Source organism: Malus domestica, chromosome 08 (genome assembly GCF_042453785.1).
Source record: "Malus domestica chromosome 08, GDT2T_hap1".
In the NCBI taxonomy this organism is placed as follows: Eukaryota; Viridiplantae; Streptophyta; class Magnoliopsida; order Rosales; family Rosaceae; genus Malus; species Malus domestica.
Window position 1 is genome coordinate 12,980,007 of NC_091668.1, and position 64,261 is coordinate 13,044,267.

The window sequence follows — 64,261 nt, forward strand, 5'->3', positions numbered from 1 at the left end:
TTTTCTTTCTTTTGTTTTCAATGTCTAAATTTGTTTATCTTTGCTTTGTAAGTATGAGGAACTAAACCCCCTTAGCTAGGGGGGAATTCGAAACCATGTTCATACTTGCAATATGATTTGATTACCTTCAGTTGTGATTTCATAAGTTGTGAATTCAATTCGTTTAACTGCTTGATTGATAACTTATTCGTGTATGTTTATTAAGAGTGCACACTTAGTTTGCATGCATGAATATGATGCTAGAGTATAAGGGAGTTTCACCTAATAGTTACAAACTTATATTCACAAGTAGTGGAGGTCGCTTATAAACGATCGCGTTAAATAAATTCTTGGCAGGAGTTTCATGCTCATCATAGTAACGAATGCCTCATCAATACTTATAGTTTTCATAATGCTTAATGATCTTTGATTGTATCTTTATTGTGCGGTTCACGTAAAGAACTTTTGAAGAATGCTTGAATTGTTGTATGCGTTTTCCCATCCAATTCAATAACTTAAGGAGAACTTGAAGGTTAATTTAAGCGGACTTAATTAACCTGGGGTGTTGAGTTTCATGATTGATCGAAAGAACAACTAAAAATTGGTTTATGTGCAAGTATGTCATGTGTGGAGAAGAACCTTCTAGCTAGTCTTCCATCCATTCAATTTACTCAAATTCGTGCAGATTTCATTAGTTCTTTAATTTACTTGTTTTGTTTTCAAATTCATCAAAACCAAAACCCTCTTTACTTTAAAGTGTTTTATTAGTCAAAATCTGTTTTGATTTGTGTTTTTAGGTGTTCCAAAAGTGTGTTAGAGTCCAAATCTGCCCAGTTTGTGTTTTTAGGCAGATTTGAGCATTTTTAACTTGTTTTGAGTCCTTTGAGTTTGTTTTAAGTTCTTTGAGTCTAGTTTAGTGTTTTTAACTTTGTTTATATGTTTTTAAGTTAGTTTAGAGGTTTTAGCAAGCCCTCCTAATCCCCGGTTTAGAACGATCCCTACTTGCATTTATACTACAATTTGACAACAAGAGGGTTTAATTTGTGTGTTAAGTTAATTTTCGCACCATCCACCCGAGACTTTGCTTAGTAACCAGGTCAGTCATGCCTGATCAACAATAATTCTCGCATCAAACGGTAGAGTCTTGGCATGGGGTAGGGTGTTTAGTTGGTTTCGTAACCTTTTCAGCTCGAGTTAATATGTCCTTAGGGGTGTTCTACACCTAGTGCCCTAAAACCCTTGTGGTTTGGAAGTCATTGACCTAAAGCTCGCTACATGGGTTGGATAGAAGGCTTAAGGGAATTGTCGCACGACCATCGCTATTACTGAAAAAATATGGAAAAAAAAAAAGAAAAAGAAAAAAAAGGAGAAAAGTCGGAAAAAAAAAATGTGAAGTTAGTATGTGTGAAGTATGAATAAAGAAGAAGAGGGGTAAGGGTTTTAGTCGAGTCTCCTTAACTTTGTTGGTTCACTTTACACCAAAGGAAGTTTATGAATTCTTGGACTTTGTGATGGGTTTGGTTGGAACTTTTGGAAATATGTTTTACTTTTTAATGTTTTCTATGGATTACAACTTGAAGGTGAAATTTTTTTGTGTCTTAGTTAATTTTCGTTTAAGCTCATAGTTTGTTAGTTTTTCCTTTGTTTTTGAGCTTTTGTTTTGCTTGAGGACAAACATAAAGTTAAGCTTGGGGGTATTTTGATACACCCCAACTCGGAAAAGTCCAGTAGGACTCCGAATCGAGTTGTGTTGGCCGACATTTGAAAGGTGATGAAGCCATAAAGTGTAGTGATGAAGAAAATGTGAATAAATTTAAAACTTAAATGTGCCTAATTATGAGTGCGTTGTGAGCGGAAATGAACCCATTTCACACGAGATTACAGAGCATAAGTAAAGTACAGTAGAGTAAAATAAGAATTATACCATCAAAGGTAGTCACCTAAATTGGAATATGTTGATAATCCTCGTCGGTATGGAAGCTCAACTACTAAAACCTAGAGGGACGAAAAACAGAAAATGTGAGTGGCCAAAAACAAAGTTTTTGAAAACATCTTTCTCTTTAGAAATACAATAACCCCTTACCGTAAAACCCCTATAATTTCCCAAAAAATATCAATGTATACATATAGCTAGAAATCATGCTCAAGAACAGTGAAACTCAAAGTATGCCATATCAAAGTGTCTCAGCAATGAAATGTGTAAGCCAGGTGCTCTGAATCAATATAAAAAAATATGTCAGCCGGAGTCACCTAACGTGACCTGTATGGCTGAATTCATAGCTCATCATGAATCAATATAAAATATTATGTCAGCCGGAGTCACCTAACGTTACCTGTATGGCTGAGTCTATTACTCATCAGTCAAGTCATGCGCACAAGTCAGAGTTGCCTAATGCAACCTGTACAACTCATAGGCAACATGTACAACAGTGTCGGAGTTACCTATTATTGCAACCTGTACGACAATGTCGAAGTTGCCTATATAGCTCATCCACCAATTCCTACACACGAGTCGGAACCACCTAATGTGGTCTGTACAACAGGCTGGGTGTAAATAAATACGCTCAAGTGCTACGATCACGTGAAGGTTGTGCGAAGTATTGCAAGTCACCTATGAGTCAGAACCATCTAATGTGGTATGTAGGACAGGCTAGCACCTACCTTGGATCCAAGAAAAGCGTGTTGTGCGGGAGGTGAACGATCACGTGAAGGTTAGGCCCTGTCCTCGGGTGGAGCACTAACACCGAGGTGCAGGATAATGAGCTATAAATACATCTCAACATAACCATACACACTGCAATCACTATCATCAACAAGTACTCACCTGAAGCTTACCTGGACATCCGCAGTGTCAATTGGCATAACCACTTTAACATCCCAAAATTCTTAATCAGAACTAAACCCGGTAATAGGCCAAAATAAAATCATGGTTAATCTCTATGTTGTTAACCATTATAACTTCTTTCCTTAAAGAAATCAAGTACCAAGTTAAATTCAGGTTATTTTATGGATGCATCTAACTGTCTTGTTAGACTACCTACGTACCCTCAAACGGAATCAAGTCATTCGTAATTCAACTTAGTACTTCAAAACATTCACAGCAATTATATGTCGGTAATATGCATATAGATATACCAATGCAATCTACAACTCAACCATACCATAGTATTTTAACATATATATATATATATATATATATATCATGGCATAAAATGCCTAGAACAATTTAAAAGCATTTGTGGAATTATCACTCATATATATGCAATAAAAAGAAAAAGACGCACTCACCTGGAGTTCGCCCCACAATTCCCTAGCACTCATATCGAGACATCACGAACGATCTGCGCCTAGACATTATCAAATCACATCTTAGAATTTATAACAATAGAACACATAATTTATGTACAACACATCCCTACGTAATTCGATCCGGAAGATCTGCATCACGGATTTCCAATCCGTTACTTCCAAAGATACAAATTAAACTTCTAGAACAATATCCTAAAGTTTTGGAACGATCCAATGGACGGATCATCGCCAATTGCCAAAACCAAGTGGCGGTTAACGTTTTATTTTACGACTTTAAAAATCCAATTCCAAAAGATCCGTGCGTTGGATTCCTGATCTATAAGTTCTTATAATCCTAAAATATTACGAAGAATAACCTATTAAAATTTGATGACGATCCAACGGTCGAATCGTCGATTCATAAAATGATCAAGTGACGGACCTTAATGGAACTAAAGAATTAAATTTAGTCTAGGAAGGTCAGGGGATGTCTCGGCCTACACGTCGCCGCCACGCACCGCTGTACACGGCGGTCGGTCGCCCTGACTCGTCAGAAAATCCAACTATTTCTAAAAATTCTCAAACTTTACAAAAATGAAGATCTCAAAAAGTAGAGCAAGTTTTATACCTATGTCCAAGTTCAATTTGGCCTGGAAGAGCTTTAAATCACCATGAACTCGCCGGAACCCTAGAGCTACTATACTGCGATAACCTTGTACTCTTGCAAGTATTTTTAAGTGTTTTTATCCGTACTTTTGCAGGTGGTAAAAATCTTATCAATATCTAAAAGGAACCCCGAATTAGTTGTGGAGCCCACTCCACATCGAACTTCAACGTTCCGAACTATCTATTTTTTAAGTTACACTTTATAGATCATCCTTGTTAAAATATTAGCCAAATCGGAAATGTTTGAGGTATCTAATTAAGTTCAAAGAAATTGACGAACACTACGTTCTACGAAACATTGAAATTTCATCATAACAATCAAATGAGTAAATGTGTTTGATTTGAATTGATATTTTTGCAAGGATAATCTATGAATGAAGACTTAAAAAATAAATGGTTCGGACCGTTGAAGCTCGATGTATAATGGGCTCCACAACTAGTCTCCATTTTTAGAAAAAAAAGGGATCCCTTTGCATAAGGCTCTTATATATATTAACTCTTTTTCAAATAATCGACCGTAGGTAGGGGCGTATGTCTACTCTTTGTCATTGCTTTGATAGAGAATGGACCGGCATTCTATTAAGTGTGCGTTTGTTGCGCCGAACTATCTCAAACTATATTAGATTCAAAACTAAGCTGGACTAGCTTAAAATAAATTAAGCTTGACTGACTTGGTGAAAAGCTTGGTGTAGTGTTGGACTAAGAAGTATGATAATGACAAAAAAGAAAAGATAAAAAAAACCCATGATATATAACAAAATTTTTTGATACAAAGAAATTGACCCCAAAATTTAAATTTTAAGCTAGCTACCAAATTCCACAACTTCTGAACCTATTATACACAACGCAATTTCAAATTGATGGGGTACACAATCATTAATCACAAAGAATCGCATATGAATTACGGAACCAAATCATTATGCAATAGAAAGATCAATGATCAGGCAATTAAACACAACCCACCAACTAGGGGTGGGTTGGAAAAACCGAAAACCGAAAAAAACCGGACCGAAAACCGAACCGAGGCCGAAAAAACCGAACCGAAAAAAAAAACCGAACCGAATCTGTTGAACCGAACCGAACCGAATCTGGTTGGTTCGGTTTCGGTTTATGGGGTTCGGAAACCGAACCGAACCGAACCGAACCGAACATCTTCAAAACGACGTCGTTTTATAATATTTTATTAATTAATAACCCTAAGTCTAAAACGGCACCGTTTTATTCCTAAACTAAAACTGGTTCCCGAAAGTAAACCAACCCTAGCCGCTCTCCTCCTCTCTCGGTCTCTCTCTTGTTTTTCCCAATCCCCTGCCCAGATCGCAGATTGCAGTCGCACTTCCACTTCGCACGTAGCCTTGCAGCAGTCTCCTCCATCTGTCTCTCTCTCTCACAGCAGCAGCCCTCTCTTTGTCTCTCTCATTCCCCCTTGCAAGTTGCAGCAGCCTCACCTCTTATTAGAGATTCGCAGCAGCATCCTCTCTGTCTGTCTTAGAGATTCACAACAGCATCCTCTCAATCACAGCAAAAGGTATGGCAGCCTTCATTGTTTCGACTATGCTCATTGTGCTCTGGAAACTTCAATTGTAAAATATATGCACACACTTCTCTTCTTCTTCATGAAAAAACTTATTGTCTGGTTGTATCACTTATGAATCTATGTTCCTTTTTATATAGAAACTTTAGTTTACACAAACCCTTAAGATTCCCAGGGACTTAAAAATACAGGGAATCTACTAACCTATTGAAATGTCAATATTTGTCGAAAACCCTTTTTCACCTCATATTCGATATGAGTGAGTTTTTGTGATTTACTTAGGAACTACTAATTGAACAAATAATACAGCTTAAAGATACCTTGTTAGTGCCCTCGAATTAAGTATTAAGGTATCTTTGCATTGCTTTTGGGTCACTGCTGATCAAGTGGAGTTCCTTTTCTTTATAGATGTCTAGGGAAAGTGGTTTTAGATAGTTCGATGAACCCTACTGTTGAATCCGTGTACGCAAATTCCCCCATCTCTACATGAATTATTAGATCAAAAAAACCAAAGTATAGTTATGCACTTGAAATCACAGCAAGTGGTTTTAGAGATTTGATTTGTATTTTAGTGAATATATTGATTGAGTTGTAATAACAGATTGGGTATTTTTATGCTTCATAAAGTAATTGAATTGAGTTTCCACGATTGATTGTGCTTGAGATTGGGTATTTTTATGCTTCGGAATGTCACTGGGGCACATAGCTGAAGCATTTTGACTGAGTTTGCTGTTATGTGACTGAGTTTTTATTATATATATAATGGCTGCAGGTTCAGGTTGTGTATGTGTTGTGTGATTCAGTTTTTATTATATATATATAATAAATATAATGGCTGCAGGTTGTATGTATATAATGGCTGCAAGTTGTGTATGTGTGTGTTTGAAACAATATCCTTAATGAAGCGAGTTTGGCTGCAGGTTGTATATATATATATTGTGAAGGGAATTTGGCTGCAGGTTATATATATATTTGCAGGTTATATATATATATATATTGTGAAGGAAATTTGGCTGCAGGTTTTATATATATATATATATATATATATATATATATATATATATATATTGTGAAGGGAGTTTGATTCTTGCCTTCCATATTTTATCGTGATTTTGTATCATTGGCCTTTCATATTTTAATTAACATTTACTTTTGTATAAGTTTGTAGTACTAACTACTATCCTCTTATTATTTTGTTTGAATTAGATGAAGTCAAAGGTGTCAAAGGTCTCAAGAGCCTCAAGCTCAAGTTCAAACTCAATGAGATCAAAATCAACTAGCCCTCATGATCAAACGAACTCATCTTCGAGTATACCATCGGAAGTAAGTATTAAGTAGTCATATCTTTCTATTACCTTAGCCCTTATGTTTAATAATTATTTCATTAATTGTAATGATAAGAGTGAGTAACCAACCATAGCAAAAACCTACCATACCCATCTTATTTGAATAATTAATTGTATGATTCTCTTATTTTAGATGGACATTGTTGGTGAATCAACTCCGCCTCAAAACGCCGTGGTGGCACCTCGACAAACCCCTACTTCTCTTGGTGGATCCGGAAATCTCTCTGATGCAACTCCAAAAGAAGGTGACGCAAGTGACCAAGTAAGTAAAGAAGAAGCTCTTTTGGAATCATTAAAAAGTCATGAAAGGTCTTCAGTTTGGGAGCACTTTGATAGAAAAATTGAGGGTGGTAGAGTTAAGGGGTTGTGCAAGTATTGTGCCCAATCATATATGGCCGATCCGGATAAAAATGGTACAACTAATTTAAGAAACCATTTAGCAAGATGTAGAAGCTACGGTCCTAATAAGGAAATATTTGCTGCAAATAGGCAAAAGATCTTAACCTTTGCTAGCACGAAAGATAAGTTGGAAGCTATAGGTTTTTCTCAAGAGGAAGTAACTAAGGCTTGTGTTGAGATGATAATTATCGATGAGTTGCCTTTTACTTTTGTTGAGGGAGAAGGTTTTCGCCGTTTTTGCATGCAAGCATGTCCTATGTGGAGAGTGCCTAGTCGTAAGACAATTGCTAAGGATGTACTTAGCTTGTTTTATTCCGAAAAGGATAAATTGAAGAGTCAATTGAAGACATTTAGGGTGTGTCTAACAACGGATACATGGACATCTATTCAAAAAACCAATTACATGGTTCTCACCGCCCATTTTATTGATGATGATTGGATATTACATAAAAAGATTTTGAACTTTTGTGTCATTCCAAATCATAAAGGAGAGTCCATTGCTCAACTTTTGGAAGAATGTTTAGTGGAGTGGGGTATAGAGAAGGTGTTAACTATTACAGTTGACAATGCTTCCGCAAATGATTCCGGTTTAAGGGACTTGGTGCACCGAATAAGGGGGTGGGGGATTCCTAATGCACTCTTGCATGATGGAAAATATTTGCATATGAGGTGTGTTGCTCATATCCTCAATTTGGTTGTGAATGATGGCATAAAATTGTTGAATACGGCTATACAAAGCATTCGTAATGCGGTTAGGTATGTAAGATCTTCCCCTCAAAGGTTGGAAAGCTTTAAAAGGTGTGTTGAGAAAGTGAGAATAGATAGCAAAGGGCTTGTAATTTTGGATGTCCCTACTAGATGGAATTCCACATTTTTAATGTTGGAATCGGCTTTAAAGTTCAAGATGGCTTTTGATAGATTAAAAGTAGATGATGGTCATTACCTTCCATACTTTGTTAAAGACAATCATGATAGTACGAGGGAGGGGCCACCTTCGATGGATGATTGGAGTGAGGCGGGGATATTTGCAATCTTTTTGAGACCTTTTTATGAAGTCACTTTAAAAGTATGTTGTTCTAATACTCCAACCGTTCATACTACTTTTGGTGATTTGTTTAAGATCAAAAGTCTCTTGCATGAAAAGAAAAATGATGAACTTTTATCTATGATCTCCATGTTGATGCAAGAAAAATATGACAAGTATTGGGGTTCAATTGAGGACATGAATCAATATCTTTTTATTGCACTTGTGCTTGATCCTCGCCACAAATTAGAGAAAGTTGTTGATTATTTTGAGATACAATTTGGTGAGGACGAAGAAAAAGTTGAAAGTGCCACAAATGCGGTGAAAGACTTATTGATTGATCTTTACAAGATTCATGAAGATATGTCTTTTAGTACACAACAAAATATAAGTAGTAGTGGTAGTTCTCAAACAACAAGTGGAGACTCTTCATCAAGCATGACCGAAATAGAAAGAAAATTGAAAGAAAAAAGTGAAATGAGAAAAGCAAAGAGAGCTCGGGTTGTGTATAATGATGTCGACAAGTATCTTTCCGATCCTAATGAAGGAGAAGAAGAGGAGAACTTTGATATATTGAATTGGTGGAGGGTGAATGGGGTTTCTAAGTACCCTATTTTGGCACGTGTTGCAAGAGATATCTTAGCTATTCCCGTATCAACCATTGCTTCGGAATCTTCCTTTAGCACAAGTGGACGGATAATTGATCCATATCGTAGTTCTTTAAGTCCAAAAATGGTGGAGGCCTTGATATGTACTCAAAATTGGCTTAGGTCTATTCATGTTGCATTACATCATGAGCCAACCATTGAGGAGATGGAGTTTTGTGAAGAAGTTGAGAAAGGTAATTTTATTTATTGCATTTGATTTTGTTAGATTATTTTGAATAACATTTTAATTAGTATCATTTGTTTTATTATTTGTATGTAGAAATGGCAAGTGGAAGTTCAAAAAAAGGTGCTATGTTACCCCCTAGGCCGCCCAACCGTTAGTAAGCAAATTGTCATTCAAACTCGAAATGGTTGAGCGTTGATCTTGAGAACTTGAAGAATTATGTGCAAGGATGGAACTTTAGATGTTTATTGAATTTATAATCGTAGTTGTAATGTTTATTTAGGTGTGGAAGACTTCTTGAACTTTGAAATGTTTATTTTAGGTGTGGAAAACTTGAACTTTGATGTGTATTTTAAGTTTGGACTTTGATTTGAACTTTGATGTTTATTTAACTTGGACTTTGGAAGGCTTGATTATAATTGATTTTTGAATGGAATGTTTATTTTCATTATCTTTGTTAGTTTGTTTGATGATTCTATTAGAAATTTGGAATGCTTATGTTGAAATGAGACTTTGATTTTATTTATACTCCTTTGAAAGATGTATTACAAAATGGCTCCAAGTTGTTTTCTTAGAAACTTTTTTTTTTTTTGTTGCTGAAAAAAAAAAAAAAAAAAAAAAAAAAACCGAACCGGGCCGAAACCGAACCGAAAAAAACCGAACCGAAAAAAACCGAACCGAATGCAAACCGACAGAAAACCGAACCGAACCAAACCGAACAGTAATTTCGGTTCGGTTTCCGGTTTTGGCAAAAAACCGAACCGAACGGAACCGAACCCACCCCTACCACCAACACAAGTCATCCAAATTGCAACCATCAAATCTTCAATTTCACATGCCCCAAAATTGAAAATCAACTTTTCTACTTAAATCAATATCGAAAATCTGAACAAATTACGCAATCAACCCGCCAAATTCGCATTCAGTTTAGTTGAATTTTGATTGTGCATACCTTGATAGTGATGTCGGCATGTTAGCACTCTACACGTAACACGTTTGTGAGCATGGATGTGACCTCGTCACTTGCTGCCTCATGAGTTTCTTTAATTTTTAAGGATTTTTCTTAAATTTTAATCAGAAAATTGAAATTCATTAATTAAAATGTTGGAAAATATACTAAAACTCGCTACAGACACGTTATCACGTTGATGATAAATTAAAGTTTATGTCTTATATTCCTTGTCGGAACTAGCAGTGTGCTATATATTGTGAATGTTTGTGTTGTTTGTTCTTTATATCTGCATATCTGAAGTTACTAGAAAATGTGTCTGCGCTTCGCTACAGGGATTGAATATATTAATCGCAATAGGCATGAATAATTTGCATAGAAAGATGCACTAAAAATGCACCAATGCAAATAACACACACTAATGCCCTTCATACAAATTGCAGGCCAAGATGCGCAAAAAACATTTGCATATTCCTTGAAGGAAATTTTCTAGGCCTTTGTTTTATTATGTATTAAGGATAACCAAACTGTATCCCCAACCCTAAATTTGTTCGAGTCTCCCCTTGCAAGGTTGCAAAACTTAAAAACTTATTGTCCAAAACCAAAACAATTTGTACCATTTACATGCATGAGCAACATATGCCTTGCATTGGAAACATGTCTAAAATCAAATACAAATTTGTAAATTACGTACAAATTTTGTTTTACATTTTTATAATCAAGTAGCAAGTAAAATTATAAACTTTCAGCAACCTGAGAGCAATTAAGATGCAGAGATATCCCCAAACATTTAACATACTGTATGGAAGCTAATCGTAAAGGTTTGTGAAGCAAACTGTGGCATGAGCTTCCTCTTGAACAAATTGGAGGTACTTTAGCCTCTATTCCTCCTCGTCAGTCAAAACAATTACAAAAACATAGCAACTTAACCAAAAAATGCATGATGAAATGGATAGTTTTCATGCAGAGAGAGAGTACTTTAATTTTTTTTATATAATTGTTTGGACCCAAATTTATATCATCGGCCCATGCAATCAAGGCTATTGAGTGAGTTTAGCTTCCAACTGTCGGATAGAAAAGTAAAGATAATTGTGTTATTGTTAAAGGATAACATTATGGTTTTTATCATAATAATTATTTTTTAATATGAATTATCTGCATCTTCTTAAACCAAATAAATATGAAGCGAATTCTATCCCAAGCAAGCAGTACAGTTCGAATTGATTTGGGATGTCTGACGACACTTTGACACTACAGAAATACATGATGAAAAAAACACATGCACCCAATGCATTGTTTTTTTTTTCTTCTGTGCAGTAATAAAAAAAGGATAACATTCCCTTGAAAAACATATGACATGCATATTATATTCCGTAGCCGGTCATTGATCATGCACAAAGAAATAAGGCATGTCATTTAAGCTTTTGCACAAACATAGAGAAGAGAAAAAAATTGTCTTCTTTTAAAACAAATTATCTCCCTGTACAAACACACAGAGAATAAGGTAAATTTGTCCTCTTCTAAAACAATTAGACTCCCTGAACGAACACACAGAGAAGAGATAAATTTGTTGTCCTTCAAAACAAATTTTCGAGGGCACAAAAAAAATGACCTCCCTTTTCTACCGCTTTGATAAGAAAAAAAAAATCACACATTGATACACATATGAATCCAACCATGCATTTTAAACAAATGCCAAGACATAGATGGATGTAGAGGTTTTTTTCCCAGTGGCCAAACCTAAACTACCGGCAAACAAATAGTGCAAGCCACGTAAACAAACAAAGTACATAGTTGCAGCGATAGAGTGAGGAGAAACAAATACGGACAAAGAAAACAACTTTGTTAAAAAGAAAGACATATAACTGCATAAACAGGCACGCCAACATATATTTTAAAACAACCAAAACCAAGTCACAGACACGCTTGATTTCCTCGTCCAGCAATCAAAATCAAACCACATCTATAAACCATGAAATACTAAATATGAATATAGAAGGTGATCGTCACCTAAAACTATATAAATTAATTGGCAAGGAGCTGCAAAAGCAACCACAGACAAATGCAACCTGTTTGTACCATACTTGACCAATCCCGAAACTACTGAGCACCGGTCAACGTTATACCGTCAAGGACCCAGAAGAGTTTCCCTCCAACCAGGAGGCCAATCACAGCGCGACACGTGTCGACATCAGAAGCTAATCATAGCGCGACACGTGTCAACATCAGAAGCCAATCACAACACGACACGTGTCAATGTCAGAATGAAACTAGAAACTCTCTTCTATAAATAGAGATCATTCCCTCACAATATTTCTTAATGTCATTTGTACTAAATCATTCACTAGTACTCACTTAAGGAGAGCTTGAACCTATGTACTTGTGTAAACCTTTCACAATTAATGAGAACTCCTCTACTCCGTGGACGTAGCCAATCTGGGTGAACCACGTACATCTTGTGTTTGCTTCCCTGTCCTTATCCATTTACATACTTATCCACACTAGTGACTGGAGCAATCTAGTGAAGGTCACAAACTTAACATTTTCTGTTGTACCAAAGTCCTCACTGATTTTGTGCATCAACATTTGGCACCGTCTGTGGGAACGACGACACTTATTCTCACTCTCTTAAGCTTTGTTAAGCTGGTTTCCACCATTCGTACAATTTTTTTTGACCAGGCATCCCTCTCTAACATGGGGAACAAAGGAAGCCATAGCACACAGAATGACACCCCTCATGCACCTAGTGCGAAGCAACTAAAGAAGGAAGGAAAGAGGGTTGCTCTTCAAGTTAAAGTCGATGAGCTAGAATCTCAAAACAACAAGATAGCAATGAAGAATGAGGTTCTCCAAGAGCAGTATGAGAAGCTCTTTAAGATGCTCCATGAAACTAGGCATACTCAAACACGCAAACTCGTTACCCTTGTAGACATCAACCATCATCTGGATGCCTCCCAACAATGAGGGTCACCTTCCTTTGACATGGGTATCCCTGATGAGGAGCGAGCTAATCATCAAAACATTGATCAACATGAGACTTCTCTCAACCCAGCTGCTTCGACCCGAAGCAGGAGAAGTGGAGGAAGACACCTCATTGCAGAAAGGTTGGAAGGATCGAAAGCCGTTTATCGTGACTGCCGAGACTTCCTAAAGTAACGTCGAGAGAATCCCCTCCACATAAGCTAGAAGATCAATGACCCAAGGGTTTTTGAAAGACTCGGTCCCTTCCCATGTCCCAGGCTGGCTATTAATTTGGGGAAGGGGCAACAAGTCCTAGAGAAACACGAAGGTATAGGGAACTCAGAGATGTTTCGACAGACATACCTTGAAAGTCAGTACGGCGAGTCCAGGGAAAAATCACATGCTCTTGATCAAACCTTCCTACTTCCAAGAGGAGATAGAGATTTATGAAAGAAAGCTCCAGTGGTACATGACTCCACTTAGGACCTTCTTGTCCTACAACTTCTTAAGAAAGTAAACAAGTTGAAGGCCGAACGACAAGCTGAGATACCTGATTGGAACCAACCTAGGCTTGGCCCTCTTACAAAGAGGATCCTCGACACCCCCCTCCAAGCAAAGACAAAGCAGAAGCTTGGCTTGCAACTCTATACTGGAAAGAAGGACCTGATTGACCACCTTAACCTCTTTGAGTCCACCATGGCATACCGGATGCACACCGACGAAGAGCGATGTCTTCTTTTCCCCTTCACCCTCTTTGGCGGAGCTCTAAACTAGTATTTTTGTCTTCCACCTGAGACGGTAGACTCATTTGAGAAATTGAGAAAACTGTTTATTTCTCAACACATTTTCCAGACCAATCACTTGCATTCTGCAGATGACTTGTACACTATTCGCCAGAAGCCGGGCGAGTCACTACGAGAGTATGTCGGTCGCTTCAGCCATGAGTATTCCCGTTGCGCTGAGGTAGATGATAATACCGCCCTCAAGGCCTTCACGACAGGCTTACGAGATTGTTTCTTCAAGTACATGATCAATGCCAACACTTGGAAGACTTACTCTGAGGTGATGGCACATGCTTACAACCATGCCTTTACCGAGGCAATGACATATCAAGGGAAACCCTCCACAGCCACCCCTTATCAGCAAGTAGGGAGTGAAAGCTAGATCCAACCAAATGAGAAGACCTCGACCTTCCAAACGGCAGCGGTGCCTCCCCCTGCCTTACTTAATACTTTGCCATCCTCACCAGTCTCATTTTAGTAAAATGAGTAAGGGACACTACCGCGATAACCAAAGCTATCACCACGATAATCCCCGACCCCAAGCAGTCAACACAGTGGGTCAAGCACGTGTCAGGACAGCCCCTACCCTGAGGTATGAGGCATACACACCTTTGAACGCCACATGCATGGCCATTTACCCCAGCATAGCACACCTGATACCAAAGCTAAAGCCGAGGCACCCGAATTACAAGTCCACGAAGAACACGGGCACGTTTTGCTACTACCACGAGTATAATGGCCATGACGGCGAGAAGTGTATCACCCTTCGTGATCATATTGAAGCTTTGGCACGTGAAGGAAAAATTGATCAACTCCTTCTTCACCCTTCAAGGGGTAACTGTAACCAACGCCAAGTGAATGTGATATATTCCATAAGTAGTGGCACACCCATATCTAAATCTTCCAATAGGGCCATGAAAAATAGTGAACGAGCTTTAAGGTCTGGCCACCAAGTGTTTTACGTGGAAGACATCAGGGGAGACAAGCATCAAAAGCCTAATTGGGATCCAATATGTTTCTACCCTGAGGAAGAAAGAGGTATTATCTACCCTCACAATGACCCACTGATCGTGGAAGCTCACATAGCTAACTTTGAAGTACGATGAATCCTGGTAGACACGGGGGCTTCGGTCAATATCATGTTTACCGAAGCTTTCAGTGCACTTAATGTAGCTGAACACTTGCTCGATCGCTCGATTTCCCCTCTGATAAGCTTCTTCGGTGATATCGTGCAACCTTTAGGGAGCATACACTTACCTTTCACCATTGGTACAGACCCTTACACATCTACCATTACCATTAACTTCCTGGTGGTTGATTGCCCAACGGCATACAATGTCATCTTGGGACGCACAGGCATCAATGATCTCAAGGCCATGGTATCCACACATATGTTGTTGATGAAATTTCCAACCCCCTATGGTAATGGTTACATCAAATGAGATCAACTTATTGCACGATCATGTTACAACACTTCGATCAAGCAACAACACCTGCCTGTGCCCAACGAAACCCTTTCTATACATGACCAAGTCATAAAGACCAGCCTAGACGAAGCCAACTTGGATCTTCACGGTGGCAACAGTCAACCCGACGATCATTGAGATGACTCTTTCACCCAGGAAGCACAACCCGCTGAAGAGTTTGAGAAGGTCTTTATCTCAAAAGATTATCCGGATCGTATGGTAAAGATTGGCACCACCTTGTCACCATCCATTCGGTTGATCTCTTTTTTGCAAGAGAACACTGAGGTCTTCGCCTGGTCATATGAGGACATGCCAGACATTTCTCCCGATATCATCTGTCATCACTTAAGTATTGACCCCAAGACTAAGCCAGTGAGATAGAAGCGAATATCCTATAACGCTGAACGGTACGAGGCAATGAAGGCAGAAGTTGAAAAACTCAAAGGCATAGGCTTCGTCCGCGAAGTCAATTATCCAACGTGGGTAGCAAATGTTGTCTTTGTTAAGAAGAATCCGACCAAGGAAAGTCTCCTGCTCCAAAAGGTCTTGTGGAGAATGTGTGTCGATTACACCGACCTAAACAAAGGATGCCCGAATGATAGCTTTCCTTTTCCTCTCATAGACAGACTTATAGACTCTACAGCAGGGTGTGAACTCCTGAGCTTCATGGATGCTTACTCAAGATACAATTAAATCCTCATGAACCCTGCTGACCAAGAACACACAGCCTTCACTACTGATAGGGGACTATATTGCTATAAAGTCATGCCCTTCGGCCTAAAGAATGCAGGAACGACTTATCAGAGACTGGTCAATTCAATGTTCGCCAAACAGATTAGGAAGAGCATGGAAGTTTACGTTGATGATATGCTAGTCAAGAGCAAACATGCTGACCAACACATCACCAACCTATCTGAAACTTTCACCATTCTAAAGAGATATCGAATGAGGTTGAACCCCAACAAAAGTGCCTTCGGCATAGGCTCTGGCAAATTCTTTGGCTTCATGATAAGCTAACGAGGCATTGAGGCTAATCTTGAGAAGATCAAAACAATCCTTGGCATTGAGGCTAATCTGGTAAGGTGGCAGCCTTAACTAGGTTCATCTCTAAGGCCACAGACAGATATGCTCCTTTCTTCAAAGCACTTAAGGGAAGTAAGAAGTACATTACATGGACTGATGAATGTGTTGAGGCATTCAAGAACCTCAAATACTACATGAGTAAAGCCCCTTTGCTCTCCAAACCTGAGGTTGGTGACACTCTCATTATCTATCTGTTGGTATCGGCTTCAGCAGTAAGTTCTGTTCTCATTCGAAATGATGGTAATGTCAAATGGCCTGTCTACTATGCTAGCAAGGCCTTACAAGATGCGGAGACATAATACTCCAACATTGAGAAATTGGCACTAGCATTGGTCATGTCTGCTCGAAAACTTCGCCGTTACTTCCAAGAACATTCCATCATCGTGCTTACCAATCATCCTCTTCGATAGATACTCCAAAGTCCTGACACTTCCGAGCGAATGATCAAATGGGCGATAGCATTGGGTGAGTTTGACATCTCCTACCAACCAAAGCCAGCTGAAAAGGGCCAAGCAGTAGCAGACTTCATCGCCGACTTCACATATCCTGTTGACATTGTTTTTACACCTAAAGAAGTGGTTTTATTGCCCTGGGAAGCTCAGAAAACATAACCAACAGCCCCAGCATAGAGCCTATATGTTGATGGCTCACCCAACCAACAAGGTTGTGGAGCAGGACTAGTCCTTACGACCCTTGACAAAGTGGCAATGGAGTATGCTCTTCATTTCAAATTCAAGGCGTCGAACAATGAGGCCGAATATGAAGCCCTCCTAGCAGGCTTACGTTTGGCCAAACACCTTACGGTTAAACGAATTGATATCTTCAGTGACTCCCAATTGGTGGTTAACCAGGTCACCAACAACTTTGACGCTAAGGATAGCTCCATGGCAGCATATCTAGCATAAACACAATTGTTGCTTAAGCACTTCCACTACCAGATCACCCAAATTCCTTGAGCGGCAAACAGTCATGCAGATGCTTTGGCTCGCCTCGTCTCAGCAGTGGAAGACAAGATTGGAAGAAAAATTCAGGTCGAATTATTGGCAACACCAAGCACCATGGCTGCGTAAATGTGCAACTTACAACAAGGGGATTGTTGGATTCCCCGATTTATAGATTCCTTACTTATGGCACCCTTCCAAATGACAAAGTCTAAGCTAAGCAAATTCGATACAAGGCTACCCGTTACTTGATCATTAATGACCAACTCTATAAGCGATAACCTACCATACCTAAGATGCCTTACGCCCGTAGAGGCGGAAACTGTCATTCGAGAAATACATGAAGGAGTCTGCGGAGATCATGCTGGAACTCGATCCCTAGCACACAAGGCTTTTCGCTAAGGATAGTACTGGCCAACACTCCACCAAGATGACATCAGAATATCCCGCTCACTCCTATGATCAGCCCTTGGCCCTACGCCCAATAGGGACTTAATTTGATCAGCCCAATGCCCACAGGGAAGGCAAGGTTCGCTATGCAATCGTTGCATTTGACTACTGAAGGAAAAATTTTGTCCTAGCTAAGAACAAGTATGAACATTTGAATACACATGCAAGCTATCAACACTTTAAAGTAGGCATGCATCCAAAAACAATTCATAAAACCCATGACTTTCAAAGCCTAGTATATGGTGAACCAAAATAAACTCTTTAACAAAATTAAAGAGAAGTAAAGATTTAGTGATTCTTTACCCTTGAAGCTCATCCTTGTTTACACAAGGGATTCACCCAAGTGGAGGGCCTTCAAGTCACCTCCAAGCTCCTTGAATCCTCCTTGTGTTTTCCTCCCTTCAGTGCTCCTTTGATGATTAGAGGAAAAAGGATTTGTTCTCCAAAAACATCAAAAACTTGATGTCTCTAAGTCTCTTCACCAAGGTTGTATATTGTGAAGATGATATGGATGACTTAGAGAGATTTTAGATGCTAGTAAAAATCCTCTAAGTGGCCGGCCTCTATGTAGAAAAAGAGAGAAAATGTTTCACCCAATTTCTATTAGAAAACCCTAATGAGAAAATTGCTATAAAGTTGCTTTTATAACATTTTCTTTGGTGAGTGGCAAACTTGTAATTAAGCAAGCTTGCCCATTCACCCTAATGGCCGGCCTCTCCTTGTTATTGGGCTAATTTGCCCATTTTGTTTTAGTTGTCATACAACTTAAACATAATGGGCCTTGTGGACCAAAACACTTTTGGGCCCCGAAACCCAAAACCAACATATAAGCCCAATACGAACCTTTCGTATAATTAATTAACTAATTAATTAATCTTGACCATTCTTCAATTAAACCATTTAATTGCTTATCCATTTCATATAGTTTCTTCACTAACATCCTTATGTGGTGTGCGATCCATTAGGTTCCAATTAGCGAGGCAGTGGGCGATGTTACTCTTAACGATCGATTGTGAATTGAAACCACATTTCAATTCTCCCTTAAGATTAGTGTTTGCTAATCTTCAGGGCTTCCACAAACCATGAGTGACACCTAGCAGCATATCATGGTTACCCAAGCTAAGTAGAATTGGTTGGAGAACCTATCCAGTTACAACTACAATGCAATACGGTCCTTCTCTAATACAATACTCTTAATCACATTGTTTAAGTGATAGTTTGTTTCATGTCTACTATCCAATGTGATACTTTCCTATATGACTCCTTTGAATATGATTTGGAACAAACTTCCTAAGTCATATTCATATGCTTTGGCCAAAGACTTTAGAATCATATCTTAGAGTATTCTCCTTCCACCATGGAAGGTTAGAGATCCCTTGTTGTGCATTCATATGCCTACATGACTAGATAGCTTGACCCCAACAATGCCGTGGACAATCCGAAGGAATGCCATTGACATGATCAAAGATCAAGGACTTAACCATTAGACATCTATGATGCCTCAGGTCAAAGGACTACTTTGCATATTGCAACTTTAGAGTTCATACATGACATGTATGTTCGAACTCTCTTTTGATCGACGTTCAATGTACTCGATTACTCTTTCGAGCACCTATGTGTTTGTCTCAGTGTCCAACACCAAATGACTTGAGACTAGTTCATACTCACGTTTGAGTCAACATAACACATACTAACCTTAGCGGATTGTCAATGCCCAATTGGCAATCCTATGGCTAGGAACGTTTTAGGAATAAACATAAGAGAGAGGTCTCGATAATCTAACTCATTAGATCACTTCTCTCTTAGAACAAATACATTCCTTGGATTCCCTTATTGCTTAAACACATGATACAATAAATAGTGATTAACAATAAGCTTTGCCCTTCATTAAACATATAAAAGTTTAATACAATAAGTATTCCAAAAAGCTATTACATCAAATGAGTAGCTTTGTGGGCATACTTCCAACAATCTCCCACTTGCACTCAAAGCCATCTTCCCATGTATCTAATACCTTTCTTATCCATATGACGATCAAGCTGGATTTGAGACATTGGCTTTGTCAGTGGATCTGCTACGTTATCGGCTGAGGCAACTTTGAGGATGTTGACTTTCCCCTCGGCAGCATATCTTCTAATGATATTAAAGCGCCTATCAAAATGCTTGTTCTTTTGATGTGCCCTGGGTTCCTTGGCTTGAGCTATCGCCCCACTATTATCACAGTACAAAGTTACTGGTGATGTAATGGTTGGAACCACTCCAAGTTCAGTAATGAACTTCTTCATCCAGAACGCTTCTTTGCCGACTTCAGCTGTAGCGACATATTCAGCCTCTGTCGTGGAATCAGCAATTACACTTTGCTTCTTGCTTTTCCAACTGACAGCCCCACCATTCAGAGTGAATACATATCCGGAGTTGGAACTTCTATCATCGACGTCAGATTGGAAATCTGCGTCTGTATAGCCTTCCACTCGCAACTCTGATGCTCCTCCATATACGAGGAACATGTCCTTAGTTCTTCTTAAGTACTTAAGGACCGTCTTGACAGTTGCCCAGTGTTCTAATCCTGGGTTAGATTGATATCGACTAGTAATGCTCACAGCATATGCGATATCAGGCCTTGTGCATATCATGGCATACATGAGACTTCCTATGGCTGAAGCATAAGGAATTCTACTCATATGCCTTATCTCTTCAGGAGTCTTAGGTTCCATGGACTTAGAAAGGTGAATTCCATGTCTTACAGGAAGAAAGCCTTTCTTACATTGTTCCATCTCGAACCTACTTAGCACCTTATCAATGTACATAGATTGGGATAATCCAATTAATTTTCTGGATCTATCACGATAGAGCTTTATCCCAAGTACATAAGATGCATCTCCTAAATCTTTCATGTGGAAGGTTTTGGATAACCACACTTTTACAGAAGAAAGTATTGCAGTGGCATTCCCGAATAGTAATATGTCATCTACATATAACACTAGGAATACAACTGCATCCCCAACGACTTTTTGATAAACACAATTGTCGTCTTCGTTTTGAGTAAAACCAAACGTTTTGATTTCAGTGTCGAAACGAATGTTCCAGCTCCTGGAGGCTTGCTTGAGTCCATAAATGGACCTTTGAAGCTTGCATACCTTAGTCTTTTCAGACTTGGACACGAAACCTTCGGGTTGAGTCATATAGAGCTCTTCCTCTAGGTAGCCGTTCAGAAAGGCCGTCTTCACGTCCATTTGCCAGATCTCATAATCATGGTACGCAGCTATAGCAAGCAAAATCCGAATGGACTTAATCATGGCTATAAGAGAGAAAGTTTCTTCATAGTCAATCCCTTCTCTTTGCCTGTAACCCTTGGCTACCAATCTAGCCTTATAAGTCTCCACGTTCCCATCAACGCCTATCTTCCTCTTGAAGACCCATTTGTTTCCAACTGGTACAATACCTTCTGGAGGGTCTACAAGAGTCCAGACCTGATTTTGATACATGGAATCCATCTCGGATTTCATGGCCTCTTGCCATCTCTTTGAATCAATGTCGGACATTGCTTCAGTGTAGTCTCTAGGGTCCTCCTTTGTTTCATTGTCACCCAGAAGGTACAATTCATCAAAGTCATTGTCTAAGCCATACCTCTTAGGTGGCTTACTAACCCGTTCAGATCTACGTGGAGCCAGGGGTTCAGGAACAGGGTTGTCAATATGTCTTGTGCTTGTTTGTGGTTCATTATTAATCTCATTAATTTCCATCTGTTTGCTTATAGTCCCTTTGAGAACGAATTCGTCCTCTAGAAACTTAGCAGTTCTGGCGACAAAGACTTTCTGGTCGTCAGGATGGTAGAACTCATATCCCATAGTTTCTTTAGGATATCCCACAAAATAGCATCTTACTGATCTCGCTTCAAGCTTAGTAGCTTCAAGCTTCTTGACATATGCTTCACAACCCCAAATCTTAATGTGTTTAAGACTTGGCTTTCTTCCATGCCATATCTCATAGGGCGTTTGTGAAACTGATTTGGAAGGTACTCTATTAAGCAAGTAAGCTGCTGTATATAGAGCGTATCCCCAGAATGTTACTGGTAGATCAGCAGAACTCATCATAGAACGAACCATGTTCATCAAGGTTCGATTTCTCCTTTCAGAAACTCCATTGAGTTGTGGAGTTCCCGGTGGAGTCCACTGTGATATTATTCCACACTCTTTGAGGTAATCTAGGAACTCGTTACTCAGATATTCACCCCCTCGATCCGATCTTAGGATCTTTATCTGTTTCCCAGTTTGCTTCTCAACTTCATTCTTGAATTCTTTGAACCTTTCAAAGGATTCTGACTTGTACTTCATAAGATACACATAGCCAAACCGAGAGTGATCGTCGGTGAATGTGATATAGTAGGAGAAGCCTCCTCTCGACGTAGTAGACATAGGTCCACATACGTCAGTGTGGATTAACCCTAGAATTTCAGTGGCACGCTCTCCTTTTCCAGTAAATGGAGATTTGGTCATTTTCCCTTTCAAGCAACATTCACAAGTACCCATCCGGTCATTACCTAATGGGTGGATGTATCCGTCTTTCGACATCTTGTGAATCTTTTCAAGGTTCACATGTCCAAGTTTAAGATGCCACATCTTTTCTTGGTTAACTTCTTCTCTAGCCCTTTTGGGTTTTGAGGTATTCCTGCTCGCAATACAGTGCATCCCACTATTCGTCTCTAGGTGAAAAAGTCCCTCTATCATATTACCATGAGAGATAATACGACCGTTCAAGTATAAAGTGCAACTCATTTTGTCAAACAATACTGAGTGCCCATCTCGTAAAAGCTTAGAGATGGAAATCAAATTCTTTATACATGAAGGAAAATATAAACAATTTTTAAGTTCCAGGACTTCCCCAGAGGGTAGGTTAAGCATGTAGGTGCCTATTGCTTTTGCAGAGATTTTAGTGCCGTTCCCAACTCGCACAACCATCTCATTATTGCGCAGTGATTTGCTCCCCACTAGTCCCTGCATCGTATTACAGATATGTTGACTAGCGCCTGAATCAAATATCCAGGAACTGGAGCTCACTGTAAAAGCACTCTCTATGACAGAAATAGTCTCTTCAAAAGTTCGTGTCATAAGGCTCGCAATGCGCACCCTGTATTTCTTCTTCCAACGTTCATCCTTTCCACAATGAAAGCATGTTCCTTTGGATTTCTTTGCCTTCTTCTTATGCAACCTTTTCCTTATGTTTGCATTCTCACTCCCACTGTCTATTTTGAAACCTTTTTCAAATTTACAGCACATGTCAATCATCTTTTTCAAAGAATGATCGAATCTATTCACTTTATAGTTTACAATAAACTTAGTGAAATCATCCGAGAGAGATGCAAGGAAAAAATCTTGGGCCATTTTCCCATCGATGGAAGTTCCTAAACTTTTAAGATCTTTAAATATCTTTTCCATCTTTTGTCCATGTTTATGGACCGATGTCCCCATTGCCATTTTGGCATTCATTAGACTACAAACATTTGAGAATCGTACATTACTAGTCTCAATGTCATGCATCTTATGCAAACTTTCAACCATGGCACAAGAAGTGTCCATGTGCTTATGTAGCTTCATAAGCTCCTTACTAAGTGAAGTGAGGATTAAGCATTTGGCTTGTAAGTCATCCTCATAGTGTCTAACATAGTTTTGACACTCCTCCTTTGAAGCTAATTTCGTAGGAGGTACACGAGGAGGGGATTGCTTAAGCACATACAATATGTCTTTCACCTTTGAGACATTCTCAATGTGGCGATACCAAGCAAGGAAACGTTGGCCCTTAAGGCCCCTTTTGTCAAGTATAATAGTGGGTATAATTTTAGGCATGTCGTTCACTACATAACATAACAGAAATCGTATTAGATTGTTTGTTTAAAACTATTTGATTGGGTCTTTGAATCAAATAGTACCACCCACTATTTTTGGCAAATTCCACATCCCTTAATAGAATTCGAGAGTTATATTGAACTCTTAGCAGGTTATGGGAGACTCACCATTACCAAGCCCACCTCACGATGATACGATGTTGGCTAGCAAAAATAATGATGAGAGAATAACGCATTATTCATTTACAACTTTTGCAATTACCCATCCGTTTGGCCTCTAGAGAATGTTGCCTCACGATGATACGATGTCGGCTTCATTGCACTTAGTTAAGTTATTCCCACCATGCTTAGTTTGTATAGGGGTTCAAGAATAGCCTCACGATGATACGATGTCGGCTATCCTCGTTGCCTACATTCACCTCATCATATGTATATGGATTCCTCCTGGATGTAAGCACATGCTTTGTACTTCCCCATGATAGGGTGAAGCCGGTGCATGAGTCACAAACGCTTGGAACCCACCACGGTGGAAGGCCTACGAAGAGATGTTCAAAACATCTCTCGCTTATCAACTTAATATTTGATTTGAGGGAGTAGTTTTGGGCTACATCAAAACATTTTAATCACATTAAAAGAACTTGGGCCTATCACAACTATTGGTCCAAGTCAATATGATTTAGTAGCATATAATACTCCCACTGTTTCGTTGAAACAAGCGAGACTATATGGAACTACTAACGAATGCATTGCATCCTCATATGGACTATATAGTCAGATTAGGTTTTAGGATGATTATGAACCATTTGATTTGATCCAACACGAGCCTTGTGTTGGACCTTGGGTTTAAGGTAGATAGTTGTTGATTTTAGTTACGCGTTTAATCCAATTAAACCGTTATTTCCTATTGGGCGTTGGACCCAACTATTCCATTTGCATACATATAAACAAAAGGAATACATGAAATAATAATAAGGGCTTATGCCCTTTTACAACATAAATCAAATGATGGACTTATGTCCATTTACAACAATTCGAATTAATCAAATTACATTCAAATCTATACTACTAAAACCCAAACATTCAAAATGTATATCGGCCAATCACATAGCTCAATTATCGTGGCCTTTGGTTCATAATCACCCTTTTCTTAATCAATCATATTAACTAAGAAAACAACTTTAAACAATTGGTTTTTGGATCCATAGAATTGATTTAAATGGAACTAAATGAAATGAAAATCAAATTCTCATTAAAGAGACAAAACAATTTTGTTCTCATTTTATTTGGGCCAAAAGGAAACTATGACCACAACAATTGGGCCATAATGTAAATACAAAAACTTTTGGGGTCACTTTGTATAAACACAATAGTCCACAACTTCATGTAAATACAACTAGATCCCAAAATTTTATTAATGTAAAAACATCATTAAAGGATCAAAACAATTCGTCCTTTAGCGTTTTAGGACCTTAACGTAAAAACGTAAACTTTTGGGCCAAAATGCAAAAACACAAAATTATCAAAACTTTATGTAATTGCACAAAAGACCCCAAAAGTACCCCACTTGAGGGGTGGCCGGCCAAGGGAGTGTGTGAACAAGTGTGAAAGGGTTTTAGTGCATGCATGTGCAATATGCAAGTTGATTTTGGTGGGTGAGGTGAAATTGATGGTTTGTAAGAAAAAGTTTTGTAAAAACATTAATGAGTTTAGACAAACATTAAAGCCAATTTTAATGCTTCACCAATATCCATCACCCATCAAAATTAAACCAAAACTTTATGAAAAACATAAAACTTTTGAATCAAAACTTCAAACCTTTTTGTTCTTGGCAAGAACTTCAAGAACATTTGAAGAACACCATGAAAACTCATAATAGCTCCATGGATGTTTTCATTCACCAAAACTCAATTTTTCACCTCTCAAAAGAGGGTAAATATCCTAGGGTACTTAGGGGTTCCAAAAGTCACCTTAAAACCATTTTAACAAGACAAACATGAACCCAAAAAGTCACCCTAAGGATTTGGCCGAATTTCCCAAAACACATGGCACCAAATTTTAGTTCCAATATTCATGCTTGAATGAAATACATCTACAACATTTGAGATGCCAAATTTTCTAGCAAAATTTATATATTCAAAAGCAAGAACAAAGCTTGTAACATTTACAACATTTAAATCACATATTATGAAAATCACAAAACCCAAAAGGATTCACCATAAACTAGGCCTAGGCTCTGATACCACTTGAAGGAAAAATTTTGTCCTAGCTAAGAACAAGTATGAACATTTGAATACACATGCAAGCTATCAACACTTTAAAGTAGGCATGCATCCAAAAACAATTCATAAAACCCATGACTTTCAAAGCCTAGTATATGGTGAACCAAAATAAACTCTTTAACAAAATTAAAGAGAAGTAAAGATTTAGTGATTCTTTACCCTTGAAGCTCATCCTTGTTTACACAAGGGATTCACCCAAGTGGAGGGCCTTCAAGTCACCTCCAAGCTCCTTGAATCCTCCTTGTGTTTTCCTCCCTTCAGTGCTCCTTTGATGATTAGAGGAAAAAGGATTTGTTCTCCAAAAACATCAAAAACTTGATGTCTCTAAGTCTCTTCACCAAGGTTGTATATTGTGAAGATGATATGGATGACTTAGAGAGATTTTAGATGCTAGTAAAAATCCTCTAAATGGCCGGCCTCTATGTAGAAAAAGAGAGAAAATGTTTCACCCAATTTCTATTAGAAAACCCTAATGAGAAAATTGCTATAAAGTTGCTTTTATAACATTTTCTTTGGTGAGTGGCAAACTTGTAATTAAGCAAGCTTGCCCATTCACCCTAATGGCCGGCCTCTCCTTGTTATTGGGCTAATTTGTCCATTTTGTTTTAGTTGTCATACAACTTAAACATAATGGGCCTTGTGGACCAAAACACTTTTGGGCCCCGAAACCCAAAACCAACATATAAGCCCAATACGAACCTTTCGTATAATTAATTAACTAATTAATTAATCTTGACCATTCTTCAATTAAACCATTTAATTGCTTATTCATTTCATATAGTTTCTTTACTAACATCCTTATGTGGTGTGCGATCCATTAGGTTCCAATTAGCGAGGCAGTGGGCGATGTTACTCTTAACGATCGATTGTGAATTGAAACCACATTTCAATTCTCCCTTAAGATTAGTGTTTGCTAATCTTCAGGGCTTCCACAAACCATGAGTGACACCTAGCAGCATATCATGGTTACCCAAGCTAAGTAGAATTGGTTGGAGAACCTATCCAGTTACAACTACAATGCAATACGGTCCTTCTCTAATACAATACTCTTAATCACATTGTTTAAGTGATAGTTTGTTTCATGTCTACTATCCAATGTGATACTTTCCTATATGACTCCTTTGAATATGATTTGGAACAAACTTCCTAAGTCATATTCATATGCTTTGGCCAAAGACTTTAGAATCATATCTTAGAGTATTCTCCTTCCACCATGGAAGGTTAGAGATCCCTTGTTGTGCATTCATATGCCTACATGACTAGATAGCTTGACCCCAACAATGCCGTGGACAATCCGAAGGAATGCCATTGACATGATCAAAGATCAAGGACCTAACCATTAGACATCTATGATGCCTCAGGTCAAAGGACTACTTTGCATATTGCAACTTTAGAGTTCATACATGACATGTATGTTCGAACTCTCTTTTGATCGACGTTCAGTGTACTCGATTACTCTTTCGAGCACCTATGTGTTTGTCTCAGTGTCCAACACCAAATGACTTGAGACTAGTTCATACTCACGTTTGAGTCAACATAACACATACTAACCTTAGCGGATTGTCAATGCCCAATTGGCAATCCTATGGCTAGGAACGTTTTAGGAATGAACATAAGAGAGAGGTCTCGATAATCTAACTCATTAGATCACTTCTCTCTTAGAACAAATACATTCCTTGGATTCCCTTATTGCTTAAACACATGATACAATAAATAGTGATTAACAATAAGCTTTGCCCTTCATTAAACATATAAAAGTTTAATACAATAAGTATTCCAAAAAGCTATTACATCAAATGAGTAGCTTTGTGGGCATACTTCCAACAACTACTTCATAAAGTGGGCCGAAGTAGAACCCTTAGCAACCATTACTGAGGTAAAAATAGAAGACTTCGTATGGAAAAACATCTTTTGCAGATTCGGCATTCCCAATGCAATAGTCACTGACAACGGGCGATAGTCACTGACAACTGGCGACAGTTCAACAACAATAAGTTCAGGACGTTCTGCTCTAAGTTCAACATTAACTTATGTTTTGCCTCCCCAGCTCATCCCCAGTCTAATGGACAAGTTGAAGCCATCAACAAAATAATTAAGCGAACTTTGAAAACCAGCTTGGACAAGGCTAAAGGTTGTTGGCCAGAATTTGTACCCCAAGTTCTTTGGTCATACCGCACTTCGTATCGGACATCAACAGGAGAAACCCCATTCTCACTTGCCTTTGGTACAGAGGCAGTTATCCCAGTTGAGCTTGAGCAAGCAACGTTCCGAGTCTAGAACTACGTGCAAAGCGAAAATGACAAACAACTTACCCTCAACTTAGATCTAGTCGAGGAACACAGAAACCAGGCTCACTTGAGGAATGTCACCTACAAGCAGCGCATCTCTAACTACTATGACTCAAGGGTCAAACCTCGTTCTTTCAAAGTGGGGGACTGGATATTGAAGAAAAGATTACTCTGCGACAGAGTCCCGAGTGAAGGAACACTTAGTCCAAACAGGGATGAACCATTTGAAGTTGTTCGCATTAGTCGCCCTGGCTCCTACAAGCTTAGAAGCTTCGATGGTAAGACCCTTGGCCATCCATGGAACGCTGATCACTTGAAGTACTATTACAAGTAAACTCACATTGTACAAATGTTAAGCTTTAGCCGTTCGGCATCCTACATAACAAAGACTATTTGGCATGAATTCAATAAAGAGGTGATTTAGACAACTCGGTCCTAATCTTCTTACATTCCTAGCAATGAAACACTCGGGTTCAAAGCTTCAACATGAATGCTTCCAACATGAAACAAAGTCTAAGTATATGTCAACAAGACTATACAAATAAACGAATAGCTTCACAGTATATTCGTTCAATCATACATTCCTACACATTCATACATAAGCCAACTGTGCTTTGAAAGGGTTCAACATACTTTGTGTCATTCGACACTTGCTACAATGTGCCTAGACACATTGCCCTTATTCTCACAAACCAGGTGATGAAATGTGAAGAAGGAACTCATCTTCATGCCACCAACCAGGTGATGAAATGTACAACCCATACTCTAATATCATTTGGCAACTTGCCATTCATGCCACCAACCAGGTGATGAAATGTACAACCCGTACTCTCCTTCATGCCACCAACCACGTGATGAAATGTACAACCCGTACTCTCCTTCATGCCACCAACTAGGTGATGAAATGTACAACCTGTACTCTAATATCATTTGGCAACTTGCCACTCATGCCACCAACCAGGTGAAGAAGGAACTCATTTTCATGTCACCAACCAGGTGATGAAATGTACAACCCGTACTATCCTTCATGCCACCAAACAGGTGATGAAATGTACAACCCGTAATCTAATATCATTTGGCAACTTGTCATTTATGCCACTAACTAGGTGATGAAATGTACAACCCGTACTCTCCTTCATGCCACCAACCAGGTGATGAAATGTACAACCTGTACTCTAATATCATTTGGCAACTTGCCACTCATGCCACCAACCAGGTGAATAAGGAACTCATCTTCATGCCACCAACCAGGTGATGAAATGTACAACCTGTACTCTCCTTCATGCCACCAACCAGGTGATGAAATGTACAACCTGTACTCTCCTTCATGCCACCAACCAGGTGATGAAATGTACAACCCGTACTCTAATATCATTTGGCAAATTGCCACTCATGCCACCAACCAAGTTAAGAAGGAACTCATATTCATGCCACTAACCAGGTGATGAAATGTACAACCTGTACTCTCCTTCATGCCACCAACCAGGTGATGAACCTGTACTCTCCTTCATGCCACCAACCAGGTGATGAAATGTACAACCCGTACTCTAATATCATTTGGCAACTTGCCATTCATGCCATCAACTAGGGGAAGAATGAACCCATCCTCGTGCCACCAACCAGGTGATGAAATGTGATGAAAGGTTATGAAGGAACTCACCTTCGTACCACCAACCAAGTGATGAAAGCAACTCACCATTCATTCCACTTACCAGAAGACGAGTGGTACAACTTGTACATGTGAACTCCTAGCATTCACAAATAATCAAAAACCCTCAAGCTTGACAACTCAACTAAGGGAGCACTTATGCCTAACAAGAGTTATAGTCACCAACAAAGTCTTATTGCAAGCCAATAACAACTTCAGTGCATGGCATACGAAGATCAAGCTATTCAGCCCTCTTGCATCTGCTTCAAACATTTCTCTTCTGTAACACTGCAAACACTACAACTCTTAGAAAGCTTCACACACTCTTGATCAAGACAGTGTGAAGTAAAACCAATTTATGGTGCCAACAAGAGCTTCATCAAAGGAGTTCAACCACAATTCTCAAAAGCTTCACACACTCTTGATCAAGACAGTGTGAAGCAAAACCAATTTTTGGTGCCAACAAGAGCTTCATCAATGGAGGGCAACCATAATTCTCAAAAGCTTCACACACTCTTGATCAAGACAGTGTGAAGCAAAACCAATTTATGGTGCCAACAAAAGCTTCATCAAAGAAGTTCAACCACAATTCTCAAAAGCTTCACACACTCTTGATCAAGACAGTGTGAAGCAAAACCAATTTATGGTGCCAACAAAAGCTTCATCAATGAAGGGCAACCACAATTCTCAAAAGCTTCACACACTCTTGATCAAGACAGTATGAAGCAAAATCAATTTATGGTGCCAACAAAAGCTTCATCAATGGAGGACAACTACAATTCTCACACCTTCGAAACAAATTCAAGACTGTTTGAAGCAAATTCAATTTATATGGTTCGTCCAAACCTTTGACTATTACAAGGTGTGGCTTGCATCACAATCTCTTGCTCAACAGTGTGGAAGCAAAATTTGTATATGTTGTCTCTCTCACATTTTCAAATTTCTAGTTTCCCAAAAAAAAGAAAAAAAAAGAAAAGGGAAATTCAACAAAGCTTCATCAATGGAGGACAACTACAAATTCTCAAAAGCTTCACACTATCTTGATCAAGATAGTGTGAAGCAAATCAATTCATGGTACCCAACAAAAGCTTCAACTCCAAAGCTTCACCTACAAAGCTTCAACACAAAAGCTTCAGCAACAAAAGCTTCATCAATGGAAGACAACTACAAATTCTCAAAAGCTTCACACTATCTTGATCAAGATAGTGTGAAGCAAAATCAATTCATGGTACCCAACAAAAGCTTTAACTCCAAAACTTCACTTACAAAGCTTCAACTCCAAAGCTTCACCTACAAAAGCTTCAACACAAAAACTTCACCCACAAAAGCTTCAACACAAAAGCTTCAACTCAAAGCTTCACCTACAAAAGTTTGACCCACAAAAGCTTCACCTACAAAAGCTTCACCTACAAAAGCTTGACCCACAAAAGCTTGACCCACAAAAGCTTGACCCACTAAAGCTTGACCCACTAAAGCTTGACCCACAAAAGCTTGACCTACAAAAGCTTGACCCACAAAAGCTTGACCCATAAAAGCTTCACCCACAAAAGCTTCACCTACAAAACTTCAACACAAAAGCTTCACCTACAAAAGCGTCACACTATCTTGATCAAGATAGTGTGAAGCAAAATCAATTCATGGTGCCCAACAAAGCTTCACCTACAAAACTTTAAAATATATATATATATATATTTTTTTTCGGAAATTCAAAAATTCAAAAATTCAAAAATTCGAAAATTCAAAAATTCAAAATTTTGAAAATTCAAAAATTCGGAAATTCAAAAATTCGAAAAATCAAAAAAAAAAATTTCAAAAAAAATTTCAAAAAAAAAAAAAAATTGCCTAGGCCTTCTCTTCTTTGGGCCTAGCAACTTTCATAACAAATATATATGAAGAAGGAGTTTTGGGCTACCACTTAAAAAGGAAATGCCTCATTCATCAATTCCCTCGACCGGAGACTTGGGGGACTCCTACCATATGCTACTGCACCTTGATACTCATAAGTCTCAAGACCACTCAGTGACTTGGATTTTTCAAGTCTCCAAAAGAGAAGTTTTCCTCACTCAGGAAATTAAGGGAGCACTACCTCAACCTACATGCTTCACTCACAAAGCTTCAACATACAAGCTTCAACAAAAGGAAAAATTTAAAGAACTTAGTGAAGAAGGCCTTGGTGTATTTAACACAATATGTTAAAATGAAGCAAAGCTTGTTTTTTGATATCTCCGATAAGTTACAAATATGTACATATACATGAATCAAAATAAACAAACAAGAGGGAACCTTCACAAAGATTGCTCAGAAGAAGTCTCAGCAGTCGGCAGAGCCCCAGAAAAAAGAGGCACCAGAGGGTGATTATTTGGAGTCTCAGTACTAGGCAGAACCCCAGAAGGAGGAGGCACTGAAGGTTGATCATTTGGAGCATCATTACGCGGTACAGCCCCAGAAGACAAAGGCAATAAATGCCTTTGGAACAAACCCACAAACCTTTGATGATCAAGTAAAATCTGACCATCAGATTCCTGCAGTTGGTCGAGCTTCCTCTTCATGTTTGTAGCATAGTCATGTGCGAGCCTGTGCAACTGTTTATTCTCATGCTTGAGCCCTCTGATCTCCTATTTGAGACTTATCACTTCAGCCGCCAATGATTCAACTTGGCGAGTTCGAGCAATTAGGCGTTAGGCCATATTAGACACAGAACCTGCACACTGAACACTGAGAGCCAGAGAATCATTAACAGCCAACTCCTCAGACCGTTTGGAAAGTAGTCTGTTATCTTTGGGAGTGAGAAGGTTCCTGGCCACCACCGCAACGGTCATATCATTCTTCATTATAGAGTCCCCAATAGTAAGAGGACCAGTAGAGGATAAGAAGGATGGGCGCCATATGTTGTCTTGAGAAGGCATGGCTGCCTCTTCACCAAAGTTCAAGTCAAAACGACGGTCGGATGGGCCAAACATTCTCAGAAATGATGAAGGAGAAATGAGGTGCAATAAATCTCTAAAGCAAGGGGAAAATTCTTACAAGCAATAACTCTTTGAATGTACTTCTTGCACACAATTGGTGCCCTTATAAAAGAAAGGGCAACATGGCCATTGGTTCAAAAATAAAAAAGGCACCTCTCTCTGGATTTCGAAGAGGCACCACTTTCCACACGCAACATCAGCTCCTCGGGTACCACAGATAACTTTGCCAAAGATCTCTGACAAAGTTTAGACACGTAAATTTTGAAGGTCCAACTACCCTACTATTACCCACAAGGGTAAAGGAACAGCACCACTACTTGATAACTAGAAAGTCCCAATATGTGTCAACCTCCGTGCTCTATGGCAAGATAGACTGGCAAAAATGCCCAACCTTTACTCACATTCAAGAAAACACTCCCAATAGGATTGTTTTCTCAAAAATCGAAGAGGCACCGTTCTCCGAATCTCGAGAGCCAGATCCCCGACAGGATTGCTTGTTCGAAAATCGAAGAGGCATCGCTCTCCGAACTTCGAGAGCCAGATTTCCTTGGATAAAGCTTGTCTGCAATCTTCACACGCAACATCAGCTTTCCAGATACCACATACCATTTTTTCAAAGCGCTCTGACAAAGTTAAAACATGTGAAGCTTGCAGCTCCCACTACATTGCTCAAAAATCGAAGAGGCACCGCCCTCCGAATCTCGAGAGCCAGACTCTTAACAGGATTGCTTTCTCAAAAATCAAAGAGGCATCCTCTCCGAATCTCAAGAGCCAGACTCCCAACAGGATTGCTTTCTCAAAAATTGAAGAGGCACCGTTCTCCGAATCTCGAGAGCCAGATCCCCGACAAGATTTCTTGTTCAAAAATCGAAGAGGCATCGCTCTCCGAACTTCGAGAGCCAGATTTCCTTGGATAAAGCTTGTCTGCAATCTTCACACGCAACATCAGTTTTCCAGATACCACATACCACTTTTTCAAAGTGCTTTGACAAAGTTAAAACACGTGAAGCTTGCAGCTCCCACTACATTGCTACGACCAAGAAGGGTAAAGGAATAGCATTACTACTTGTTGTTAGGGAGACTCCTATATAAGTCGACCTCCCACGGACAGGTAGACCTGCAAAAATGCTCAACCCTTCCTCATATCTGAGAGGGCACTCCTAACGAAGCCTCTCGAAATACTCAACTTTCTTCCCCCCCCCCCAATAATACCTATGCAAACCAGCCACACCAGAGCAAGAGTGTCTCATATTATCAGGGTCAAAAGCAAGAGTATCCCATATCATGCTTTTTCCCTGTCTTTTCCTTTGCCCTTGTTCTTACCTGCAAGACAAAGAGAAAGAAAGCAATCAGTCAGCACTTGGAATCAAGCTTCCAGTCAGGAACTGACTGCCTGGAACCCCTTGCCTGATTACTTACCTGACATTGCTCTCGAGTACTCATCTTCAACATCTTATGCTTCCAGAAAAGATACCACATCTGCCTGAGGAACAAATAGGGCAAGTGACAAGGATACAAGGAAGCATGTGGAGACAAGCGCAACAGAACACGTGCCAATTCATCTATTACTTCGTCAACAGCAAAAGTATTCCATATCATCAAGGTCGAACGCACTCTTGATTTGATGGACATGTTTTGACCCTCAAATTCTTGAGTCGGCCTTATACTCTGGAGGAAACCAGAAAACCCTCCAGCCCAGTTCAAGAATAAGCCTGTGGAAAGTTACTTCTTCAAAAGCAAAAGTATCTCATATCATCTCTTCTCCATTTGCTTCTCCTTATCCTTGTTGCTGTTTACGACACAAGGAGAAGAAGAACAATCAACCGGAAGCCGAAGTCGAACCTCCGATCCAGGTTGCTTGATTGGAAGTCTGATTGCTTACCTTGTCTGTTACCTCTTTCGGCAAATCTCCTAGCTCAGCGACTTGGGGGACTCCTACTATAGGGTTTTATATCGCATTTGACCAAGCTCGAAACTACAAGTAAGCTTCAAGTGAAATTGATACATTACCTTGTGCATCTTCATCGGTTAAAGATACCACCCCTGGATGGAGGAAAAGTACTTCCAGAAAAGATGCCACATCTACGTATGAGACAGATAAGGCAAGTGAAAATGATACCACACTTTGGTACTCAGAAGTTTCGTGATTACTCAATGGCTTGGATCTTACAAGTCCCCAACCGAGGAGCTTCCCTCACTCGGGAACTTAGGGGAGCACTGTTTGTACCATACTTGACCAATCCTGAAACTATTGAGCACTGGTCAACGTTATACCGTCAATGACACAGAAGAGTTTCCCTCCAACCAAGAGGCCAATCACAGCGCGACACGTGTCGACATCAGAAGCCAATCATAGCGCGACACATGTCAACATCAGAAGCCAATCACAACACAACACGTGTCAATGTCAGAATGAAACTAGAAACTCTCTTCTATAAATATAGATCATTCTCTCACAATATTTCCTAATGTCATTTGTACTAAATCGTTCACTAGTACTCACTAAAGGAGAGCTTGAACCTATGTACTTGTGTAAACCTTTCACAATTAATGAGAACTCCTCTACTTCGTGGACGTAGCCAATCTGGGTGAACCACATACATCTTGTGTTTGCTTCCTTGTCCCTATCCATTTACATAGTTATCCACACTAGTGACCGGAGCAATCTAGCGAAGGTCACAAACTTAACATTTTCTATTGTACCAAAGTCCTCACTGATTTTGTGCATCAACACAACCAAATAACAACAAAAGCCATTACCTTACAATATGTGCATCATGCATACAGACACACTAAGATATCAATCATTACATTCAAAATTTTGTTTACTTCATTTTTGTTGTATTTCTATCGATGTCTAAACCTATACTAATTCTTGATAATTTGTACATATTTTCACTGTAATTAGAATAAGTACTAATTCTTGATAATTTGTACGTATTTCTATCGATGTGGCTTGGTGTCTCTTCAGGAAACAAAATCTCATTTTTGATGCCTAAATCACAAATTAACATGATACCATATCAAAAACAAAGCAAATTAAACCAAATCGCCCTTAATTTAGATCAATGTCCCAGAAAATGAAACTTAGACATCAAGAAAGCTAAACTAAAAATCCAATTTCTCACAGCCCTAGCACAATTCAATAAACCAGTGAAGCATCAAACTTTAGACATCAAAGGAGGCAAAAAGTCTTTGTATTCCAGCTCCAGTCAATAACCACATCAAAAGAGCCCTAGCACAGTTCCATTTATTCAAGCTTTCTTAGTATCATTTCTAACACATGGAATGAACAAATGAAAGTTACTAAACCCTAAGGAAACCACTCACATTGAACCCAACAAAATATCATAAACAGAATCTCAAATCAAATTTGTTTAAAATCCCTCCGTAATACTTTGAACCATCGCTTGGCCCACACATTTATCTGGCTTTCCACTAACAAAAAGCCACGATGCAGACACCAATAGCCAAAATCAAAGCAATGGGAAAAAACAAACAAAATGACATTACAACAAGAAAGAACAAAACGATAAATTCGATCACAGTCAAAAGGAGGCAAAAAGTGTTGGAAGTTGAACCTTGCACAAATCAGTAAATCGATCTTGGAGAAGACCAGAATCACTGCTCTCGGAATTTGAATTGTTAGAAGCTGAAACTTCAAGCTTAGCATCTTCCATCTTCATCATAGTTAATGTTGTCTATAATGAGACAACAAAAAGTCATTAAACTTAAATAAAAAAAAAACACTAATAATAATCATACTATTTCAACTAAACCTATATCCCAACCAAACACACCAAATGCACCCTAACAATATCTATAACTATAGAAATAAGGAACCTACATATTTCACTTCAATAGCAAAAAGAAAACTGACCTTTTACGTAGCGGCAAAGAGAAAATGTATAAAACAAAACACCACCACCTATTCAAAATAGATAAAACTAAAAAAGTAAGATCAATAGAGTGACTATAAGTAGTCTGAATATAGAGTCATGGCTAGATTAATATCAGAGCATTGTGTCATTTGCAACGACATATATACTTCTTAAAGAAGATTTATTTATTCTATAATATGGTGAAGGGGAAGCTACTTTGAGCATATCAACTCATACATGGCAAAGTCGCTGCATAAATGAAGAAAAGAAGAGAAGTTTTTTATTTTTAACTAAAATGAATTGGCATTTCAGGTTGAATCCCAAAGAATTAAGTGAGAGTGAGTTTATGTGTGGAGCTAAAGCTTTATGTATATATATGCAGACCTCTCTTCCTCTCCCTTTCACTACTCATGGTGTATATTATCTGACTAATCTGTCTGTCTTCTCATAATTATCAAGAGATAATGTGTATATAATACATCACACATATCATCTTTTCGACAATTTGTGTTTCAAATGAATTGAAAGGAATTGTATGGGAATATCTTGCCTAAGTGAAATGAAACAAATTTCAGGGTGATGAACTATTGGTCACTGTACATCTATCTTGTAAGTTCCATAAATTTTTCATCATCACCCCTCCTCCATACCATGGCAAGAAACTCCACAACATGTATCCTCTTAAAAACACTTGGGAGGAAAGCCCTAGTGAACATTATGAGAGTTTGGAGAAAAATTGTTAATATTACTTGACAAAGTAAGAATCTTGATTCATCCATTTAATAACTAAACTCATACAAAAAAACCATAAAACCCCAGAAAAAAAAAACAATAATCTACGGATGTCTAAAATGCAAGCATATAATATAACAACTGGATTTCTCAATCAAACTCATATGTTTTGGTTTTCCAAATAGAGAACCATAAAAATAAGAGAAACTAACTAGAAACATGAATAGAAGAGTGACTACTTGCTTGTGGGACTGTCGAGCATGGAAAAGACACTTTTGTTAAGAGAGTGATAGAGGGCATACAAATAGTAAAATTCAACATAAAACTAAAGTCAAAAGATTTTTACAGCATTGAATTGATCCTGGAGAGAGGGCTAGATAAAGAAAGAAAGGAAGAGAGGAGAGATAGATTACAATACCTTGCCTCTGCATAACACACAGTAGGGTTAGGAGCATGATAACACCAAAGCTCAGCAACCCCTTTTTGAACCTGCAAGTTACCAAATAGCAATAGAGGACGATAGGGAAGAAGAGAAAGAGAGAAATGTTTTTTGTAATATTGTATTGATTTTTCCAATTAACTGTTTGAGGACAACCCCACCAAATTGATTACATATATGTTTCCACTAACACCAAATGCCAGCTAGCCATACGACTAAAACAACTTGATTACTACTAATTAAAGTACTAGTTAGCTACAAGTTACGATCAAGATAATCACAATCGTAACATTGCTCACTCCTTAAGATAAACCTTCTCCACAAGGTTGTAATCACATAGGAAAATCTGGGAATTTCTTAGCCAACTCATCATAATCCTCCCATGTAGCATCTTCTTCCTTGCTGCTCTTCCATTGAACGAGTAGCTGCACTCCTGCCCCATTACCTTTTTTGTAAACTCGCCTTTGCAGAATTGACATTGGTTCCTGAGACTACAACCCATATTCTGTCACTACTGGTAGAACTGTTAGAGGACTAACCCCTGGGCCCAAATGCTTCTTCAAACAGCTAACATGGAAGACATGATGTATCTTGGAATTTGTAGGAAGCTTGAGTTTGTAAGCTACACTCCCAATCCTCTCCAAAACTTCATACTGGCCATAAAACCTGGGATGTAACTTGTGAAAAGCGTGTGCAGCCAAGGATTACAATTGGTAGGGTACCAGTTTCAAATAAATCAAGTCTCCAACTTCAAACACTTTCTCCCTTCTATGCTTATCAGCTTGAGCTTTCATCCTGTTCTGAGCCACCAATAGATTGGTCTTGAGCATAGCTAAAAGATTATCCCTTGCCAACAATCTGATAGGAGCATATTTATGCAACTTAGTTAGCTTGTTTCTTGGCATTTACTTAGTTTAATTCTAGTTATTTTAATACTTTAAGATATTTTCGTGTGTTTGTAGGTTCAAATAACAAAGTTGGCAAGAAAATGCTATTTGGAGCATTTTGGAGCATTTTTGGGCCAAGATTGGATAGTGCAAGCATGGAGACATGAGGATGGACGTTTTTGAAGATTAAGAGGCTAGAAATCAGCATATGTGTGTGCAAGTGTGTTGACTTACAACTACAAACATCATAGCTGCCATGTGATGACAGAAAATGTGTTAATTGCTAGTTGAAATGATGAAGATGAACACGGCACATGGAAGAAACATGGACAGCACACACACATGCAAAGAGGAACACGGCATAGGCAGAAAAGGTGTTGATTGGTGGCTGAAATGATGAAGAGCATGTGTGTGCAAGAGTAACAGCTGGTACATGTGGAAATAAAGAGAGAAATCAGCATGGAACACATGGCATGGGCAACAGAAAATAAAGAATGAAGGAGTGGAAATGATGAGTACATGGACAGCTGCAAAAATGGGTGTTATCCATCACATTTCCTTGCCCATGCCGTGCACCACCCTTGTCCCCTTCATTATTTCTGATTTCATGCACCATTTCATCACTTTAACCTCCACTCCATTCACTCATTGCTGCACCATTCCTTGTCCACTCCATTATATCAGATTTCTTGCACTTTAACCTTCACTACATGCACTCATTGATGCACCACTCCTTCACTTTCCTTGCCCATGCCGTGCATCATGAATCAACCTGCACCAATGACTCATTTCTGCACCATGTGCACAATCATTCATGTTCCCTACTTGCATTCATAGCTGCAACACCACTCCATTTTACCCCACATGCTTCATCATTACTTCACTTTCACCCTTGAATCATTGCACACACCACAATTTATCCCTTCATGCCGTGCACTTCCTCTATAAAAGGAAGTGTGTGTGGCAGCCATGAAAACCAGTTTTTGCTTGATCATTCATCCCCATTTCAATACAACCTTCATCCAAACACATCCATTCATCTTCACATCCATTCCTCCATACAACCAAACCTTCAAACACTCACCAACACCTTGTGCCGTAGCAAAGGAAGGGAAGGAAAGTGCTTGCTGTCCAACTTGGATCGTTGGAGCATTTAGGTGTTTTCTTTCTTTTGTTTTCAATGTCTAAATTTGTTTATCTTTGCTTTGTGAGTATGAAGAACTAAACCCCCCTTAGCTAGGGGGGAATTCAAAGCCATGAACATACTTGCAATATGAATTGATTACCTTCAGTTGTGATTTCATAAGTTGTGAATTCAATTTGTTTAACTGCTTGATTGATAACTTATTCATGTATGTTTATTAAGAGTGCACACTTAGTTTGCATGCATGAATATGATGCTAGAGTATAAGGGAATTTCACCTAATAGTTATAAACTTATATTCACAAGTAGTGGAGGTCGCTTATAAACGATTGCGTTAAATGAATTCTTGGCAGGAGTTTCGTGCTCATCATAGTAACGAATGCCTCGTCAATACTTATAGTTTTCATAATGCTTAATGATCTTTGATTGTATCTTTATTGTGCTGTTCACATAAAGGACTTTTGAAGAATGCTTGAATTGTTGTATGCGCTTTCCCATCCAATTCAATAACTTAAGGAGAACTTGAAGGTTAATTTAAGCGGACTTAATTAACCTGGGGTGTTGAGTTTCATGATTAATCGTAAGAACAACTGAAAATTGGTTTATGTGCAAGTATGTCATGTGTGGAGAAGAACCCTCTAGCTAGCCCATCATCCATAGTTTACCCAAATTCGTCCAAAATCTGTTTTAGTTTACAATTTGTTTGTTTTGTTTTCAAATTCGTCAAAATCAAATCCCCCTTTACTTTAAAGTGTTTTATTAGTCAAAATCTGTTTTGATTTGTGTTTTTAAGTGTCTTGAGTCAAGTTAGAACCTAATTTCGTCCAAAACCATCCCTAGAGTCAGTTTAGAGTCTAATTCATTGTTTTAAGCTGTTTTGAGTCCTTTAAACTAGTTTTGAGTCTTTTTAGTTTGTATTGCATCTTTTGAGTCTAGTTTGGTGTTTTAAACTTAATTTTACGTTTTTAAGTCAGTTTCAAGTGTTTTAGCAATGCCTCCTAATCCCCGGCCTAGAACGATCCCTACTTACATTCTTTACTACAATTGACAACAAGAGGGTTTAATTTGTGTGTTAAGATAAATTTCACATCACAATCCTTGCTCGACTATATCTAGTTTGGCAGTGCCCTTTTCATAAGAAGTAATATGTGGAGGGAAACTCATAAACAACTTCAAAATGAGAGAACTTGGATGAACTATGAACTGAAGAATTATAACTCCATTCCACCCATGGGAACTAATAGAGCCACTTTTTGGGTTAGCAACTTGTGAAGCACCTAAGATAGGTCTCCAAGCACCGGTTAACCACCTCAGTTTGTCCATCACTCTAAGGGTGGTATCCCGAACTCATACACAGCTTAGACCCACTCATTTTGAAAAAATCTTTCCAAAAAGCACTGAGGAATACAATGTCTCTATCACTCACTATAGTTGCTGGCATGCCATGCAGCTTGAACACATGTTTTATAAACTTTTAAGCTACCATAGTTGCAGTATAAGGCTGTCCAAGAGCAATGAAGTAAGCATATTTCGATAACATGTCCACTACCACTAGAATAACATACTTGCCTTTGCAATTGGGTAAGCCACTAATAAAATCCATGCTAATGTCCCTCCAAACATGTTCAGGTATTGGAAGTGGCTGGAGTAAACCTGGTGGTGACAAGGTCTCATACTTATTCTGTAGGCACACCCTGCACTCGGTTGCCCAAGACTTAATATCTTTTTTCATTCCTACTCAATAAAAGCTTATTTTCAATATGTGGTAGGTTTTTTGAACACCTTCACGGCCGCCCATAGGAGTGCAATGATGCTTTTCAAAGATCTTGTGTCGCCAAGTTGATTCAGGACCAATCATAATCCTAGCTTTGTATTTTAAGAACCCATTATCAATGTGGAACTTTGATAAATGGGAAGTGATAGTGTTGGCATGGGTGGCAGCCCTCAGTTCTTCCTTCTTTTGTTTTACCCACTCATTTTTTTCCAATTGTCTCCTCAAATCATCCAACCACCCAAAGTAAGGGTATGTGATAGTGACACGTTCCACTAACTCTTCATTGTGGTTTGTAGGTAGTGTATGATCACTAGGTACCCTTGATAGAGCATCAGCCATCACATTTTCCACACCTTGTTTATATTGGATCTCATAATCATATCTCAATAGCTTTGAAACCGACTTTTGCTGGAATGGGGTAGTGGCTCTTTGATTTAAAAAATATTTTAGACTATTGTGATCTGCAACTTCATCATTGGAAACTATATGACCCAAGTATTCAACCTGTTGCTGACCAAAAGAGCATTTAGACTTCTTTACATATAACTAGTGTTGCAATAACAACTCCAAGGTCTAGTGCAAATAAGATAGGTGCTCCTCCCATGTTTTACTATAAACTAATATATCATCAAAAAATACCAATATAAACTTCCTGAGATAGGGTTTAAAAATATCATTCATCAAGCTTTGAAAGTTTGCTGGGGCATTGGTAAGCCCAAAGGGCATCACCAAAAACTCATAGTGTCCCTCATAGGTCCTGAAAGCAGTTTTCTCCACATCCTCCTCCTGCATTCGAATATGATGGTAACCTGTTCTTAAATCCAGCTTGGAGAAGTACCTAGCCCCAAATAGCTCATCCAACAGGTCATCTATGAGTGGGATAGGATATTTATCCTTGATGGTGATGCTATTCAACTCCTTGTAATCCATGCATAATCTCTAAGTGCCTTCTTTCTTCTTAACTAGTAAAACGGGAAAGGAAAAAGGGCTACGGCTAGGTCTGATAAAACCAGAGTGCAGCAACTCCTGGACTACTTTTTCAATTTCAGCTTTTTGTAAAGGTCCATAATGATAGGGCCGTATATTGGGTGGCTTTGCTCCTGGAAGCAATGGAATTCTATGGTCATGAGTTCGTGAGGGAGGTAATGTGGAAGGAATAGTAAAAACCACTCGAAATTGCTAAAAACCGTGTGCAGTTCATTGAATTTGGAGGGAGTGAGCTCTGATTTGTCACTTATTCCAGCCTTCAGAGAATATAAAAATAATCCCAAGTTTGAAGTGGAGCACCCTTTACTGATGTGATGCACCGAAATATCTTGTATGGAAGATTGTGAAGGTGCACAATGAGTCAATTGAAATTGCTGGGGTCCCACCTGAAACTCCATAGTCAAATTTTGGAAATCCCACAAGACTGGACTTACTGTGGATAGCCACTGGACCCCTAGGACAACATCACAACCCCCAAGAGGTAAAACAAACAAATCATTGTAGCAATTATATTGTCCCACCTTCAACTGAACCTGGCTATAACAACCTTGACTTTTCACTTTACCCTCATCAGCAATCTTCACCTCGAAGGGCTTTGTTAGTTGAAGTGGCCACCCCAATTGCTTGACTAATCTAGAGTCAATGAAATTATGGGTGCTTCCAGAGTCTAACAACATTCTAGCAGTATGATTATTAACCAAACCTTCCACCTTTATAGTTTAAACCGAGGGCTTGGCACCAATGCCATAGAAGGCACACTCACTCAATGGTATGCTTTGTAACTCCACAGGAAGAGCAGTTGGTTCTTCATCTCCAAACTCATCATCCGAAACTATATCCATCATGAGAAGCTGCTTATGAGCACATTTGTGTCCCTTATCCCACTTATCATCACAAAACCAACACTCACCCCATTCTCTTTTTCGCTGAACCTCCTCAGGTGTTAATTTCTTATAAGGCAAGGCAGGGACTCAGTTCCGTCCTGTGTTGGGATTAGGGAGAAGGTTTGGTCTGGCCAGAGGAACATGTTTATGGGACACAATTTTAAAATCCATGAGTTTAACATCAATTTGCACTGCTAGAGCAATGGCATCATGCACCGAAATAGGTTTCAGCAATTTAACATCATACTTCAATTCACGCTTTAATCTACCAATAAAACAACTCTTCAACAGAATCGGGCCAACATCAGTAGTACGATTAGTGAAAAGAGGATTCAGTGTAATCCTCAAAATCCGAAGGACCAAATTCCTAGCACAGTGCGATGGTGAACTCGGCCCAAGTTGGAGTGGAATGGATGCGATCACGCCATCTGAACCATTGCAGCGGCTCATTCTCAAAGTGAAAAGAGGCGGTTAGGACCTTCTAGTGATCAAGGGTGTGATAGTAAGCAAAGTACTGCTCAGCCTTGTAGATCCAAGCTGAGGGATCGTTGCTGTCAGTGAAACGGGGAAAATACAGATGATGCGGCCACTAAGGGCGCGGAGTGAAACCGCCTCCGTCAAAAGAGTCTCTACGCGGAAAACACGAAAGCTCAAGATAACGGAAATCACCATCGTCAGTCACACACGCTAGGGTTAGGAGCATGATAGCACCAAAGCTCAGCAACCCCTTTCTCAACCTACAAGTTACCAAATAGCAATGGAGGACGATAGGGAAGAAAAGAGAGAGAGAAATGTTTTTTGTAATATTGTATTGATTTTTCCAATTAACTGTTTGAGGACAACCCCACCAAATTGATTACATATATGTTTCCACTAATACCAAATGCCAGCTGGCCATACGACTAAAACAACTTGATTACTACTAATTGCGATCAAGATAATCACAATCGTAACAGAGCGAGTGGCCAATTACTGCCTAATTTGACAGATCTGGCCGGAAATAAGCTCGCCTACTCTCTATAAATCGTCGGAAAACGTAGCATTTAGGGTTTGAACTGAAAATCACAAATTTGAGGCATATTTTCACATATATTAAGTGTAGAATGTACCTGAGGTTATGAGGAGTTGCTTGAGACCAACCTCGAGGTTGGCCGTCGCCGGAACTGTAGGAATCGTCACCAGAACCCTAAGAAAGCTTCAGCCTCTCCACCTCTTTAAGTAGCAAGACCCACCTTATCAGTATCTCAAGTCTTTCGGGTCCCCTGCAGGACACAACTGCTTCCTCCAATCTCTGTATACTATTCTTCACACTCCTAAAGCTCCGATCTCCCCGTAAACAAATGCGAATGAGAAAAAAGGTGGAAAATGTGAAAGATGATGGAAATCATGAAATTACCATTCGGTCCTAGAACCATTTAGCGGCTTGGCCGACGAGCTGGACGACGGAGTCGGCGTAGTTCCTCACAGTGCAGGTGACGTTGTTCTTGTTGCCAAACTCCACCGCCTTGCTCACCACCAATCTAGGCCATGACATTTTCTCCGACATTTTAACACAATAACAAAAAAAAAAAAAAAACACACACACATCAACAATCCCAAATTTCAAATTCTAATGCAATCAAATTAATCCCTTACTTACCTACTCATTTCTCAAATTAATCCCCTACCTACCTACCTACTCATAACTCATTTCCAATATCCGCTCCCCATATCTCAGTTTAAGCCCTTAAACCATCCTTACAGAATTGGTCAATCTGTTCCTAATCTCTTCCTTCATCCCATACATATGCTCTCTAAGAACTACAAACTCTCATTCCCCAAAAGTACGATTTCGCAACAATATACTCCCTAAGCAAATAATACTGAAAACTTAAAAATGCAAGGTTGGTACTTTGGGATGCAAGGAGTACCAGTTCTAGTCTTACCATCTGAGAGAATAATGTAATTTCTCAAGGACAAATCATAGTCGAAACAAATGGCTTACCAATTGAGTGGACTGCCTTCTGAAACAACGGAAGCATGCCAAGCAAAATAAAACCATTCCTACACAATTGACAAAGGGGGTTTGAAAAGGACAAAAACTATATTTAATCAAACAAACAGATGAAAGCATGAATTTTTATTGTCTTGTTGTCTTAGTCAGAAGTCATACCAGACCCATTCCAGTCAAAATTTCAAATAATTAAAATAGTCAGAAACTCGTGAGAATGTTGCTCCCATTGGCTTTTAATAAGCCTGCAGTCGACGATCACATTGTTCTTTTAGCTTTTGCCATGGTTTCCTCAAGATTAATCAGATTATTCTTCCCTTGTACACACCTCTTGGTACTCATCATCAACGTTAATTTCACTCAAGCCCAGCTTGGACCTCCTCAAATTCCATCAGCCAGCTGTTTTAACGACAAAGGTAACTACACCGCTGGCAGCACCTATCAAACAAACCTCGATAGGCTCCTCTCCACCTTATTCGATGCCAGCAACGGCTACGGCTTTTACAATTCCTCCCTTGGCGAAAACAACGACAGAGTTTATGCAATCGGGCTCTGTCGAGGAGATATTACAAGGGAAGCTTGCGGTACCTGCCTTTCTGACACTGCAAACGGTCTCACGAATAATTGTCCTAATCAGAAGGAAACAATTGGATGGTTACCCGAATGTATGTTACGCTACTCAAACCGCTTCATATATGGCATAATGGAAATTAGTCCGGCTTACTATGCTTGGAATGTAAACAATGTATCCACGGGCTTGGATGCGTTCAATCAAGAGGTCTCTCGCTTATTTAATGGACTAGGAGGCAAAGCAGCAACGGGTGGTGATCTTCGCAAGTTTGCATCAGGAAACGCAACCATTCCAAGTGCTAATATAACAATATATGCTCTTGCTCAGTGCACCCCAGATTTGTCGGAGAAAAGTTGTATTGATTGCATAGAGTATGCTTTGGGAGGTCTTGGATCATGTTGTAATGGATCAATTGGCGTGCGAGCTGTGACCCCAAGCTGTAGCTTAAGGTATGAACATATCCCCTTTGTTGGAGATACAAATGAGACACCACCAGCATCCCCACCATTAGCACCACCACCTGCCAATACTACGATTCCAGGAGGTATTACATATGTCAAGTCCCATTACTCTTTGGAAAAAAAAATGTGGTTTAATTATTTGAGCTGCAAATTGGACATCTTGGCATCATTTTTCTATCCCACCTTATTCTGAGTAATATGTCTGATTCTTTCCTTCGGATTGTAGCACCAACTAGAAACAAATTAATTTGTAACTTGGTTCTCAAAGTTTAATAAATTATCATTCGTTATACCTAGGGATAGAAAAGATTTAGATAACTGAAAATTCAGGCCCATATATAATCCGATATGATCAGAGAAGCTACATTTCTGATTTGTGCAGGAAAGAAGAGTAATACTTCTCGGACAGTGATCATTACGGTTGTCACAACAGTTGTTTCCCTGGTACTAATTATATCGATCTGCATTTATCTGAGAGTGAAGAAGATAAAGGCAAAACTTGGAGGTAAGTTTAGATCAGTTAGTTTTTAATTCCCATCAAACAGAATGGCCTCATGGAACACCTACTATTGATATAAGAACTTGAACTCAAACATTAACATATATATATCCTTTTAATTAAATATGCATGCAATGGCCTTATTTAGTTTTTGGTTTCATATTGCATCTCTCTCATGCAAAGAAGCAGATGAAATTCTTGATACAGAAGCCTTGCAGTTCGACCTTGGCTCCATAAGAACGGCTACAAATAACTTTTCTGAAGCCAATAAGCTTGGACGAGGTGGATTTGGTACTGTTTACAGGGTAATGAATCGTATCATTAAAATGTCAGTTAAATTATTATTGTGAGAAACAAGTTAACATTCAGATGGTGGTTGAATGCAGGGTAGGCTTTTGAACCAAGAAGATATAGCGGTTAAAAGGCTTTCTAGAGATTCTGCACAAGGAGATGTAGAATTTAAAAATGAGGTCACGTTAGTAGCCAAACTTCAACATCGCAATTTAGTTAGGCTCATTGGTTTCTGCTTGGAAGGAAACGAAAGGCTTCTTATCTATGAGTTTGTCCCTAATGCAAGCCTCGATCATTTCATATTTGGTAGGGTTGAGAACTTGGATCTCTGGTTTTAGTTTGGAATGTATTGTAAATTCTTCTATGTAAATGCTTCCCAAAAAGAGTACACTGCAACAAACGTCAATAACTGTCATTATTATACAGTCTTCTTGCTTGAATGTGCAGATCCGATCAAGCGTGCACATTTGGACTGGGACAGTCGCTGCAAGATCATATTAGGAATTGGGCGAGGACTCCTTTACCTTCATGAAGATTCTCGTCTTAGAATAATTCATCGTGATATGAAAGCAAGTAACGTTTTGTTAGATGCAGAAATGCAACCCAAAATTGCAGATTTTGGCATGGCAAGACTGTTTGATCTTGATCAAACACAAGGTGATACCAGTCGAATTGTAGGGACTTAGTAAGTACTAGCAGATCTTGTACGGCTTATAATCTCAAAGTTCATGTCATTTAACAATACAAGTAAATTAAGAACACACAACAAGATAATTTGGGCATAACTATTACAAGTTTCAAATATATTAACAAAAACTAACCTTGCTTTCGTTGATATGCAGTGGTTACATGGCACCTGAGTATGTGATGCGTGGACACTTTTCTGTTAAGTCTGATGTATATAGCTTCGGTGTGTTAGTTTTGGAGATAATTACTGGACAGAAAAATAGTTCTTTCCGTCACGGTGGGAACGTGGAGGACCTTCTAAGCTATGTAAGTTACACACAAAGCTGGGCTATACATTTTCCCTGCAATTTATTAAGATTAAACAAACGAAAGAAAGGTCCTATATATATCCCACTTTGTAATTTCTAGCTATTCGCAAACTTATGCAGGCATGGAAAAGTTGGAAGGAGGACACAGCTTCAAATGTAATAGATCCCATGTTGAAGAGTGGCTCAATACCAGAAATAATGAGATGCGTCCACATAGGATTATTATGTGTGCAACAAAATATAGCTGATAGGCCAACCATGGCTGCAGCTATTCTCATGCTTACTAGCAACTCTGTTGATCTTCCAGTACCCTCACAACCAGCATTTTTTATGGATGGTGGCATTGAATCCTCATCTGACACGTCTTTGGCATGGGAGGATAAATCTGGTGTGACAAGGTTAGATCTGTCTAAAAGCAACTCTGTCAAATATCTGCTGCATGGATAGCTTCGATTCCAAGTCACAACCTCACTAGTTGACGGATGATGCAATGAAATGTTTGTTGTTGTTTGGTAACACTTTGTGGAATTGTATTGGGATTATTATGATATTATGAAAAGTATGTAATTATTTTGAGCATTTTTTATGAGTATTATGAACATGTTTCTTATATTAATGCACTACTTTGGAGACAATAACACTATGAACATTTGTCAAATTATTAATTTTTTACAGAAAATAAATATGGTAGTACATGCTTCAAGAAAAAGACTAACTTAGCTACTTATGAAGACAATAACACGATATGTCATTTCTCATGCATAGGAATGAGGGGAAAAAATAAAATTGAAGATAGGAATTAGCGGGAAAAAATAGAGGGAAAGTTTTGTTTTTTTATTTATTTTTATTTTTTTAATCATTTTTAAGAGTGAAATAACTTAACTACCCTCACATATTGTGCACATGATCTCACTTAATAGAAATATGGATGGAATATATGAAAAACTAACAGTAGGGCAAATTAGATAAAAAAATTAGTTTGAGTTCTTAATTTTCCAATAAAAAAGTTCTGGATAGAAATCGAAAGCTAAATGAAAGTTTAGGAGGTAAATCGACAGTTTACTCTTTTTATTGAAATGACTATGTTTCCTATTTGGAAGTACACAAAAATAAAACATTATCTTCTGTTTAGCCGATTTGAATATTAGATTTTCTAATAGATGAATATCACAATATTTTTTTTAGTTTTATATTTCAAAAGATGAAATACTATATGCTTTTTAGTGTAACGTATGCGCCAAAGATGCACAAAGTTTGACACATTGTTGAAGATGCACAAAGTACTGAAATATATGCGCCAAAGAGGAATATTTATATACATAATATTATATTCATGTTTTCGGATGTTCTTTAAAATCATGTGTGAGGAATCGAAGTTAACAAGATTGGGAATGTTAGTATACCTCAGCCATAGGATGCTACTTAGATTCATATATTACATGACAAAAATTGAGGATGTTTGTACGTCATCCTCAGGTATTGCTTTTCAAAAGCTATGGTCTTAACCCAGGGAGTGTTTTATGTTTACATATGTACAAAGTTCAAAAAATAAAGTTTTGTTCCACTAAAGTATCCAAATCCGTAACTCCATTAATGGCGTCTTCTTCTTTTTGTACGACAACGTTGAACTGAAAATCAAAAGAAAAGAAATTAAAAACATGTGGAAATGCCAAAAAATAACCAAACCAACATCCAATTTAGTACAGACCTAAGAAAAACATAAGCAAGAAACCATTTCCAACTCCTGAATCATTCATCAAACACATAATACAATCACACATATACACTTAATCATTTATCAAAATTGAATTACTTTTAACCAACTTAGCATGGGGCTTAAATCCATATTATGCAATGTTTATAGGACATAGTTCGCTATTGGAGAGACATATTCCTTTCTTTAATCTCCAACCTTCTATTAGGCATAAAAGCTAAGTAGCTCCTAATTAGGCAGTGTTAAATCCTAGCTCATGCATAATTGGACAATAAAAGCGATAGTATTATGAAATTGAATCCTCCTAAATTCGAACTCAAACAAACAATTTTAGGTTGTTCAATTGAAAATCAAATCAAAGTGCTTTTCATTCAATTAGCCAGGTGTATCTCATTACTTGATCTTTTTCTTGCTTTTTGATACATAGACCTACTTAAGATAAAGAATGACAAGCCTGAATAAAAATGGCTGAATGAAATATAAATGTATTGTGAGAAAAATTTACGAATTGCCCCAAGAGTCGGTGCAAGTTTTGGTCATGACTCACCACTAAAAGAATATCCTCATTCTACTTTGGTCTTTTCTCCCTCATAGCTTGCTCTGAATTTACTGAACGGTTTTCAAAACCAATTCCAATGATCAAATTCACGAAATATTCAGTCTCACGAAAATTATGAAGCTTATTAGAAAATGGCAAATTGTAAGATTTTGATGGTATTTGGAAAGTGTGGGAGAAAAGACCAAATTAGACGGTCATGTCTTTTCTCTCGGAAAGTAAAGAACCTCCTTTGGAGGTATGCATCCACTCTTTGTACTAGAACTATCTAAATACAGCAGACCTATTCTAAAAGTTTGTAAACCACAAACAATCTTGTTCGAAAGAGAGGTATCATCTACAACAATATTGCAGCATCAATAAACTTAGAGACAAAAAAATTAACTGAAAATTAAAAAAGTGAAATAAATGAGTCTGTAAGGATACCTGTGCTTTTCCATTGCTCACCAATAAGCATTGTCAACTGCTCCGATGGAAGTGCTCTTAAGTGTTGACCATTCATCGACCAAAGGTTCGAATAAAACATGACGCCTGGGGGTAGTTTTTATCTTAACATGAAAATATATACCTAGAGCAGAAAAATCATTTTCTCAACTGGGAATTGGTTGTGGACAATCATCAGACAGGTTGACTGGACTCCATAAAGAATGCATTCACAATGATTATTGACAGGAGGAAATCTCCCAACAGTTTGACAAAACATCCATAATCATAACAGCAAATCACCAACAGTTTTTAATATTCAAACCTACACAGTTGTTTGTTTGATCTTCCTACTTCCTAGTTTGCTTGTAATTTAAACTAAATACAACCAACAACAAACATTTGTTCCTGTAAAATACCCAAAATAATTCAAACAAAATTGGTGGGGCATCTCTAGAAGCCGAACGGCAGTTCCCATTCTCCTTGTTCCGAAAAATGGCGGCAATATTCTATGCCCTGCTACCAAGACATGCAACTGCCATTCTCATTTCTGGTTTCTTGACGGAATAAATGTGCCTAAGAAGAATGAAAAAATGGTGGCTTGATTTGTAGGTCTCTACCAATCAGTGCACTGATATATATACATCCCCATGTCCAATAGCCACAACCGCAATTGCAATCCCCAAATGTAAGAAAATACTAAATCCTGAAAGCTAGCATTTAGTACACAGAATTTGAAATTAGATAATGTTATTGCAGCAGCAACAGCATTTAGTACCTAGTAGAAATCAAACTCATTGAACATAGTCTAGCTATGTAACATACAAATACAACCTCTGCAATCAATAAACAAAAACCAGATTTTAAAAATTAAAATCTGCGAAAATTCAACAAAGAAAAGAGAATCCAGAAATCAAACCCATCAATCAATTCATAAAATCAATTGCTAATCACAAAATTACCCGCCCAATTCTGCCGTAAAACCCACCAGCAAACCTGTTTGGGATAAAATCTGAACTTTGGGCCAGAGAGAAAGTCGGCCCAAACCCAAGGCCCAGAGGAAAACTTAGGAGGCAGGAAAGAGGCTTTCGGCTGGGCACAAGTTACAAAGGCCACCTGCTTACCTGCTCAAAGACCACAGGGGGTAGGTTATTCAGTCACTACACAGCCCAATAAGGTACTTTATTGGTGGCATTCATGTAAAAAAGCTAGTGAGTCATCAACAAACCGCATTCGGGCAACCGCTATTGCTACAGGAACCCAAGCTGAAGTCGTCTATAAAAGGAGGAAGAGAAGACAGAATTAAGGACACTCAAACAAACAAACAAAAGCCAAAACTCTGCTCAAGCCAGATTTGCCTTCAACGAAGCTGTAGTCAGCACAAGCCTTCATCCCATTCGGGATAAACCTTCCCAAACCCCTGTAATAGCTCTGCTACCTTGTTCATGGTGGTATCGATTCATTTTGTATCCTCTTCTCCCCCGTCCACCCCTCTAAAAGCTTTCAGACCTCTGACAGAGCCACAAAGATAGATTTTGTAAGAAGTTCAGCCTTGGCCGATAAGGTTCAAACTTACCCGACTATCTTTGCTCTGTCTTTGTCTTTTCTTTCTTTTAAAAGCACAATAACATGTTATATATTCCCAGTTATATACAAGTTATTTCTAGCAAAGTCATAATGAAAATGAGTCTTCAGCACTTGGATCCGATCTGAATCGCGTCAGAGTTCAAATCAGATCTAAGTCTTAAGCCCGGCGGGCATGTAATTTAAAGATCAGTTTAAAAGTCCTTGGCCTCAAGGCATAAAAAAGAACTCTATGTGGACTCAACCCATCCACGACAATCCTTGATAAGCGAGAAGTCCGAAGTTACTTGGGGCGCAAGTAATCAATCTATTTCTCCGTTTTGTTGCTATTATATCTTGATTCGTAGAAAAGGCTTAAGCAGGGAGTGAATTCTGATAGAAAGCCTCAAGGCCTACACCTAAGGCCCCACGAAGGCATCTATTTAGCTTCATTTCATGTTGTGGTCTAGTTGGTCCGATTATAAGGATTAACTCTGATGGGAAGCCTCAAGGCCTATACCTAAGGCCCTACAAAGGCACTCATTTGGGTTCGTCCTACCTCTTGGATTCAGATAATCAAAAGTATAATAGTGATAAGACTCTGGCAACCTTAAAAGACCAAATATGATACATCCCAGCGCTGGTTTAGTTTGACAGGAAGCCTCAAGGCCTATACCTAAGGCCTCACAAAGGCACCTGTTATATCTAACTTGGTTTCTCGGGCGTATACATATTCAATTAAAGCTTAACACCCATTCAACATCTGCCATACTGAAGATGGCAGTGGCACGCCTGAGCACGACAAAGTTAATCTTGATTGTGAGCCTTAAGGCCTACATCTAAGGCCCCACGAAGGTACCCTTTCAAATTAACTCTGTCCTTCTCTTTCAGAACTGCCCGACGAGCCTTGCCCGAAGTGTGTCTTGCCCGACCAAGATCTGCCCGACAAAGGCCTTCCCGAGCGAGCCCGAGAAGAAAGCAGAAGTACGACAGATACCCTCAACCAACGCCATTCTCCCAGGGGAGCTGTGTGCTCGTCTGCCAGGAGATTCCTGCGACGAACAAAACCCAAGCTTTTCTGGGTTTCAATTTTTCTTCGAATTTTGGGTTTCTCTTCGTCAATAAACTGCGGGCTTGATCAAGATCCGTCAAACTCCTACTGGGTATAAACCGATCTCCCTGAAATTGCAGATACATAAACAAAATTAAAAACCAAAATTCCTTCGAATCAACACAAAATTGAAAAAAAAAAAAAAAAGCGATAAATAAATAGTCCAATTACCGCTCTAAAAACAGTGGTAAATTAGGATTAGAGTTTCACAGTTCTTCCCTAAATTCGAGCCTACCCACAATAACTCCAGTTCTTTCAGCCTCAAATGACCATTACGAAGACGAATCTTAAACATGCAACACAGAAACGAATTAAGTTCCTAAAATTTCGAAGAAGATGACGAAACGGTGGAAACGGACTGAGTTGCACACGAAGAAGATGACGACGCGGTGACTACATGAAAAGAGGCAAGGGCAGACATGAAATAACATTAATTAATGGGGGGCAAATCCGCCATTTTACTGTTAACTCTCTCACACGATGAACCGTACTTTTCTGCTGGCTTTTAGTATATGAATGCTCTTGCTCGAGGGTCTGGCATCGGCTAGGCTACTGTCACAGTGCAGCTGCCGCGGAAGCTACTGTCATTAGGGCAGCCTTGATCGCCTGTATTGACCACGGGTTTGATGATGTAATCATTGAATCTGATGCGAGAATGATTATTTTGATGCTGAAGAAAGAAGTGCTGATTGATTTTAGTATTTAATGCATTCTTGGCGATATTGAGATTCTAGCGCAAAAGTTGATGTCTGTTTCCTTTGCTTTTGTGTCTAGAGAGGGCAATCGTGCTACTCACTCGGTGGCTAAGTATGTTTTTAAGGAAGGTCGATCTTTTACTTGGGACTGTATTGGCCCTGCTTTTCTGTTTAATTTCTTTGCCCAGGATGTAAACATCTCTATTCGTTTTTAATATATTTCTATCTTTGGTTAAAAAAAATAATAATTTGCTTTTTAGTACGTACATACTATCTAATTTTTCCACAAAGCACCTTATTCCATATAAAAAAAAAAAAAACAAAAAATCTTCTCGAAATAACCATCATTGAAATTATATTTCCGTATAATTTTTGTTAATTGATACGATAAGAAGTGGTATACAAGAACTTTGTTTTATTGATAATTATAAAAAAAAATTCTTTAACTGATATTATAAAAAAGGGTGAAATTTTGTTTACTTGGATTTTATTTTTTCAAACATTTCGGCAACAATTGCTATTATTGATAGTAAAGCTATTATGCAACATTTTCATTACATGAAACCTAGCCGGCACAATTATAACTTGTTTATATCGATAAACTATGAACGACAATAATATTATCCATTATTTAAAAAGATTGGTAGTCTAAATTTTTTGGAACATTTTACCCTTTTGAATTTCGCCCCTCCTCCACCAATTCATGGCTTCGTCAATATATGCGTTAACATTCAATAATCATAAAATATACAAGAACAAACTATGAAGTAGACTTTTTTGGGTTGCTGTGTCACAACCCGTCCTGAAATTACTTTATCGTTGATGTGAAAAGGCGAAATTACCCTTAAGGTGATTAAGGTATGTGTGACATATTATTTGGAATTATTCATACTCACCCAAACTTTTGGAAAATTGTAAGTGGATTAAAATTGGTTTGTAAATTGTGTGGTTAGGGACCTAAAGGGATTGGATGGTGATTGTTTTGGTTGGACCACACGGGACACCTCATCTCTCTCTTCCCCGAGCCCTCTCTCTCTCCTCCTTCTCAGTTCTCTCACTCTCTCCCTCTCGAAACCGTACGGACAAAGAACAAAGCCCTCAAATCTTCACAGATCGAAGGTTCTATGGTAAGAATCGAACTCTTCTTGAGTCCCTAAGTTCAAATATACTAATTTTAGAACTTAAGACCTTCGATATCATCGTGAAACCATAACTCCAAAAATGGGCACTGTTCATGCACACATAAAACATTGTGTTTCAGGGAATTTTAAGCTCACAGTGAGCTTAAAGAGGTCCTCACGTGCTTTGGGGTATGTCGTTGGTAGAATTTGGACGTCGGAGGACTGAGAACGGAACTTTTCAAATTTGGCCGGAACTTTCGAGGCTTTTTCCGGTGAATCCCCGACGAGTTGGGGGTCGAGGCAGGTATGGATGTGTTCATCTCATCAAGATCTTCATTTTGATATATTATACGTAAGAAATGGTGGAGGAATGATGGAGAACAAGGAGATTGAAAAATCTCCAGTTTTCCAGCGACCGGCAAAACCAGTTTGACGACTGGAGGAAGAAGGTGACATGCGTGGGGGCGCGTGGGTCCGTGCCCCTCTCGACGCGTGGGGGCGCGTGCGGCCTCGAAAATGTTTTCTAAAAATACCTCGACGTCTGTGACGTCGAGTAGGTCACTGTGGTATATTCATATACCCAAATTGAGCATCGTATGAGAAGTTATTACGAATTGTCGGTGGTATATTCATATACCCAAATTGAGCATCGTATGAGAAGTTATTACGAATTGTCAGTTATGTGCTTTAATTAACGTTTTTATAGTTGTTTCGCATATAGGTGATACCTATCCCGAGGACGAGCGCATTCAAGGACGTCACGGGGGTTACCACCCTTCGACTTATCAGTGAGTGGGCAGTTATTTTCTGTTATTACCTATATACTATTGAATTTCCCAGAAATTGAATTTAAATGAAAGTATGTTTTTAAAATGCCATGCATGCATATTATGAATTATATGAATTAGTAATTGATGCATATATATGTGAAATGGTGTTGTAGACGAACATGTGAGTATCAGGTGAGTTTTATGTTAATCATGTAATTTATTGTGACGTGAATTGTATTGAAAGCTCAAACCTGCACCCCTGGTGTTAGTGCTTATATTATTCACCCTGCACCGCAGGCTCACCATGGATTCAAGTAGGTGCATGTCGTACAAACCATGAGAGGGTTCTGACATGTCGTACAGACCATAGAGTGGTTTCGACTGTAGGTGATTTTAGACTGTTATACAGCTGTTGATGAGATAAGCACTAAAGTGTATTCTTACACCTTTCTTATCGTACAGACTACTTCAGGTAGTTCCGATTTTTGTGCAGAGTAGCGCCGTACAGGTCACTGCGGTGACTCCGGTTGGATTGGATATTGAGCTTTAGAATTAACCGTAGAGGACCAACTGCAGGGTCTCCGGTTGATTCATTATTTCACCTGTTATATTGATGCATCCTTATTCTGTTATTGACATTTATAGCATGGCATACTTTCTGGTTTTTGATAAAGATTTGTGAATTGAGATATTTGAAGATTATATGCATATTATGTTATTTTCTGGGAAAGTATACAGGTTTTACAGCGAGGGGTTAGAAATGTTATTAATTGAAATGTTTTCGAAAAGCTTTGTTTTACTGACCCACTCAACTTTGTTTTGCGCCCCTTTAAGTTCTAGTTAGCAACGTTGGTGGCCCACGAGGATTCCCACGACGTACTGACAGACTACATAAATGTAGGACTCACCTTCGGGTGTTGTAATTTAGTTATGGTCCTACTTGACTGCACCTAGTACTTATGCTCTGAATATGTGTGTTTCACACTTAAACTCACTCTAGCATGCCAGTTAGATATTATTGCTAGTTGTTTTTTATTTCTTCGTATTTCTCTTAACTATTGCTTCCGCGTCACACTTTTGGTTATGTCACACTCATGTGACGGCCATCACGCGTTAATTCTAGGATCGGGGTGTGTCATGTTGCGCTTAAGTTGTAGAGATGGAAAAAATAAATAAAAACGAAATGATTAATCTGGTAGACCAAATCAAAGCCACTTAATGGAATTAATAGAATTAAGACAAATGTGAAGCGAATTTTGAGTTACAAATATGTACATATACATGAATCAAAATAAACAAACAAGAAGGAGCCTTCACAAAAGTTGCTCAGGAGAAGTCTCAGCAGTAGGTAGAGCCCCAGAAAAATGAGGCACCGGAGAGTGATTGTTCGGAGCCTCAGTACTGGGCAGAACCCCAGAAGGAGGAGGCACCGAAGGTTGATCATTTGGAGCTTTATTACGCGGTACATCCCCAGAAGACGAAGGCAATAAATGCCTTTGGAACAAACCCACAAACCTCTGATGATCAAGTAAAATCTGACCATTAGATTCCTGCAGCTGGTCAAGCTTCCTCTTCATGTTTGTAGCATAATCATGTGAGAGTCTGTGCAACTATTTATTCTCATGCTTGAGCCATCTGATTTCCTGTTTGAGACTTATCACTTCAGCCGCCAATGACTCAACTTGGCAGGTTCGAGCAAATAGGCATTGGGTCATAGTAGACACAACACCTGCACACTGGACACTGAGAGCCAGAGAATCCTTAACAGCCAACTCATCAGACCGTTTGGAAAGTAGTATGTTATCTTTGGGAGTGAGAAAATTTCTAGCCACCACCGCAGTGGTCATATCATTATTCATCACAGAGTCCCTAATGGTAAGATGACCAGTAGGGGATAAGAAGGATGGGTGCCATATGTTATCTTGAGGAGACATGGCTGCCTCTTCACCGAAGTTCAAGTCAAAACGACGGTCAGATGGGCCAGACATTTTCAGAAATGATAAAGGAGAAATGGGGTCCAATAAAACTCTGAAGTACGAAAATAAGGGGAAAATTCCTACAAGCAATAACTTTCTGAACGTACTTCTTGCACACAATTAGTGCCTCTATAAAAGAAAGGGCAGTAGGGCCGTTTGTTAAAAAATCGAAGAGGCACCACTCTCTGGATTTCGAGAAGCAGAATTTCTTGAGTAAAATATGTTGACAATCCTCACACACAACATCAACTCCTCGGGTACCAAAGATAACTTTGCCAAAGATCTCTGACAAAGTTTAGACACATAAATTTTGAAGGTCTAGCTATCCTACCATTACCCATAAGGGTAAAGGAACAGCAACACTGCTTGATAACTGGAAAGTCCCCATGTGTGTCAACCTCCGTGTTTCGTGGCAAGGCAGACTGGCAAAAATGCCCAACCTTTACTCACATCGAGAAAACACTCCCAACGTGATTACTTTCTAAAAAATTAAAGAGGCATCGCTCTCTAAATCTCCAGAGCCAGACTCCCACCAAGATTGTTTTCTCAAAAATCGAAGAGGCGCTGCTATCCGAATTTCGAGAGCTAGACTCCTACCAGGATTACTTTCTCAAAAATCGAATAGGCACCGCTATCCGAATCACGAGAGCCAGACTCCCACCAGGATCACTTTCTCAAAAATCGAAGAGGCATTACTATCTGAATCTCGAAAGCCAGACTCATACCAGGATCGTTTTTTCAAAAATCGAAGAGGCACTGCTCTCTAAGTCTCAAGAGCCAGATCCCCAACAGGATTGCTTGTTCAAAAATCGAAGAGGCAACGCTCTCCGAATCTCAAGAGCCAGACCCCCAACAGGATTGCTTATTTGAAAACTGAAGAGGCACCACTTTTCGAACTTCGAGATCCAGATTTCCTTGGATAAAATTTGTCTGCAATCTTCACATGCAACATCAGCTTTCCAGATACCACATACCACTTTTTCAAAGTGCTCTGACAAAGTTAAAATACGTGAAGCTTGCAGCTCCCACTACATTGCTATGACCAAGAAGGGTAAATGAATAGCATTACTACTTGTTGTTGGGGAAACTCCTATATATGTCTACCTTCACCTTTCACGGATAGGCATACCTGCAAAAATGCTTAACCATTCCTCATATCTGAGAGGGCACTCCCAAGGAAGCCTCTCGAAATACTCAGCTTCCTTTCCCCCGATAATACCTCTGCAAACAAGCCACACTAGAGCAAGAGTATCTCATATCGTCAGGGTCAAAAGCAAGAGTATCCCATATCATGCTTTTTCCCTGTCTTTTCCTTTACCCTTGCTCTTACCTGCAAGACAAGGAGAAAGAAAGCAATCAGCCGGAACTCGAAATCAAACTTCCGATTTAGAACTGATTGCTCGGAACCTTTGCCTGGTTGCTCACCTAGCATTGCTCTCGAGTACTCATCCTTAATTGTAGTCAAGGTCATGAATCCTTTCAACAAAAACTTTAAAACAGTTAATACGATATTGGCTCTTTACACTTAAGCTACCAAGCATGGATGAGTCGTTGAAAAGTAGTTCTCTGAATGACCATTCAAATGCAAAGGTTGCGCACCACTTCTGCGATGCAAAAGATTGAAGTAGAAGGTTCAACGATGAGTTAGAACATATCACTATAGCACGACGCCCTCCCTGTAGAACCACATAATCCAGATGATGGAGTCTAAGTCAAATCCAAGCTCGGCATCGCTGCTCTATCTGAAGAGCTCAAGAAACTTCAACAACCTTTCGCTAGCAACGTCGCCAAAGAGCAAAGCCTCGCCATACCACATCCACTACTTTGTCAACAGCAAAAGTATCTCATATCATCAAGGTCGAACGAACTCTTGATTTGATGGACTTGTTTTGACCCTCAAATTCTTGAGTCGTCTTTATACTCTAGAGGAAACTAGAAAACCCTTCAGCCCAGTTCAAGAATAAGCTTATAGAAAGTTACTTCTTCAAAAGCAAAAGTATCTCATATCATATTTTCTCCTTTTTCTTCTCTTTATCCTTCATGCTGCCTGCAAGATAGAGAGAATGAGAACAATCAGCCGGAACCTGGAATCAAACTTCTGATCTGGGATTGATTGCTTAGAGCTCTGATTGCTTACCTTGTCTGTCACCTCTTTGGTCAAATTTCCTAGCTCGGCGACTTGGGGGACTCCTACTACATGGTTTGTATCTCGCTTGACCAAGCATGAAACTACAAGTAAGCTTCAAGTGAAATTGATACATTATCTTGTGCATCTCCACCAGTTAAAGATACCACCCTTGGATGGAGGAAGAGTACTTCCAGAGAAGATGCCACATCTACCTATGAGACAAATAAGGTAAATGAAGATGATACCACACTTTAGTACTTAGAAGTTTCATGATTACTCAGCGGCTTGGATCTTGCAAGTTCCCAACCGAGGAGCTTCCCTCACTCGGGAACTTAGGGGAGCACTGTTTGTACTGTACTTGACCAATCCCAAAACTACAGAGCACCGGTCAACGTTATACCGACAAGGGCCCAGAAAAGTTTCTCTCCAACTAGGAGGCCAACGCGTGTCGACATCAGAAGCCAATCATAGTGCGACACGTGTCAACATCAGAAGTCAATCACAACATGACACGTGTCAACGTTATAACAAAGCTAGAAAGTCGCTTCTATAAAAGGGGATCATTCTCCCACAATATTTCCTAATGTCATTTGTACTAAATCATTCACTAGTACTCACTAAAGGAGAGCTTGAACCTATGTACTTGTATAAACCCTTCACAATTAATGAGAACTCCTCTACTCTATGGATGTAGCCAATCTAGGTGAACCACGTACATCTTGTGTTTGCTTCCCTGTCTCTATCCATTTACATATTTATCCACACTAGTGACCGGAGCGATCTAGCGAAGGTCACAAACTTGACATTTTCTGTTGTACCAAAGTCCTCACTGATTTTGTGCATCAACAGTGGGATTTACCCATTTTGTCTTATTTTGATTCAGGAAGCAATCAATGTGAAAATGAAGTGAGAATAGTTGAATGATGCAACGATGTATCAATCAAATGCAGATGCATTTAATGATGCAACAAAAGTGATAAAATCACATATACTTGCTGCGAATGTGCCTACAAGAATTGATGTCCCTGTTGGACAAAATGAGGAGGCAGTAAATGATTTATCTACACACCTGAAGTGTGGCAGACCTTCAGACTCAAAAGGTTCGGTCATTCAAAAGAAGAAGAATATGACACTACTGAACTATTGCATTCCCGAAGCATAACTATTGCATGCCAAAAGCATGACAGTTGCTGCATGGATACACGTCCCAGAAATGACAATCCGTGGACATGGGAATGTTGATGTCTAATGCATGAAGCATGATAAACGTATAGGTTCCAATGACTCAACTCCTGAAGTGGAGATTAAAATCCAAGCTCTATAACGCTCAAGAAGAGGTTATGATCCCCATTCTCTAAACTATGACTATCTTGGAAGAAAGAGTATAATGCCCTTGAAGAGGCAATGGATAGCCAAAGAAATGAAAAGCTTTTATGCATGCACATGCGCATGAGAATATGGATATCCAAAGAATATGAAAAGTTTTAATGGATGTTTGGTCCAGAAGTACCACATCTTAGTGAAGTATATACTTTATTGTATTTACACAATCATTGAATGAAATAAAAATTATCTATTAATATCTCTTAGAAATTACAGACATGTACATACACATGAGTTAAAATGAACAAACAGAAGGGAGCCTTCACAAAGGTTGCTCATATGTAGCCTCAATACTCGGAAGTACCCCAGACGGGGAAGGCATCGAAGGTTGATTATTTGGAATCTTAATACTTGGTAAAACTCCGGATGGCGAAGGCAATAGGTGCCTTTGAAATAAAGCCACAAACCTCTCATTGTCACTTTGAGTTCGACTTTCAGATTCCAATAGTTGGTTGAGCTTTCTTTTCATGCTCGTCGAGTAATTATTTGCAAGCACGTGTAACACTCTATTCTTGTGCTTGAGTCATCTGATCTCTTGTATAAGACTTGCCACCTCAGCCGTCAATGATTCAACTTGGTGAGTTCGAGCAAGTAGGCGTTGGCCCATATTGGAAACAGAGCTAGCACACTGAACATTGAGAGCCAATGAGTCTTAAACAGCCAACTCATCAGACCGTTCTGAAAGGATTCTGTTATCCTTTGGAGCTAGAAGATTCCAAGTTACTACTGTAGCGGTTATATTATTCTTCATCACAGAGTCTCCAACAGTAAGAGGACCATTAAAAGATAAGAAGGATGGGCGCCATATATTATCCTGACACTGCTCATTTGTAGCCCTCCCCAGACTCAAATCTAAACAAAGGTTAGATAGGCAAGCCATTTTCAGAAATGATGAGAGAAAAATGAGGTGATAAAATCTCGAAAGTACAAGAAAGAGAAAATTCTACAGGCCATAGTTTTTCCGAGCATACGTTTTGAACACAATTGATGCCTCTATAAAAGAAGAAGCAACAGGGCCACTTGTTCAAAAAAATCGAAGACTCATCGCTCTCCGAAGTTCAAATGTCGGATTTCCTAGATGAAAGTTTATCGGTACCTTTCACACACAATCTCAGTTTTTTTGGATATCACATGCAACTTTATCAAAAATCTCTGACAAAGCTGAAAACGCATGAATCTTATTGTTCTAATTACACGATAGTTGCTGACAAGAGTAAATGCACAACACCACCACTTGCTAGTGATAGAACTCTACATATGTCGACCTTTGTCCTCCATGGCAAGACAAACCTACAAAAATGCCTAAACTCTTCCTCCTCTCTGAGAATGCATCTTTAACAAAGCATCTCGAAATACCCAGTTTTCCTTTTCTCCAAGAATACCTCTTCAAAACAAGTCACACTAGAGCAAGAGTATCTCATATCATCAGGGTCGAAAGCAAGGGTATCTCATATCATGTTTTCTCCCTTTCCTTTCCTTTGTCTTTATTCTTATCTACAAGACAAGGAGAAAGAGAGCAATCAGTCGCCACTTGGAATCAAGCTCCCAATCTGGAACTGATTGCTCGAAATCTTTGCCTGGTTGCTTACCTTGCATTGCTCTCGAGTACTCATCTTCTACTATTGATATGATGTTAGCTATTTACACTGAAGCTACCAAGCATGATGAGTCACTGAGAAGTGATGTTCTGAATGACCATTCAAATTCAAGTGTTGCATTCCACTCCTGCATCAGGGAACAAATACTGCAAGAAAAGATGTCACACCTGCATAGGAAAAAACCACTTCTGCAAGGGGAACAGATAAGGCAAGTGAAAATGATACATTGAAGCTCGTGGAGAATCAACAAGCGTAACAAACACGTTTCGATTCATCCTGAACAAAGTCAAATAACACTTGCCACGTGAAGCTCCTCATGGTCTAATTTCATTCAAGATCAAGCCTCGACAGCCCTTAAAGAAATCACAAGTCCGATTCAAGATCAAGTTTCCACCACCCTTGAATCAAATTTAGCTCCAGATAAATGAAGTAAATTCAGACCTTTAGAGGAAACTAAAAGGCCCTCCAGTCCAGTTCAAGATCAAGTTGTGGAAAGTTAACAACAAGTAAGGCAAGTGAAAATGATAGATCATTTTGGGGGGAAACATCAGCCTAAGGAATTTGAAATCAGGGGGAGAAACTCATCAGGGGGAACACCCAAAAACAGATACAGATTTTAAAGCTTTCCAGAGAAGATGCCACATCTGCCTAGGGAAAACTAGAAGACATACCACTTATACGGAAGATAGATAAGGCAAGCGAAAATGATTAGAATGGTAGCCAACAATGGTGTCCCATCTTATGGCCATCCAAGGGGAAGTGTTGTAATCTTACAAGCCATTCAATGTGTTGATGGCCAACCCATTACAACTCTACATGTTTGTCCACTGATACACTTGCTACCTCATCATTCCATATAAAATCACACAAAAAAAACATAAAGCCTCACGGCTGAAAAGAGAGAAAAGAAAGAAGGAAGAAAAGAGGAAGAAGAGATAAGCCACAAGGCTCATAGCAGAGAGAAGA

The 64,261-nt window shown here is 39.0% G+C and overlaps 1 protein-coding gene and 1 long non-coding RNA gene across 3 annotated transcripts; one reads left to right on the forward strand and one right to left on the reverse strand.

Annotated features, from left to right (window-relative positions):
* The first annotated feature begins 45,723 nt into the window (after positions 1-45,723).
* On the forward strand, positions 45,724-48,882 carry LOC103454350 (cysteine-rich receptor-like protein kinase 29). 2 transcript variants are annotated; one of them, XM_070827084.1, is made up of 7 exons: positions 45,724-46,555; positions 46,855-46,977; positions 47,155-47,276; positions 47,358-47,568; positions 47,710-47,947; positions 48,105-48,255; positions 48,378-48,882. In XM_070827084.1, the coding sequence occupies exons 1-7, from the start codon at positions 45,724-45,726 to the stop codon at positions 48,702-48,704; spliced, it is 2,004 nt and encodes a 667-aa protein (XP_070683185.1). In that variant the 3' UTR covers positions 48,705-48,882. The 2 variants fall into 2 exon arrangements, with proteins under 2 accessions (XP_070683185.1, XP_070683186.1); XM_070827085.1 differs by having other exon boundaries at positions 47,161-47,276.
* Positions 48,883-49,626: 744 nt separating this feature from the next.
* On the reverse strand, positions 49,627-51,941 carry LOC139198408 (uncharacterized). Its single transcript, XR_011583869.1, has 3 exons — positions 50,954-51,941; positions 50,519-50,580; positions 49,627-49,885 (listed from the first exon to the last, which is right to left on the reverse strand). It is a non-coding gene; the product is annotated as an uncharacterized lncRNA (long non-coding RNA).
* Positions 51,942-64,261: the final 12,320 nt, after the last annotated feature.

Coding starts and splice junctions, on each gene's coding strand:
- LOC103454350 (XM_070827084.1), top strand. CDS start 45,724: ATGGTTTCCTCAAGATTAATCAGATTATTCTTCCCTTGTACACACCTC. Junction 46,556..46,854: donor CAATACTACGATTCCAGGAG/GTATTACATATG, acceptor TGATTTGTGCAG/GAAAGAAGAGTAATACTTCT. Junction 47,569..47,709: donor CCTCGATCATTTCATATTTG/GTAGGGTTGAGA, acceptor TTGAATGTGCAG/ATCCGATCAAGCGTGCACAT.